Source organism: Zingiber officinale, chromosome 11A (genome assembly GCF_018446385.1).
Source record: "Zingiber officinale cultivar Zhangliang chromosome 11A, Zo_v1.1, whole genome shotgun sequence".
Classification (NCBI taxonomy): Eukaryota; Viridiplantae; Streptophyta; class Magnoliopsida; order Zingiberales; family Zingiberaceae; genus Zingiber; species Zingiber officinale.
Genome location: NC_056006.1, coordinates 14,836,199 through 14,908,287, shown reverse-complemented (window position 1 = coordinate 14,908,287; position 72,089 = coordinate 14,836,199). Strand labels below are relative to the sequence as shown.

Here is a 72,089-nt window from a genome sequence, read left to right as displayed (position 1 = left end):
GAATTGATGTATTTGGACACCATCAATTCTATAAGACTAGCATGAGTTATACTCCTTGGTTGGCCAAACAGCTATTTTCTCACTGGCTGGAGATATTGGGATGTTGAGAGTTAAACGTGGATGCTGGTTATGGTAACTAGTTCATTAAAGCGACTTACTGTAAGACTTTATATGGTTCTCTACATATATATAGATATATTTGTGAAGTTCTTACTGCAGCACAAGTGCAGGTTTCTTTCAACTTAAGATATACAAGTCATCTTGGTCATGGAGACTTATACTTTGACATCTTAAGCAAGCATCTCATTGAGGTGTGGACCCGAGATGATTGGGTATAAGTTGAAGTATCCAAAGGTGTTTGGATAGTCAACAGAGGATTCACCGCTCCATGCAAGGAGACGTATACCCTATGACCACTCGTTAGGATTATACTCAAAGTATTTGGCCAAAGCATCACATACTTTGACTCACTGTTGCTATTGAAGGGTTTAGAATTAATTCTAAGAACAACTATGATTTTTCGACTAATTGGGCCTCATGATGTACTACTAGGTGCCACTGATGATCATTCAATAATTAAGTAGTTAATTATGGATGACCAAGATAAACCGAGAACCTATTAGGTCACAAGCACTAATGAGTCTCTAAAAGATGTACAATAAGTTAAAGAATAGGATTCTTAGATCAAGAGATAAATGATTGGTTGGACCATACAAAAGATAAATATTGAAATATTTGTCGCAATGGAAGCGTAGATAAGCCACATCTCTTATGGAAGAGTTGGACCATATTTGGTTTAATCATGAATTAGTCATGAACCAACTTGGTTTAGTTGTGAACCAAACTAAGGGGTTAATGGGTTGGATTTGGGCTTTCTAATCTATCTCATTAATGAGGGCTATATATTGATATGGTTTAGAGAAAATTATACACATGAGATCATTAATTGACTTGTAATTTTTTTGGAAAACCTTAACCCAATTTATCTTCTCCTCTCCCTCTCCCCTCTCTCTTTGCCACCGCCAACAAGGGGAAGCCCTTCCCCTTGTTGCCGTGACCACCACAAGGAAGAAATCTCTTCCTTGTGTGTTTCTCTTCCTCTTGATCCCTCTTCTTCGCTTATGGCTAGTAACTTCCAAAGGAGAAGCTTGTACCCAAGGAGTTGTCTTGAGGAGCTCAGCGTGGATACGAATAGAGGCGAGGTTTGATAACGTCGCTACTGTTGATGCCCTTCTCGTTACAAGTCATGCATAAGGTACACCTAGCATAAATTTACTTTCCGTAAAAATTTAATTATGCAATTATGTTTGGCATATTGTATCCTTGTATGCATGTGGTTCGTGTGATGTAATAATTTAGAAATTATTATTGTTTTATTTTCTACTGCGTATGTTTACAAAATGTGTTTTAGTACACACCTCATCGGGCATATCCCAACAGCTTGTCTTCTGGTGGTGGTGACTATTGATGAAGTGGTGTAAAAATGCCTCTTGGAAGTCCTTGATGCTATGGATTGATCCGTTCGGCAATCTCTTGAACCATCGTTGTGCTGATCTTGAGAGGGTGGTGTGGAAGACCCAACACTTCACCTCGTCGATGTACTGATAAAGTGTGGCCAAACTTGGCCAAGTGGTCATTTGGATTGGTAGTTGCGTTATATTCCCCGATCGCCAGCGGAGTGTAGTGCCTTTGCAGAGGGTCGTCCAGAATCCCCTACGAGAATTATTGATAGATTTTCTCAGGTGAATCATTGTCCCTTAGTGCCTTCCCCTTTCGTGCATCCCGAATGGGTGCGTCATCCGAGGGAGACCCCTGATCCTTATCCGCTAAGCCCCATTCCTCTGAAGGAGTCTGGAACAACACACGATGAAAGGGGATCAACACATTGGGTGCCTCCCCATATGTGTTAGTCAGCTTCTTGTTTTGTCCCCGAATGATACATGCTCCGCTCGATCTCTATATCCTGCTTGATGACTTGCTGTTGATATCACGGGCACATGCTCTAGGCGCTCGACCAACGCTTGTTGTTGTTGTTACTCCACTATCCTTGCGGCTCGGGCTTGTATAAGTATATCGAGCTCCTCCTTTGTTAGCATCACCGTGGTGAGTCATCCAGCATCCTCCATCTTCTCATTTCAGATGTAGGCTGCGTTCCCATAGATGATGCCAAAATGATCCTGTCTGAAAATGGGAGGGTGGAAAGCTAGGGATGTGGCTGCTGTGTTGGCTGGATATAGACTACATCCTGCTTTGCAAAATAAGAAACGTTAGTGCCGAGCTAGGGAAGGGGTCCCCGACGTTGGCCCTCCGATGCTCAAGTTAGTCACTAGAACTGTAGAGGAAAGTGGAGCAACATTAACGCAAGTACAAATAGTGAATAATGTGTACCTCCACAGATACTTGGGTCCCCTTCATATAGAGCCTTGGTGAGCCACATGAATGCTCCTCGACGTGTTGGCACATTCTCCAATGTGTCTTATGAAAGGACTTATCAGGAAAGTGTTTCTGACACCATACCTTAACAGGGCATGCGTATCCCTAACAAGACAATAGAAGTTTCCATCGTACGATCCGCCTGTCGACCATGCCTCATGTCAATGGTACTATCGCCCAAAAGGATATCGAGAGATATTATAATGGTCCTGCTGCTTGACCGAGCGGAGTAGCCGCTCGACTGGGAGTCCTTGGCTCTGTCAGCCTCAGCTTCTCTTCCTTGCAGTGTCTGGGCGTAGTAGCTTGTCCCTCCCAATCGGACAAGCTCTTCGATCTCCTCAGTGTCCTACCTCTCCGCACTGAGCGTCTTGCTATCTTACCATAATATCCCGAGCTTGATGAGTGGTTAGCTCGGACAAGTCTCTTGCCGATCAAACACTAATTGCCCTGACCGGCCTTACTAAGGTCCTCCGCTCGGCCACTGTAGGCAAGCCTTTTGACACCCTAGCGTTAACCACCTTGACTTTGACCTCCACTTCGGCAATTGACCCAGGCCAGGCCGACCCCCCTTTTTCATCACATCACCATCGATTAAAATCAAACGACTAGCAAGGAAATCTCCGGAAGATGACGCCACACAATATAAACATTCAACCGACCTCAAACCCCTTCTGTCGAAATGAAACCAAGAAAAAGAGCAACGAAAACTCCTGGAAACCACTCGCCAACTCCAAAACCAAAATAGGAATCAAGAGAACCTTACATAGAGACGGATATGGTAGCCGAAAATTGTTGCTAGCCTACCCAGAAGAACATATCTATACCTACTAGGGAAACTACTTGCTTTTCTCCTTTTTGTGCCACCAACATGGGCTTTAGCTCATGGGGATAATGCGCCGATGGTGAAGGATAGTCGAAGAAATCCTCGACCTATGGAGATGTCCATCGAGGAGATCTTGGGCATGGCGGTACCTGCTAGCTGAGCTTAGAGCAAGGGGGAAGGGTTTGGGTTGGGGCGGGGGAGAGGAGAGGAGAGTAGGAAATTGGGAAGTAGGTGTTGGATCCAAAAAAAGCGCTAGAGGGGGGGGGGGGGTGAATAGCGCTCATGGCTATTTCGTACGATTTAGAAACAGAGTCGGAATACACAACGGAAGAAATAAAAGCAAACACACACGCAAACACAAGTTGTTTACTTGGTTCGGAGCCTGTGGCGACTCCTACTCCAAGGCCCACACTCGTTGAGTGTTTACGGTGGGCAACACTTATAATATCGAAAAGATGTTACAATTCAAGCACTATAAACAGAAATTAAATATACCAACGACATTGGAAAATGGCAGATTCAGAGCTCCGGGTCGTCGAGATGGTGTTGCAGCACTTCGGGATGGACTCGATAGCAACTGGATGCAGAAGGATTACTTTTTCGAAGATTTTCTAGACTGCTACTCGAGACCTCCTTTTATTCACTGCTGAAGGCGCCTTAAAACCCATCCGAGGCGCCTCCAACCCGCCTAGTCAGCCGCGTGGATCAGCACTGATCCGGTCGCACCTCATCCACTTGAAGGGGCCTTCAAGCCACTCCAAGGCGCCTCCAAGCCGCGGTCCAAGGCACCTTCAGTCCCCATGAAGGCACCTCCAGCTCCTTTGCACAGCTGGCTTCGACTTGCACCCGAGGCACTTCCAAGCTCCATGGAGGCGTCTCGGACACTATTCATCCGAGGATTAACTTGTTCCTTTTGTACCTGCAAGATATGTTAGTCCCAAAACAACACCGTACCCTATAAGGCAAAGTTAGAATAGATATAAACATGATAAATTAAGTAGTTGACAGTCATCGGACTGTCCGGGTCTAACTTCGGATTTCCGACCGGAAACCCTAGGTCTACCCGACGCTTACTGTTCCTTCTACGAGGAACGCGTCCTCACCTACTCCCCTTAGGAGAGATTACCTGGTGCCAGTCTGGTCCTCTAGACCGACTGGACTTTCTGCCTAGGGTTACCAACCCCTAGGATATAAGGTTACCGCCCCCTAGGGTTTTTCTCTACCTAAGGTTACCACCCCCTAGGACCTAGGGTTACCGTGCCCTAGGGTTTTCCTCCACCTAAGGTTACCACCCCCTAGGACCTAGGGTTACCATGCCCTAGGGTTTTCCTCCACCTAGGGTTACCACCCTCTAGGACCTAAGGTTACCCTCCCTTAGGATTTTCCTCCACCTAGGGTTGCTGCCCCCTAGGACCTAAGGTTACCACCCCTTAGGATTTTCCACCTGCCTAACCTCAGTTAGGACTTTCCTGAAACCTCATTCAAGCATGTTAGAAAACAAGTAATCTTAACTTTGAATCCCTTTGCCATTATCAAAACTTGGGTTCGATCGTCGGATGCTTTCCGCACCAACAATCTCCCCCTTTTTGATTATGACAACCGAAATTCAAAGTTAACTTAAAAAAAAAGATAGTGATAGCACAAGTAGGAATTTAGCAAAAGCATAAATTCAGCACGCACATAAATAAGCACATATAAAGCTCCCCCTAAATAGAAGCTTACAAAAGCTCCCCCTTAATAAAAGCTTTCCCTTTTTCTTAAAATTTTTTATTTGAATTTCCTTATACTCTCCTCCTTTTCCATATATCAAAATAAAAGGAGAGTAAATAAGAAAGTGAGAGATAAATGGCCTTAGCAAGAAAAACACTTTTTAATATTTAGCTTAAATTTTGAAGTGATACTTTGGTAAATTTTGAAAAGACTTTTGAAAAAACTTAGTTAGATTCGAAAGACTTTATTGAAAAATATTTCGTTAAATTCTTAAAGCCTTTTAAAAGATATTAATTTCGAAAAGCTTTTTGAATAATATTAAGTTAAATTTTGAAAAGCTTCTAAAAAGTTAGGTAAATTTGAGAAACTTTTGTAAAATGCTTAAATAAAACTTTTTAGAAAACTGAGTTTGAAGGAATTTTCTAAACAATACTTAATTAAATTTGAAAAGTCTTTTGAGACAAATATTTAACTTAGTTAATTTTGAAAAAGGCTATAGAAGTCACTTAGCTAAATTTGAAAAGAAGCTTTAGAGAATACTTAGCTAAATTTTAACAAGCCTTTTGAAAAACACTTGGCTCAATTTGAAATGGTTTTGAAAATACTTAGATCAATTTCAACAAAAATTAGCTAAACTTAATCTTTTGAAACTAATTGTTGTTTGAAAAATGAGCTATTAAAAAGATTTAAACACTTAAAGGTATAAATATTTAACCATTTTTTTTTCAAATTATTGATAAAAACTTTGTTTAAGTACTTAACATTAAAAGGATTTTCATAAAAGCTTAACTTAAGTACTTAGCTTTGAGAGACAATTTCTTGCAAAAAAACTTAGGAAAAGATTTGGATAATTTTAGTGTTTAGAAAAAAATGATTAACTAAAAATCTAAGCTTTTAAAAATAATGTTAATTCAATATTAAGCTTAATATCATATCTATTTTAAAGCTGAGTTAAAAAATAATTTTTAATTTTAAGTCAAGTCAAAAATAATTTTTAAAACCAAGTCAAGAATAATTTTTATTTTAAAGAAAAACTAACTTGAGAAAAGAAAAAAAATTCACTTCCCCATGATTAATGCCTTAATAAAATCTTAGGGTCCTATAGTCCAAGCATGTATTTCAAAAGAATAAAGTTTATTATATTCCTAATTTCTCTATCTCACTCATTCTAGGTTATCAAGTATGTTCAGCTTATGAGTGAGTGTGAGATGGAGTTACCTTTATTTTAATTGATATTTAAAATAAGTTTAAGTTTGAATTTCAAATGAGTGAACATTTAGAATTTTGAAGAATATGTTAAACATTAATACTTTGATTGAAATTAATTAGCCTTTAAAAATTAATTATTATTTGAACCTTAATAATTAAAGAATTAAATAAGATTTTTGAAATGATATGGAATTAAATAAGATTTAAAATTAATTATAGAATTAAAATGATTTTTAAATAATTTTAAAATGATTTTCAAATGATTTTTAAATGATTTTCAAATAATTTTGAAATCGATTTTAAAAGATTTTTAAAATAATTTTGAAATTGATTTTAAAAGTTTTTTAAATAATTTTTAAAAGATTTTAAAAGTTTTTTAAAATAATTTTTAAATGATTTTCAAAGGATTTTTAAAATATTTTTTAAATGATTTTCAAAGAATTTTTAAAATAATTTTTAAATGATTTTTTAAAAGAAATTTTAAAATAGTTTTTTAAATGAATTTTTAAATAAGTTTTTAAAACATTTTAAATAATTTTTAAATATTATTTTTAAAATATTTTAAATAACTTTTTAAATAAGTTTTTAAAAGATTTTTAAATAAGTTTTAAAACATTTTAAATAAGTTTTAAAAAGATTTTTAAATAAGTTTTTAAATCATTTTTAAATAAGTTTTTAAAACATTTTAAATAAGTTTTTAAAATATTTTTAAATAAGTTTTTAAAACATTTTAAATAAGTTTTTAAAACATTTTAAATAAGTTTTTAAAACATTTTTAAATAAGTTTTTAAAACATTTTAAATATGTTTTTAAAACATTTTTAAATAAGTTTTTAAAACATTTTAAATAAGTTTTAAAAAGATTTTTAGATAAATTTTGATTTAGTTTTTGTTTTAATTTTAATTTTAACTTTAATTTTGTCCTTAGTCATCTCACCCAATCTAAAATTTTCAATCAGGGGATTCTATAATTTTTGTGAGATGAATTGGGTTCAGATATAGGGTTAGGTTTAACTTTGTGTTAGATTCAGGTTTAGCTTTGGACTTAGCAAATAGGCATTTTTTGGATAAACCTTTGGGGTATGGTGAGTCACTTGGACATCATTAAAGTAACCATGCCTTTGACGTTTTCCAAATAGTCCTATCCACTGAACTTAGTACAAAACCTTGGTTTAACTAGTTAGGATCCATAAAGAGTAGTTTCGGTCAGTTCCACTTAGCCAAATGCACCAGGTCGAAGTCATATCTTCCTAGACATGCAGAGACTAAGCTTCCCTAACGTACTATCATCCAAAACTTCACAAGTACCGTAAGTCAAGTTAAACCTAACCCCTTTTTATTCTAATCCTAATTATCCTGCCGGGTAGGTTGCTTTTGGTTACCCTGTCGGGTAGATTAATTTTTGGAGGTGCCAGCTATTCTGAAGCCTCTCCCTGCATTATTGATTTTTGTATATTTATAGATTAGATTTAAGTTAGATTTAGATTTTAGGTTAGATTTAAATTAAGTTTCGATTTAAGTTAGATTTAGATTTAGATTTTAGGTTAGATTTAAATTAAGTTTCAATTTAAGCTAGATTTAAATTTTAGTTTAGTAATTAAAAGTTACTCGATTATAGCTTGGTTTGTAGTGTTTAAGTTTTACTTTAGACTTGTAACCCAAGTCTAGATTTTGTGATTTGACTAAATTATTAACAATCTTCTCTAATTTATCAATTTTATCTTTTAAAATATTATTTTGTATTCTAATTTTCTAAGAGTTAATTTCTTATTTTTATTTGAATTAATTTTATTTATTACATTATTAGCATGCATATCTAATTTTGAAGAGAAATCTATACTAGAGCAAGCAGGATTAGTTAAACTAGTGCAATCATGTGTTGCAAAAACTGGATTTTCATATAATGTAAATGTACTAACCTTGATTTTTCCCTCTGGATTCTTGGGTCTTCTTTCTAGGCATTGTCTTTTGCAGTGACCCATTTGTTTGCATTTGGAGCATTTAATGTGTTTCTTCCCTCTCCTGATCGTTTTCTCCTTCTCCTCCGATTGTGTCAGTCGAGTCTTACGAGTCGGGCATTCGTTTCTATAGTGCCCTCTCTCCCTACACTTAAAACAGGTTATGAGAGATTTACAATTTGAATTTATAATTTTACCTTTTAGATCAGTGATAGGATCCTCCCCCTTGACTATTGCTATCTTGAATTCAGACTCAGATTTAGCAATTACTTCTCTGGCCATTAGTGCTATGAAATCAGTCTGATCCAATTCTTTTGAGTCTGGTTCAGAGGTTGATTCTAGAAAGTTGTGTTCGAATTCGAACTCTGGTTTATCTTGATCTTCTGGCTCTGAAGGAATCTCATGAAGCTTGAGCAATTTTTCCCAAAGCTCCTTAGCATTGTTGAATTTTCCGACTCGATCAAGCTCTGAATTTGTTAGGCCCCATAGGAGAGTCCATGTTGCTTTTGCATTTGCCTCGAATGTTCTTATTGTCTGTGCATCCCACTTGTCACAGGTGATGGGTACACCTTCTTCGGTGGGGAGAATAAATCTAATATGGACTATGGTTCATATTTCTGCTTCGGTCTTCAATTGGTGCTCCATCCGGTCTTTCCAGTATCTAAAATTTTCGTCGGACAGAAGTGGTAGGCATGTGGAGCTGTACCCATCTTCGTAGGCCATTAAGAAGGAATCTCGCACAATAAACATAATAAAACTTGTTCCAAGACTTGGTCTTGGATTAGTAGTGCGGGAAAAAGATAGAAATAGGAATTCATGAATTTCGAGAAAAAAATAATAAAATATTACTAAAAAATATTTTAAAAAATATTATCTCGAATTTTGCTAAATGCGATATTTTATTAATTCCAACCAATAGTGAAAAGATGAAAATTAATTTTTTAAAAATAGTTTTGGAGGGAAAAAAATGAAAGGCGTAAGGTTTTATTTTTAATGCAAACAATATCCAATTTTGTTTTCAAAAAGTAGCCCCCTGCTTTGATTGGTGGTTTCACAAAATCAGAGCGGCCTGACTCTGATACCAATTGTTGGATCGAGAAGCGCTAGAGGGGGGGGTGAATAGTACTCGTGGCTATTTCGTACAATTTAGAAACAGAGTTGGAATACGCAGCAAAAGAAATAAAAGCAAACACACACGCAAACACAGGTTGTTTACTTGGTTCGGAGCCTGTGGTGACTCCTACTCCAAGGCCCACGCTCGTTGAGCGTTTATGGTAGGCAACACTTATAATATTGAAAAGATGTTACAATTTAAGTATAATAAACAGAAATTAAATATACCAATGACATTGGAAAATAGCAGATTCAGAGCTCCGGGTCGTCGAGATGGTGTTGCAGCACTTCGGGATGGACTCGTTAGCAGCTGGATGCAGAAGGATTGCTTTTTCGAAGATTTTCTAGACTGTTGCTCGAGACCTCCTTTTATTCACTACTGAAGGCGCCTTAAAACCCATCAGAGGCGCCTCCAACCCGCCGAGTCAGCCGCGTGGATCAGCACTGATTCGGTCACACCTCATCCACTTGAAGGCGCCATCAAGCCACTCCAAGGCGCCTCCAAGCCACGGTCCCAGGGGCCTTCAGTCCCCATGAAGGCGCCTCCAGCTCCTTTGCAAAGCTGGCTTCGGCTTGCACCCGAGGCGCCTCCAAGCTCCATGGAGGCACCTCGGACACTGTTCATCCGAGAATTAACTTGTTCCTTTTGTACCTACAAGATATGTTAGTCCCAAAACAACACTGTACCCTGCAAGACAAAGTTAGAACAGATATAAACATGATAAATTAAGTGGTTGACAGTCATCAGACTGTCCGGGTCTAACTTCAGATTTCTGACCGGAAACCCTAGGTCGACCCGACGCCTACTGTTCCCTCTACGGGGAACGTGTCCTCACCTACTCCCTTCAGGAGAGATTACCTGGTGCCAGTCTGGTCCTTCAGACTGACTGGACTTTCTGCCTAGGGTTACCAACCCCTAGGACCTAGGGTTACCGTCCCCTAGGGTTTTTCTCCACCTAGGGTTACCACCCCCTAGGACCTAGGGTTACCGCGCCCTAGGGTTTTCCTCCACCTAAGGTTACCACCCCCTAAAACCTAGGGTTACCACACCCTAGGGTTTTCCTCCACCTAGGGTTACCACCCTCTAGGACCTAAGGTTACCCCCTCCTTAGGATTTTCCTCCACCTATGGTTGTCGCCCCCTAGGACCTAAGGTTACCACCCCTTAGGATTTTCTACCTGCCTAACCGCAGTTAGGATTTTCCTGAAACCTCTTTCAAGCATGTTAGAAAACAAGTAATCTTAACTTTGAATTCCTTTGCCATTATCAAAACTTGGGTTCGATCGTCGGATGCTTCCCGCATCAATAGTAGGGGTTAAGTTTTGGCTTATATACTTTGGGTAATTAAACTCCAACCTTAGATTAATTGAATCTATTAACTCCTACTCTATTGATGTTCTAAATAGTCTCTCTCAAAGCCTTATAAGTTTATCCCGTCAATATGTCATACGAACCCCGTTTAATCCCCTAAAAATTCTTGAAGACTTTGAATTATTTAATAGAATAATTCCTTAATGAATGACTATTATTTTTTATTTTATTTTATTATTATTTATTATCACTAAATTATCTTCATCCTAGAAAACATTAAAGTAACAAAAAAAGAATATTCAAATCCCAAATTTTAACCATATGATGCTAATAGGACCTTACACCAAGAAGAAATGACGAGGGTCCTATTGATCCCAATTTGAACTCATTCTCAATTTTTAACTATCTTGGTCGACCAAGTGGGCCATATAAGTAGAGATACTTAACTGGTCAAGAATGGTGGGTAGCTCATACATATATCTTATTGAATTGCCTAGAAGTATCATCATATTATGAGTAAATATATCTTTTTTATTTTTTAATTATATTTCTTATGTCACAACTTTTAATGTTATAATTTATTTTATTATGGTAGGATTTTTGAAAACTTATATTCTGAATTGTTGACACATGAGTTTGATCACTTATGCTAAGAAGAATTTGTACAATGGTTCAAACCATATATAAGTAAACAATTTAAATTTGGTTAATACATATGCAAACTTTTAATAATTACCATGTTTGACTTTAGGTTCATGATAATCGAGCTCACCTTAAAAAAGAAATGTTATTCCATCTTTCATGGTCCTAAAGCATTGGAACACACTTGGCTACCTTATTTTATAAATGATTATAATTTTCATACTCAAGTGTATGGAATGAGGAAGAGTATAATGAATAGTGAGGTTTGTGTTCAGTCATCCAATGATGGAGGTGCAATCAATAATTTTTATGGTTTGCTGGATGAAATTATAGAGGTAGAACTAGAAATGCGAGTTATATTATTTATGTGTCATTGGTTAGACCCTATTAGAGGGATGAAGGTGCATCTATCGTATAATTTAGTTAAAATAAATTATAAGAGATTACATAAAAAAAATATAAACCATTTATGTTGGTACAACAAGAAATTTAAGTATTCTATGCTTCATATCCTAGTTTGAAATGTGACAAAATTAATTGGTGGACTGTTTGTAAAACGAAAGCACAAAAAAAATTTGAAGCATGTTGGGAAGACATTGCATATCAACAAGAGAAAGTTGCAAATACATTTTAGATTGAGGAATATATTATTCCAACATTATGAGATCTTAGTGGAGTAGTGATAAACGTGGATGCAAAGGAAATTGATTATAATGATAAGGAGGAGGAGGGGGAGGAGGAGGATAACAATGACGTGGATGAGGATGATAATGACAATTAGGACTGCAATTGTTGATGATGGATAAGTTTTGTTATCTTAATATTAAAAAATGATCTTTAATTTTCATATAAGGTATTGCTTTTTTTTTTTGTTTTGAGTAAATTTTGTTTTAATATATAAATTTAGAAAAATCGTAACTCAATTTTTTGTATATCTAATAACTCATTAGTAAACTTATATATATATATATATATATATATATATTATCTGTTAATGCTCGGTATTCCTTACTATAGATTATTAGTCATTAGAGGTGATATCTATCGTCACAGGATTCTCACACACTCTCTCTTAATAAATATGGTAAGTTTTTTTCATGTTATTTAGTATGCATCATTATATTTTTTAACTTTATCCTATTTTTGAATTTTTAGAACATCTTTAGACGGAGTTTGCATGACCAGACATTACCTAGCAGTGTACCTACGCCTACCCCTAATCAGGCTGTAGAACTATCACATTCACCTTCACCAGTACAGGCAAGACCTTCACATTCTCCTACGTCAGTACACGTAGGACCATCACATTCGCCTTCGCTAGTACATGTAGAACCATCACATTCACCTTTGCTAGTACCTTCAACATACAATTGGCAGCTCCAGTTCCTACCAGATACTCATTTTCTGATATCCAAGATGTTCAAGAATTTGTAGTCCCTTGCATAGATTTGTAAGTATAAAAATAATATTTTAATTTTTTATCCTATATTTTATAAGTATTATTGTAAAGTAGGACTAAAACTTGGTTTGATCAATTAAATTGTCAACTTTTATCAAGTTTATTTTATTTTAATAATTGAGTTCTGATATGCATCAATTTTGGTACTTCATTCTATTCCATGCTCTAATAGTATAATTGAATTACTTTATTTTCAATTAGATCATGAGATTACTTTATTTTATCTTTATTCATCCTCTCATTTTATGATAAGCATTGAAAATATTTTGATGTGCTATTTTATTTTCAACTAGCCATCTTTATTCTCAATAATGAAAAACTCTAAGAGTGGTTTGATATGGTACCTTTTTTTATCAACTTGACCTTTAGATTAATGTATGATGATTGTTCATTCTTTCATTTATAAAAAACTCTGAATAATCTTTAATTAGCATCCAATGATGTTCTTTATGTATTTAGTATATTAAATAATTGGACTATTTAACTATTGGATTGGAGTAGATTGTGGTAGTTACAAGACATGGTGTATTATAATTGCTAGTTTAGGGATCTTAAAAATATGGTCACCCCTATCTTATATTTTCAGCCTTTCCTTGTTATTATTATATTTAATATTCACCATTCTCCATATGTTCAAAAATTCAATACGTATTATTCACAAAATTAATCAATTCATGAATAATCATTGGATGGAAGATTCAATGTCTTATTCAAGCACTTCATCATCAATGAAAGAGTTATGGTAGAACAAGTTTAAGGTATAAATGATTCATTTTATATCTAAAATTAAATTAAATTTATATACTTAATTATTTTATTTTCTATTCAGCAGATATATAATTGGGGCATTGTCTATAAATTAGAAGTTAAGAAGATTTTTAAGAAAAAACATGGTGATCATATTCGCCATACTCTCAATCATGCTAAACAAAGGGTAAAAAGTCACTTTGTATCACAGAGGGTAATTGGACTAAGATCAAAAATTTTTGGGCAACCAACAAACATAAACAACAGAGCCAACAGAATAGATTAAATTAATCTTATAATTCTAGAGACTCATTTGCGACATATGTGGAAGGTTGAATTAATATCGATGAGCATAGACACAGAATGGTAAATATTTAACTCTCCTAATAATTTTTTAACTCTCTCAATAATATTTTAATATGTGACTATTTTATTATTTCTAATACTATTAATTTAGATAGATATGGGGAAGGAACCTTCAGTCATAGAAACTTTCACCAAAACTTTTACAAAAAAGGACAAGTCTTAGAGTGAGACTAGAGCAAAAGTAATAATGGTTTGAATTAATTAAAAATATATGTGCTTCTAAATTATTGTTATAATAAATTTATTTTAATTTTATCATTAAAATACAAGAAAAATATAATGAGCAACATATAGAAGTTCATGTGCTAGTAAGGAAATTAAATGATCTGTCGGAAATAATTTAGATTTATGGTCGGAAAATAGTGGGGGACAGAAAGGGGGAAGGATATTGTGAATGAGTTGTTTAAGAAAAAATCATAGAGTTTCTCGTAAATTATTTTCCATCCCAACAGCAATTACGACTCAGATCAATACCTTAATTAAAGAGGTTTCATATTTAAAGGGCATAATATTAGAGAGAGATAAAGAAATAAGAGCTAGAGATGCAGAAATGAGAGCTAGAGATGAAGAAATTAGAGTTATACGCCAACAACAAGATTTAATTATGAGACATCTTCAATTAAGTTCCGCTCCTTCTAGTTTCCGCGATAATGATGGCGACGGCGATGGAAATGATGGCGACGATGAATCTTCTTAGATGAATATTATTTATCTCATAATTAGTATTTTTGAACATTAATTATTTTATTGGGAATGTTTCTTTTTTTTGTTAATATTGTTAATTTGTTTGAAATAAGATTGGTCAGACGCAATGAAAATCAATGTCGGAGTAAGTAAAAATTATTTTTTATGTTCATTTATAGTAGTTTCTTTCTTGTAATCATTGATATTGTTTGTATTTTTATTTTGATGCAGGAAAAAAAGGATATTGGAAGAAGACGAAGAAGATTTGGTGACGTTTGGATAATTGTTGATATATGGATGGTTTAGAACTTCTTATGATGTTTGGATTGTATGAATATTATATCTTTTGTGATATTTGCATTTTGATGTATGAAATGTGTGGATTGTATGGATATTTTGTGATGTTTGGATTTGATGTATGAATTGTGATTTTATTTAATATATAATTTTATTTTGTTAGATATGATGTGTTAGATACGATATGTATGAATTTGTATAGAATTTGATATATATTTTTGTATTAACCAGATTAAATGTAGAAATTAATTAATTTAGTATACTTTTTATTAAGTTTCGTGACAAATTTTGCAATGAAAAGATTTTTGTCGTAAATCTATTGTAATGTATCAAAAACATAGTGCTAAATTTAGTGACGAATTTGAAAATTTGTTGCAGATTTCTGCAACGAATCTGAAAATTCATCACAGATTTTGTGATGAATCTGGCGATTCGTCGTAGATATCTGCGACAAATATAAAAATTCATCACAAATTTTACAATAAATCTAGAAATTCAAGGCCGATTTGCGATACATTTTGAGATGAAATAATTTTCGTTGCAAATTTGTCATAATGTATTGAAAAAAAACAGTGCTAGATTCTATGATAAATTTTTAGATTTATCGTAAATTCTGTGACGAATCTGGAAATTCATCGCAGATATTTGCAACGAATTAGGAAATTCGTTCTAGATTTCGCGACGAATCTGGAAATTCATTACAGATATCTATGATGAATTTCTAGATTTGTAACTAAAATCAAATTTCATTGCAGTTTCTAAATTTTGTGATGTTTCAATTAATTTTACGATAAAAATATAATTCTTCTCAAATTTAGCAATGAATTCTTATTTTCGTAGTAACAACAAATTTGAAAATTCTTTGCAAAATCTATGACGAAAAGAATTTGTCGCAAATCTAGATTTTTAAATTTTACGATATTTTCAACTAATTTTGCGACGAAAATAAAATTCGTTGCAAATTTTACGACTAATTTTATAATTTTGTTGCAAATATTTGTGGATGAGTTTTTAGCGATGAATATTTTTCGTCATATATTTTACCGCAAAGTATTTTTGCAATGATGTTTTTTTTTTAAAATTCATCATCAAATTCGTCTTAAAAACAGTTTTTTTTAATGCATATTTAGGTAGCAAACACCAGAGAAACAAAATAAGTCAAAGAGTGTATCAATAACTTATCGATATATCCATTAATTTAACTTATAATTTTATTCTCTTTTTTTTCGCAAGGATTTTATTCTCTTCCAGTAGAGATAGGCTCCCTATTAAAACTATTGAATTTTTGTACGTAGAAACAAGCTTATTGTTCAATTTGATAAAGCTCATTTATAACGTTGGGAAAACTATCTAGAAAGTGAAGCAATTTCTTTACGACAAATCTAGAAATTTATTGCATATATCTGTGATGAATTTGGAAATTCGTCGCACCAAAATCAAATTTCGTTGTAGATCTGAGTTTCTAAATTCTGTGTTGTTCCAACTAATTTTGTAATGAAAATATAATTCGTCGTAAATTTTGTGACGAAGTCTTATTATTATCGCAAAAATTAATAATGAATTTAAAAATTCATTGCAAAATCTGAGAAAAAAAGAGTTCTTCGCAGCTCTACATTTTTGAACTTTATGATGTTTTCAACTAATTTTGTGATAAAAAAAATTCGTTGCAAGTTTTGTGACAAATTTCATATTTTCATCACAAATATTTGGAGACGAGTTTTCTACAACCAATATTTTTCGCTGTAGATTTTATCGCAAATTACTTTTGTAATAATTTTTCTTTTAAATTCGTCGTAAATTCATTGTAAAAAAACAATTTTTTTATAGTGCATATTTAGACAGGAAACACAAGAAAAACAAAATAATTAAAAGAGTCTATCAATAACTTTTTGTTATATCCATTAATTTGAATTATAATTTTATTCTCAGTTTTTTCGCAAGGATTTTATTCTCTTTCAGTAAAGATAGGTGTTGGACACAAACAATCTGAGTGGATAATTTACGAGGTATTAGCTGAATTTAAATATATCGAATTTAAATTTACTTATCTATTGAAAAGACTAGTAGATAATCTCAAACTGTCAGTAGAGGCTGGTTTCTGATCTCGGAGTGGCTGAGTGAGCAGAGCGTTCGAGCAACAGAGTCCGAGCGGACTGAAGGTCGACCGAGCCGAGCTGGGGTCGATCTGACGAGCAGCGAGACAGGCCGAGTAGAAGGTCGGTCAGGTGAACAATGAGACTGGCAAGCTGGCCGAGCAGAAGGCCGGTCGGACGAACAGTGAGACTGGCAAGCTGATGGTCGGTCGGACGAGCAGACTGGCCGGTCGGGATGACAGGCTGAGCAGAGAAGAGCCGGTCGAACGAATTAGTCGCAGAAGGCCGATCGGACGAGTAGACTGGCCAGTCGGGATGACAGGCCGAGCAGAGAAGAGCCGGTCGGATCGGACAAGCGGTTGGATAGGCCGAGTGGACGGATCAACCAAGCAGAGGGTTGATCGGACGATCAGAGGGCGGATCGGCAGAGCAGTCGGGTCGGCCGAGAGGAGGTCGGTTCGGCCAAGTGGAGGTCGGGTCGGCAGAGCGGAATGACCGAGGCCTGCGAGTCACAGTTTCCTTGAAACAGATTCACCCCCACCTCCAGTGGTGCTTCGATGCTATTAAAAAATTTCACCTATCAAGTATTAAATATTTCAAATTTCAATATTATGGGGTCCACCTATCAGGTATCTCACTTTCAAATATTTCAAATTTCACTATTAAATATTTTTTTTATTTTACAAAGAGAGAGAAATCATCGACCATAACTTTATGTTCGCTGATTTCAAATCCCCTTGACAATATCCCCTTCTAACGATGGATATTTGAGATTATGAGATATTAAAAAAAAATATTCCCTTTAAATATTCCATTGTAGGTATCCCTAGTATAGTTTAAGAAAGAAAATTTTTAAAATTAAAATTTATAAAATCTTATTTAAGTTAAAGTCAATAAATATATGTTTTTGAATTAAAAAAATTTATTTTGAAAGCTTGAATATAAAATTTTAATTAGTAACTTTGCATCTCAAAAAGTTAAAAACTAAATTTTATGTAAAAATATATTTTTAAAATTAATATTTACAAAAACATATAAAACTTTTTTCCTAAGGCGCAAAAATGGTTGAGACGACCTTACTTTAGAAAACAGTTCTCCAAAATTAGAAATTTCTTAAGTCGGTCCAACGTAGTTTTGAGGTATCCACACATCACATTTGATGTGAAAATATTCTCTATTTTGGACAAATGTTCAAACTTCCATTAAGCTAGAAAAATTTGTTAAATACTTACACCGAAAACTTGGTTGAAGGTGATAGTCAAAACACTAAATACTTTCACCAAAATTGATCATCTTCTCAAATCCAAGAACGTCGCCTTATTTGCTATTGAGACTAAGATATATCTCCATCACAACTTGAGGAAGTCCCGACATGTTAGGGAGGATCAGATATTTAACATGAGATATGTGTTAGGACCTGTGTGTGCTAGGAGAGGAGTTAGGGGATGGTGAATAGCTTCGATTGCTTCTCGTCTTAATATTGTGCTCGTCATTTGAATGTGCAGCGGTAAGTTGAATCAATACCAATGTCACACAACTCCAATATTTACTTGATATTCACCTCTTAGATGACTAATCCAAGACGTACTCCTAGTGATCTGCCTCCACTATAAACTTCTTCTTTTCGGAATGTTAGGACCCAAGGGAGCTAGAGGGTGTGTGTGAATAGATCTAATCTCTTCGTCTTGATTTTGTGCTTGTCGTTTGAATGTGTAACCGAAACTGGATTCAAACTCGACTCCACTACATAACACTTGGATTTTACTTGGTATTTGCCACCTGGAGGCAACTAATCTAAGGCTCCACTCTTAACTCATCACTTCCACTAAGAACTTTCTCCTTCTTAGAAACTTTTTGGAGAAAGAAAAATCTTTTACAAGCTTGAGCACAAGAATACAACAAGAAATGAGAATGCAAAGAAAAATGAAATAAAAAATGATTTTATAATCAAAGCCTTGATTTCTTGTTACTTGAAAACACCTCTTGTTGGTCCAAAAATGCAATAGCATTTTGCTCCAAAATCCCTAAGAATCGAGTACTTCAAATCTCCATGAAACCCCCTTTTTCTAGGGTTGCTTCCTAATTGATTGACACATCAGATCCAACCGTTCAAACCTATAGAAGAACTCTTTTCTATCTAACCAATAGTCAATCGATTCTGCATCCTTCTATTCACATATTACAATTGAGTAATCGATTGACAGCAATCATGCACCAATCGATTCTGGGTCATTTTGTGCTCTCGAAATAAACTCTCAATTTATTGTTTCAATCGATTACTTTGGGCCAATCAATTGCACCAATCGATTGTCGAACCCTAAACCCTAAATTCAAATTTAGGGTTTATCAATCGATTACTACCTCTCGCCAATCGATTGGTAATGCTAAATTCAGCCTTTTCAAGGCTAAATTCATGTCTTGCCTGATATTCAATTGAGCTCAACCTATCAAGACTTTCTCTGCCTAACATCTAGTCATTCGTGACCTGTTGAGAGTTTCCATTGCCGAATATCATATCAACCTTGACTTATCAGAACTTTCTCAACAAGTATCCGTTGAACATTTGATTCACTTGGATTTTTCTCTTGCCAACTTTCCGTTGGACTTCCGTTGACCAAGTGCATGTCTGGTCCAATTAATCTTTCACCTACTTGAACTTTCTTATTGTCAACTTTTCGTTAGATTTTTAATCACCAAATATCTGATCAACATTTGATTCACTTAGACTTTTCTCTTATTAATTTTTCATTGGACTTTTCTATTACCAGCATTCGATGATAGTCATTTTACCATGATCATGAACTCCATCTTAAATTCACCATTGAAAGTCTTGAAATTAGTAGTTGGAGTTTTTTTTTAAAAAAAAATTATTTTATTTTTATCATTTTTCACTATGAAAAAAAGGATATGTTTAAAAAATAAGTGCACTTTTAGTAAATATAAAAAGTTAAGTGCGTATTTTGTATATTTTTAAAGTTTGCTACCTAATAAGATAAACTGTTAATTTATTAAAACCTTTAATTTGATCTTATTGCAAGATTTAAATAGGGTTGTCACGTAACTTTGAAAAACTTCCAAAACAAAAACCTAACTTTCATATTTATCAAAGATATATTTATTTACCAAAATAACTTTCTACCCTTATGACAAAATTAAGTAAAAAAAATAGCTCAAGAAAATTCTATATATGAGTATTCCTGACCACAAGATCACCATGGAGATCACAACAATTTAATCATAATTTTATCACCGTAGAAAAAAAGGTGTTTTAGCAAATAAATATCCCTTTTAGTAAATATAAAAATCAGGTGCTACTCAAAAGGATAAATTGTTAATTATATTCATCTTAGGATTATTTATCATTTACTAGAGATAAGTCAAATGCTCTTACTTTATCCTGCTTTATTATTAATGATATGTGAGGAAAACTATAATTTTATTGATATATATGTGATCGAAAGAAAATTTACTTTGTAGTTTAGATATATACGTAAGAAGAAAAATTATAACTGTGCAACTTTGACATACGTGCAAGAAAGAAACTTATAATTTTGTAACTTTAATATATAAGTGAAGGGGGAACATTGTAAAGAAAGAAAATTATATACCCGTCACGGATATGATGCAGATAAAACGCTAAGTCTTTTAAGATATATCAAATTATATTGGTATCAAAATTTAAAGTTTTATTTTATTTATTTTCTTTTTTTGAATTTCTCTTGTATTAATTCTCTTTCTATCACAATCTCAGTTAGCTATCCAATTGGCTTTGACAAACTAGCATTCACATGCGTGTAAACAATCACTACATTATTTGTAGGGCTATAAATAAGCCTAATCCATCCAAGCTAAGTTGAATCGTACCGAGTCAAGTTTTGGAATGTTCAAATTTATTTGTTAAGATAATTGAGTCAAGCCTAGCCGAGTTTAAAATGAACTAAGCCTTTGAAATGATTGTTCAAGCTTGGTTCGATTTATTTTTTATGAACTTGAGCTTGTTTGAAGCTGTGCTTGAGTTTGATTTGTTTAAATGTTATAAGTTCTCAATTGAAGCTTGGCGTGAGCTTGATTCATTTAGATGTTATGAGCTCTTAATTTAAGTTTAGCTTGAGCTTGGTTCAAGTTTGATTCATTTAGATGTTATCGAATTCTCAATTAAAGCTTATTTAATTGTTTAAGATTTTTACTTGTTGATTGATTATTGAGTTTGATAATTCAAGCTTATTTGTTTATTTTATTTTATTTATTTAGCATATTAATAAGAATTTTATTAATAAATATGGTTTGTGAATATTGTTCACGAACGCTCTACACGAACATTGTTCATGAACAATAACAAGTTGAACAGATATGTATTCAAACTTATTTGTTTAATTTAATGGGTTGTTCAAGGTTGTTTATTTAATTGATCTTGTGCATATTGAATGGACATATATAAACTCTTACTAAACTGAACACCAAACTTGTTTAGTTCATGAATGTTTGGTTCATTTTCGGTCCTAATTATTTGATATCCACTTTCATAATGAAATATGAATTTTATTTCTCTCAATTCCTAGTCAGATGCTCTCAGGGGGAAAAAAATCCCTTCCACCCTCTAACAAACTTGGCGGTCAGCTATAAGCTGACCCTGTGATTTATCTCTCTTTGCCTAATCTGGGAATGAACTGTGAGGGACACCAAAGATGAACATAATCATCTTTTACTACCTTAAATTATATTTCTTGTACCAGGAGAATTGATATTTTGATTTGTTTACTCATGATTCCATGTGAATTGATATCCACACATTCAAATTAACGTTCCTATATTCATGTCTATGAATGCAACTCATATACAAGAAAATACTTTTATTTGATTTTACCAAACCAATTCTTCATTACTCAAATTGTTGATTTTAAAGCATGAAATATAGAAATACGAAACCTGTAAAACTAACAGTGATCTCCCGTAGTAGATCTTGATCTTTGCTTATCATCGGAAGAGCGATTACAAACGAATCGAAATGCTCTTCAAGGTTCCACGAACCAAGTCCCTCTTACACCTCAGATGTTCTTCTTCTCCACAAGACACACAGTCTCGACAGAATTCCGAAAGCACTTCCATTGTGCTTTGATCTCCTCTATGTACACAATGTAGCAACCTTTTTTTGATGCTTGCATCCCCCCTCATACACCAATTATCTTGGATGCTCTTTTATAGAGGAAGTTGGCTCTTCCTCTACCTCCATTAATGGAGGAAGGCAAAAGGCTTGGAAGATGAAGGGGAAGAGGCACCCTTTCATCTTCGTAATTCCTACATCTCCCACTCGTGCAAGTCAATTCATAAAGGTTAACTAGTCACAAAGATCATGTAAGTCACATAGACTATATTATAATCAAGTTACAAATACTAGAGCAAAACACTAATTAGTCACAAAGACCAAATCAGAACATCCAATCCATACTTTAGGGAAAATGGTTCGTGCGATAGCAAATACACTGAGCAATTATTGCTAAGAAGATTGTTACTCCTTACATAGCTACTCTATAGAACGAATCAGAGACATCAATAACTTGCCTTTACCCCAGATTAGTCATTTTCATCATTATGAATATATATAATCCCTTATAACGATAATTGGGTCGAGAGCATGTTCTATATTCAATCTTTACAATTATTTCTATACATAATATAAATGGGTGGACCAGTGAATAATATCAAAGATGTAAATCTATCTTAATCTTCTTTCTTATCTCAAATCTATTCATTCTAACCAGTCGCTTTCCTAGTTATGCTCTATAGACTAAATCACCCATAGCCAATAGGAAACATACTAAAGTAGCAGACACTAATAAGAATTTCAAGTAGATAGCTAAATAGTCACTTAGGGTAAGATTGAGATTAACTTATAATTTCAAGGGTCTCACATAGTAGAGAAGCAGGGATACATTCTCCTTCTACCCTTATTGTCGTCATAGCACATGTGGTATGAATCACATACTATGATGTTTTTCTCTTTACTAAAAAGAGCACATATTTTTTTTAAAAATTTAACATTGTACATATTTTGATCTAGACATACCTAATGTCTAATCCTAAGTTCAACATATGAATTTCAATCTGGCCTTAAGAAGATTCAATAAATGGTGGGTTTATTTACTCTAATCATTACATAAATTGTAAGGAACTATAGCGCTAAACACATAGAAAGCGCAGTGGAAAAATAAGTTCCTTTCCAGAAGATCATGCCAAGGAAAACCATATACTAAGTATTTGTTAAAGGGAGTTATACCTTTGGTGCGTGAACATGAACTCCCGACAGCTAGGATCTCAACACGATCAAATGTTCGTGCCTCTTTCGGTATCCACACGAACAAGCCTTCCGCCTGTCTCATGAACTCAAGAAGTGGAGAAGAAAAACCACCTAGGGTTGTGCTAGCAACCACACTAGTAGGTTTCAGCGAAGAGAGGAAGAAGAAGAGCAAGAAAAAAATTCCCATCATGAACATGAATCCAAAAATCCCTTTTGCACTCATTCATGAAATTGCCTTAAAGTCAATTTCCTTAATTGACATTAATATTTGTCTTCATCCAATGCATCCAATAAATGTGCAATTCAAAATTGACTACTCTTCATCCAATGCATGATCAATTTTAAATTGAACACTCCTCTTCCTTCATGAATTCAAATTCATCAAATCAATCAATGAGTCTAACTCATTAATCATCAATCCAAATTGACTCAATGAGTCTAATTCGAATTGGACTCAATCCAATAGTTGGATCCAATTGATTCTAACTCAATGAGTCTAATTTTAATTAGACTTGATCCAATGATCTATCATATGAACCTATCTCCAAATCAACTTGTTCTTTATGTGTTACCCAATAGGTTCTCGTAACATTGGAAATGTCTCTATAACTATTTTAGATACATAAACAATGAGTGACATCTAGCAAGATATTATTGCTACCCAAGTGATGAGAATGTCGAGATCCAACCTAACCTTTCTGTATCTATCATCTTGTATGACTCAATCCTTCTATCCTTGATATCTAGATTGATCAATGATGCATAGACTGTATCATTCTCTTATCAATCTTTTTATTTCTTGATCTCTAAGTAGACATATTCAATCAAATAAGTTCAATATCGCATATTGACTCATTTAAGCATGACTATGTATTCTTGTGTCCTACTAATCAAGGGGCCCGCATATATCACTTCCATCATATGGAAGGGATAGATCCCATTTACATCACTCACATTCCTCCGCATAACTTATTGCATACCTAGTGATCGACTTTATGGTCCACCCTATTATAGGTGGCATTTGTCGATACTAAAGTATACAACTCCTTATGTAGCGAACCGTAGTGACTTTAGGTCTAAGGACTATTCATACTAATAGTCACATAAGAATGTTTATGACACTCATATAACTCCTTATGTACACGTGCACTTATGGGTACACATCAAAACTATAGTAGCTTTACTGTCATAGAACACTGTAACAGGACTCTGACTATACTCAGCAATCATTAGATGCATCAAAAACCTTCTTAACCAGACAACTTCTTCCACATCCACTGTGTAAGCCACAAAGCTTTCATTGTTGACAAGGCTATACAAACCCAACCATATATCTTTTATTATTGACAAGGCTATAAAGGCCTAGCCACACAACTTTCATTGTCAACAAGGCTATATAAGCCTGTTTCTTTCTATCCCATGAGATGACATCACCATTCAGTAAGAAGACATAGCTAGATATGAATTTTCTATTGATACGGGTTATGATAGGTCGGCCTACCGAATGAAAGCCGAGCGAACACCAATGTGTCTACACATGCTCGGTTAGGCAAAGCCCGACCGAGCGTAAAGGTACTTAGTCTTATAGAAGCTTTTAGTATATTACTGGTCGAGTGAAGGCCGAGCGAACACCAATGTGCCTACATACACTCGGTCAGGCAAAGCCCGATTGAGCATAAAGATACTTAGCCTTATAGAAGCTTTTAGTATATTACCGGCCGAGTAAAGGTCGAGCAAGCACCAATGTACCTACACACGCTCGGTCAGGCAAAGATCGACCGAGCATAAAGGTACTTAGCCTTATAGAAGCTTTTAGTATATTATCGGCCGAGTGAAGACCGAGCGAGTACCAATGTACCTACACGCACTTGGTTAGGCAAAGCTTGACCGAGCGCAAAGGCACTTAGCCTTACATATATAGTTTTTAGTATATTGTTGACCGACTAAAGGACAAATAAGTACTATTGTACCTATATGCGCTCGGTCGGGAAAAGCCCGATCGAGCGTAAAGGCACTTAGCCTTATATATAATTTTTAGTATATTACTGGCCGACTAGAGGCAGAGCGAATACTATTGTACATATATGCGCTCGGTCTGGAAAAACTCGACTGAGCGTAAAAGCATTAAGCCTTGTATAGCTTGTTGTATATTATCGGCCAAGTGAATGCAGAGCGAGCACCCATGTGCTTACACGTGCTCAGTCAAGCAAGACCCGACCAAGCATAAAAGCATTAAGCCTTATGCAGTTTGTAGTATATTATCGACTGCGTGAAGGCCGAGGGATTGTCAATGTTAGGATGTATACTAAAAGTCTAGCTTTTGGTATAAACATTTATCTAGAAATAAGAATCACATTGGTCAAATGTCTACATTTATGATAAATGTAATTGTTCAATTAATTTATATTGTAGATAACATGGTGTGTGGTGTCACACACAGAGGATCATGTTATCAGTACCTTATAAATTATAAACAGTAGCTCACGACCAAAATGAAAAGGAACAAACCATTGGAAGGTCGTAGTGTAATTAAGTATTAGTTTATCTTAACTATATAATTGCACTAGTACACTTAGAGTGTATTGAGTAGGACCATTAGAGGTCGTTTCTTTTATACTGACTTTATAAAGGAACAAAGACCTCAGTTATTATGGAAGTGTGTGCTCTTAATCCTAATATAATAACAAGCACATATATTTGATATTTATTTCTTTAATTTAACAATGGGTGAGATTTAGTTCGATAAATCAATAAGCCCGATAAGTTGAGAAATGATATCACTTATAGTGTGTGTTGTTGATTATAGAAGGAAACTATGTCCTAGTAATCTAGGTTGAGAATGTCCCCAAGAGGAGCTCATAAGGATTGTCATGTTAAACCCTGCAGGTGGACTTAGTCCGACATGACGATGAAGTTGAGTGGTACTACTCTTTGAGCTAGATATTAATTAAGTGAGTTGTCAGTAACTTACTTAATTAGTGGACATTTGTTATCTTAAACGCAGGGAGACTAACACACTCATAATAAGAAGGAGCCCAAAATGTAATTTGGGATTGGTGCGGTAGTTCAATAATAGTTCTCTAGTGGAATGAATTATTATTGATGAAATTAAGTTGTGTGTTCGGGGCGAACACGAGATGCTTAATTTCATCGGGAGATCAAAACCAATTCTTCCTCTCGGTCCCTATCGTAGCCTCTTGTATACAGAGATTTATACCCACCACATACCCACCTTCTTACCCATCCAATGGGGCCGGCCAAGCTAGCTTGGAACCCAAGCTAGGGCTGGCCAAGACCAAGTGGATAAGCCAGGTTGGAAGCTTGGGTCCCAAGCTTAGGTGGCCGGCCACTAGAATATTAAAAAGGATTTTTATTAAAATTATTTCTTATGTGGATATCATGTTTTTAAAAGAGAGTTTAAAAATTAAAAATGTCCTTTTATAGCTTTCTACAAAAGATTAAGAGAAGAGATTAATCTCTTTCCTTATTTGTAGATTAAAAAGGATGGTTTTAATTTTTGGTAAAAACTTTCCTTATTTGTAAATCATCTACATGTTTAAAAGAGAGTTTAAAATTTGAAATCTTTCCTTATTTGTTGATTAAAAGGTGGATTTTAAATTTTAAGAAAACTTTCCTTTTTAACCATGTTCATGATTTAAAAAAGAGTTTAAAAATTAAATATTCTCTTTTATAAGTTTCTACAAGAGATTAAGAAAAGATTTGATATCTTTCCTTATTTGTAGATTAAAAGAGATTTTAATTTTTAGAGATAACTTTCTTTTTATCCACATGTTTAAAAGAAAGATTTTAATTTATTAAATTTCCTTTTTATAAACCAATCATGAAGGGATAAAAATTATTAGAGAAATTTTATTTTTTAAAATTTCCGGAAACAAATTAGGAAGGTTTTAATTCTTGATTGAATTAAATTTCCTTTGCTTAGATTATTGTGGCCGGCCATGTTGATTAATAAAAGAGAAATTGATTTTATATCAATTAAATTTTTTTTTCATGGCAATGGAATTAAGGAAGTTTCTATTAAAATTTCCTTATATGCCAAGACCAAGGATTATAAAAGAGGGGGTAGAGGTGCCTTCATGACAAGAACTCTATTCTATTTTTCTCCCTCTTTTTCTTCCTTGGTGTGGCCGGCCATCCTCTCCTCCTCTCTTCTCTTTGATGGCCGAACCTCATCCTTCTTGTGGAGATTCATATGGTGGCCGGATCAAGTTTAGAGAAGAAGAAGAAGAAGGAGAGAAAGAAAGCTTTTTTTCTAGCATCCCTTGGAGCATGGTGGTGGTGGCCGAACCTCTTCATCCTAGGAGAAGTTTTGATGGCCGAAACTGGCAAGGAAGAAGAAGGTGCTTGGTGGTTCTCGTCTCGGAAGATCGTTGCCCACACAACATCCGGGATTAGAAGAGGAATACGGTAGAAGATCAAGAGGTCATTAAAAGTTCACAAAGGAAGGTATAACTAATATAGTTTTCCGCATCATGTTAGTTTTATCTCCATGTAAAAATACCAAATACAAGAGGCATGCGATTCTAGTATTTCGAATTTGTTTTCGATGTTGTGTTCTTTTGTTTTTCTTTTCCTTGTGATTTGATTGTTCTTTTCGGTTGACCTAAAGTTATTTAAGGAAATTAAATATTAGCTTTCTTTAAAAGGCTTTGTCTAGGCGGTGGTGGTTGTTCCCATATCCAAGAAGGCTATGTGCCTCGCCATGCAGTCCTGGAAGCCAATTTTGGAAATTAATATTTAATGGAATTAATAACCTAGGTGATTTGGATCGAAAGTGTTAAGTTCCGCAAGAGATCCAAGTCTAAACCTAAAAGAACAAATAAATTAAACTTTGGATCAAACGTGTTAAGTTCCGCAGGCGATCCAAATTTAATTTAAAAGAACACATGGTAGCTAGGAAAAGGTTCAGACCTTTGTACAAAATTTTTGTACAGTGGAACCATTAGGCTTTCCGAGTAGCAACCAATAATTGGTATCAGAGCTAGGGTTTTGCCTCTGTGTATTTGGTATTAGTTTAATTATGCACATGTCATACATAATTTAGACAGGATAATAGTAGGATGTGCTAACTTTGTGGATGCAGGATCTAACTATTATGGCTTATAGATATTGTGTGTGTGATTGGACCCTTGGACATGTCAAGGGCATTTTATTGTGTGTGCATGATTGTATTATAAAATACAGCAGGAGCTGTATTTAGTTTTATTAGGATTTTATTTTTTGATCTAGATACATGTACATTCCTTCGAGGAATATAGGATCGAAAAATATAAAATTCTATTTATGTTGCGGATCGAATCTTGCAAAGCGTGGAACCTTTTGAGGATCAAAGGCGCAGCGGAACAAGGAGCAAGATGGATGCGACAACTAGACCCGGTGGCGGTGGCCAAAGATGGCAGTAGCTAGGGATGGCGACACACGGAGGACAGCAATAGATAAAAGCCATAATAGTTGAAAATTAGTTTTTCTATTTATTGCTTTTTATGTTGTGCTGTGTGTGCTTGTTAGTATGCATGTTAAGTACGCTAGCATAGTCAAAATTCCTCACTTTAAATAACTAAGTGGGAGAGGGATTTATTTTTAAATAAATTCCACGGTCTCCATTACTGGTTTATAAGTGATGCAACAAGCTTGCGCGTTGGCTCTGAGTGCCTTCCTCCATATCGGATGAGCTTGTTTGCGGATCACTAAATTAAACTTCCATTTTGGATAACTATAGGAAGTTAATTAAGAGCGTGTGATCTTCCCCATCGGAAGGAATACAATCTTATTAATGGACTTAGTGTCAAGTAATGGTATACACTTAGGCACGTCTAATAGTATCCTCCCCATCGTAGTCACTACTATTATTTGTGTGACCGAAGAAAACCAACTATTAATTTGTCAAATAAATAGGTTGACAAGATAATAAAATTAAAAACTCCTCTTACAAATGTTTGATTTTGTATACGTCCACACTATTGTGACATACAAAACTCACGGTGTTTGAGGTAATTTTATTTTATCATAAAGATTTATTGACAAGATAATTAATGGATAAAACCCTCCTTTTACAAATGTTTAACTTTTGTATATGTCCACACTATCGTGGCATGCAAAATTCACGGTGTCTGAGGTGTTGGTGAATTTAAATAATATTGTTTGAGGAATCAATGTTATTTTAAATTCAAAAGTTTTTGACCAAATATTTGATCAAAGAAAGATCAACTATTAATTCTATTCGTCATAAAGTAAAGTTGACGAGATAATAAAATTAATGGATAAAATCTCTTATTTGATTTTGTATACGTCCACACTATCGTGGCATACAAAATTCATGGGGATTTTAAGGAATTGATCTTGACCAAATATTTTTGTGATTCTTAGGATTTAAAATGTTTGTCAATTCCCTAGTTGCTATACTATAGAAAAGACTTAGTAGTCCCAATTGTAATGATTGGAAATAGAACTTGGACATTAAGGTAGACTGTCTTCTTAGAACTAAGAACAATATAAGTGTATTTAATTCATTAGTTGAAACATGTTTAGTGGTGTTATCTACCAGAACTTGGAGTGTAGATACAGATGTCATTAATCATGTCCCCAATTCATTACAGGGTTCCAGGAAACCCGACAACTAAATGAAAATAAAAACACTATCCACATGGGCACTGTTGTAAAAGTGACAGCTGTTGCAGTGGGAGATGTTTATCCTTTGATAAGAATAAAATATGGATTTTAAGTAATTATCTTTACGTACCAAGTTTAGAAAGAACTAGTTTCTAAACTATTCAAAGAACTTGATATTCTGCCTCTTTTAATAACAAAGTTGTTATTAAGTAAAAGAGGGAAGTTATCTGTTCTGGTATGTTGGTTGGCAATTTATAAATCCAATAACTCCCACGATGCAACAAATGGAAATTAGTAACACATCTTCTAACTTTAAGAGAAAGCAACCTTCGGAAATGAACCAATTATATCTTTGGCATCTAAGGCTAGGTTATATTAACTTGAGTATGATTCATTGGTAGCTGATGAACTTTTGGGTTCATTGGTAGTGGAAATCTTTCCAACCTGCGAGTCTTACTTGGAAGAAAAAATAACCGAGAAGCTTTTAAGTATAAGGGGTATGGAGCCAAAGATACATTGGAATAGGTTCATTCTGATTTGTGTGATCCTATGACAAGAGTTAGTATCGAATATTTCGTCTATTTTATAGACAACTATTCAAGATACAAATATATTTACTTAATGTTCCGCAAGACTAAGTACTTTGATTAGTTCAAAGAGTACAAGGTTGATGCGAAGAAACGTTAAAGTAAAAGTATCAAGTCACTATGGTAAGATCGTAGTGGCAAGTACCTCTTGGGACAATTTAGGAGTTACTTATCAAAAGTAGGGATTCAATCCCAACTAACTGCACCTGGTACACCCCAACAGAATAGTGTAGTAGAAAGAAGGTATAAGGCTCTTATGGAATAATTAGATCGATGATGAGTTATTATCAAATTTGTTTTAAGGATATACACTGGAAACGGAAGTGAACATAGTACCTTCTAAGTCAGAACTCTCTACTCCCATAGAATTGCAGATTGGGTGTAAGTCTAGTCTGAAGCATATTCGGATTTGGGTGGTCTAGCACATGAGAGACACTGATAAAGTTGGACAGGAATTCACTTGTTTATGGGTTATCCTAGAGAAATGAAAGTAGGTTTATAGTCTTAAAAATCAGAAGGTCATTGCTAACATCAATGACCGATTTTTAGAAAAAGGACTATGTAATAAACCACGTGCCCATAAGTAAATTTGTTCTTAAGGACATGTCTAATCTAGTACCAACTGTACAAGATGAAATATCACAAGAAAATACAACACGTATCATAAATGATACACAATTACAGACAGTGTCTCATCGTAGTGGGAGGGTTGTCAAACAACCTAAAAGATTCATGTTTTGGGAGAGTCTTTTGGACTTGATCCCAAATAAACATGAGTCTGATCCCGGACATATGATGAAGCACTCTAAGATAAAGATGCAGCATCTTGGCAAAGAGCAATGAATACAGAATTAGAATATATGTATTCTAATAAAATCTGGAAGCTTATAGAACCACCAGATGGTGTAAAAGCCATTGGGTAAAAATAGGTCTATAATATGAAAAGATGGATAGACAGGAAGGTGGAAACTTTCAAAGCAAGGCTTGATGAAAGAGGAAACTTTTTCACTGGTAGTCATGCTTAAGTCTATCTGGATTCTTTTATCTATTTGGCAAGTGGATGTCAAGATAGCATTCCTTAATGGAAGTCTTGAAAAAAGCATCCATATAAAGTAACCAGAAGAGTTCATTGCAAAGGGCAAAGAGCATCTTGTGTGCAAGCTCAATCAGTCTATGGACTAAAGCAAAGCTTCAAGGTCTTGGAATATCCGGTTTATCAAAATAATCCAGACCTATGGATTTATTTAGTAACTGGATAAGTTTTGTGTATACAAAAAGTATGATGAAAACGTGGTGGTATTTCTTGTACTATAAGTAGATAACATTTTTGGTAGTTGAAAACAATATCAAAATGTTGTCAGAAGTAAGGGTATGGTTGTCCAAATAATTCAATATGAAAGACTTGGGAGAATGTATATATTCTTGGGATCAAAGTAATAAGGGATCGTAAGAAAAGAATATTTTACTTATCCCAAGCTTCATATATCGAAAAAATCCTTGCTCGTTTTAAGCATGCAAAACTCCAAGAAAGGTTTCTTACCTTTTTAGCATGGAGTAACTTTATCTAAAAGAGATGTCTCCGTAGACATCAAAGTAGATAGAGGAAATGAAGGCAGTTCTTTATGCTTCGGCTGTGGGAAGCCTAATGTATGCTATGCACGAGTTCAGAAATCTGTTTTGCCAAGGGAATAGTTAGCAGATATCAAAGTAACCTTAGAGAAGGACATTGGACTGCAGTAAAGCATATATTAAAGTACCTTAGAGGTACTAGAGATTATATGTTAGCTTACAAGGCAGTTATTTTGGTCCCTGTGGGTTGTACGGATTTTGACTTCCAATCGGATAGGGACATTAGTAAGTCAACCTCAGGGTTTTGTGTTTACTTTAGGAGGTAAAGTCATAACTATGGAAGAGTGATAAGCATAGGTGTTTTTCTGGACTCCACCATAGAAGCTGAGTATATGGCAAACCTCTGAGGTAGTCATAAAAGCTGAATGACTCAATAACCTCAAGATAGACTTAGATATGATTTCTGGTTTGTCCAAAGATTATTACAATTTATTGTAATAATAGTGGTGCAGTAACAAACTTGAAGAAACCATGAGTCTATGAGGAAAGTAAACAAAATAGAGCGCAAGTACCACCCAATACAAGAAATCATATAAACGAGGACAAGTTGTTGCTGCCTAGATTGCATCAGATGATGACCTATAGATCTTTTCACTAAGGCCCTTAAGGCAAGAGCTTTTGATGGACATGTTGAAGGGTTGGGAATCAGATGTATAGCAATAGATGTAGCAGCTTAGTCTTTTAGTATAAGTGGAAGATTGTTAGAATGTATACTAAAATTCTAGCTATTGGTATAAACATTTATCTAGAAATAAGAATCACATTGGTCAAATGTCTACATTTATGATAAATGTAATTGTTCAATTAATTTATATTGTAGATAACATGGTGTGTGGTGTCACACACAGAGGATCATGTTATCAATACCTTATAAATTATAAACAGTAGCTCACGACCAAAATGGAAAGGAACAAACCATTGGAAGGTCATAGTGTAATTAGGTATTAGTTTATCTTAACTATATAATTACACTAGTACACTTAGAGTGTATTGAGTAGGACCATTAGAGGTCGTTTCTTTTATACTGACTTTATAAAGGAACAAATACCTCAGTTATTATGGAAGTGTGTGCTCTTAATCCTAATATAATAACAAGCACATATATTTGATATTTATTTCTTTAATTTATCAATGGGTGAGATTTAGTTCGATAAATCAATAAGCCCGATAAGTTGAGAAATGATATCACTTATAGTGTGTGTTGTTGATTATAGAAGGAAACTATGTCCTAGTAATCTAGGTTGAGAATGTCCCCAAGAGGAGCTCATAAGGATTGTCATGTTAAACCCTGCAGGTGGACTTAGTCCGACATGACGATGAAGTTGAGTGGTACTACTCTTTGAGCTAGATATTAATTAAGTGAGTTGTCAGTAACTTACTTAATTAGTGGACATTTGTTATCTTAAACGCAGGGAGACTAACACACTCATAATAAGAAGGAGCCCAAAATGTAATTTGGGATTGGTGCGGTAGTTCAATAATAGTTCTCTAGTGGAATGAATTATTATTGATGAAATTAAGTTGTGTGTTCGGGGCGAACACGGGATGCTTAATTTCATCGGGAGATCGAAACCAATTCCTCCTCTCGGTCCCTATCGTAGCCTCTTGTATACAGAGATTTATACCCACCACAAACCCACCTTCTTACCCATCCAATGGGGCCGGCCAAGCTAGCTTGGAACCCAAGCTAGGGCTGGCCAAGACCAAGTGGATAAGCCAGGTTGGTGGCCGGCCAAAGCTTGGGTCCCAAGCTTAGGTGGCCGGCCACTAGAATATTAAAAAGAATTTTTATTAAAATTATTTCTTATGTGGATATCATGTTTTTAAAAGAGAGTTTAAAAATTAAAAATGTCCTTTTATAGCTTTCTACAAAAGATTAAGAGAAGAGATTAATCTCTTTCCTTATTTGTAGATTAAAAAGGATGGTTTTAATTTTTGGTAAAAACTTTCCTTATTTGTAAATCATCTACATGTTTAAAAGAGAGTTTAAAATTTGAAATCTTTCCTTATTTGTTGATTAAAAGGTGGATTTTAAATTTTAAGAAAACTTTCCTTTTTAACCATGTTCATGATTTAAAAAAGAGTTTAAAAATTAAATATTCTCTTTTATAAGTTTCTACAAGAGATTAAGAAAAGATTTGATATCTTTCCTTATTTGTAGATTAAAAGAGATTTTAATTTTTAGAGATAACTTTTTTTTATCCACATGTTTAAAAGAAAGATTTTAATTTATTAAATTTCCTTTTTATAAACCAATCATGAAGGGATAAAAATTATTAGAGAAATTTTATTTTTAAAATTTCCGGAAACAAATTAGGAAGGTTTTAATTCTTGATTGAATTAAATTTCCTTTGCTTAGATTATTGTGGCCGGCCATGTTGATTAATAAAAGAGAAATTGATTTTATATCAATTAAATTTTTTTTTCATGGCAAAGGAATTAAGGAAGTTTTTATTAAAATTTCCTTATTTGCCAAGACTAAGGATTATAAAAGAGGGGGTAGAGGTGCCTTCATGACAAGAACTCTATTCTATTTTTCTCCCTCTTTTTCTTCCTTGGTGTGGCCGGCCATCCTCTCCTCCTCTCTTCTCTTTGATGGCCGAACCTCATCCTTCTTGTGGAGATTCATATGGTGGCCGGATCAAGTTTAGAGAAGAAGAAGAAGAAGGAGAGAAAGAAAGCTTTGTTTCTAGCATCCCTTGGAGCATGATGGTGGTGGCCGAACCTCTTCATCCTAGGAGAAGTTTTGATGGCCGAAACTTGCAAGGAAGAAGAAGGTGCTTGGTGGTTCTCGTCTCGGAAGATCGTTGCCCACACAACATCCGGGATTAGAAGAGGAATACGGTAGAAGATCAAGAGGTCATTAAAAGTTCACAAAGGAAGGTATAACTAATATAGTTTTCCGCATCATGTTAGTTTTATCTCCATGTAAAAATACCAAACACAAGAGGCATGCGATTCTAGTATTTCGAATTTGTTTTCGATGTTGTGTTCTTTTGTTTTTCTTTTCCTTGTGATTTGATTGTTCTTTTCGGTTGACCTAAAGTTATTTAAGGAAATTAAATATTAGCTTTCCTTAAAAAGCTTTGTCTAGGCGGTGGTGGTTGTTCCCATATCCAAGAAGGCCATGTGCCTCGCCATGCAGTCCTGGAAGCCAATTTTGGAAATTAATATTTAATGGAATTAATAACCTAGGTGATTTGGATCGAAAGTGTTAAGTTCCGCAGGAGATCCAAGTCTAAACCTAAAAGAACAAATAAATTAAACTTTGGATCAAACGTGTTAAGTTCCGCAGGCGATCCAAGTTTAATTTAAAAGAACACATGGTAGCTAGGAAAAGGTTCAGACCTTTGTACAATATTTTTGTACAGTGGAACCATTAGGCTTTCCGAGTAGCAACCAACAGTCAATATGTGCACATGCACTCGGTCGGACAAAGTATGACCGAGCGTAAGAACGCTTAACCTTATATATAATTTAATATGTTCCCGGCCAAGGGAAGGCCAAGTGAGCATCCTGTTAGGATGTATACTAAAAGCCTAGCTTTTGGTATAAACATTTATCTAGAAATAAGAATCACATTGGTCAAATGTCTACATTTATGATAAATGTAGTTGTTCAATTAATTTATATTGTAGATAACATGGTGTGTGGTGTCACACACAGAGGATCATGTTATCAGTACCTTATAAATTATGAACAGTAGCTCACGACCAAAATGGAATGGAACAAACCATAGGAAGGTCGTAGTGTAATTAGGTATTAGTTTATCTTAACTATATAATTACACTAGTACGCTTAGAGTGTATTGAGTAGGACCATTAGAGGTCGTTTCTTTTATACTGATTTTATAAAGGAACAAAGACCTCAATTATTATGGAAGTGTGTGCTCTTAATCCTAATATAATAACAAGCACATATATTTGATATTTATTTCTTTAATTTATCAATGGGTGAGATTTAGTTCGATAAATCAATAAGCCCAATAAGTTGAGAAATGATATCACTTATAGTGTGTGTTGTTGATTATAGAAGGAAACTGTGTCCTAGTAATCTAGGTTGAGAATGTCCCCAAGAGGAGGTCATAAGGATTGTCATGTTAAACCCTGTAGGTGGACTTAGTCCGATATGACGATGAAATTGAGTGGTACTACACTTGGAGCTAGATATTAATTAAGTGAGTTGTCAGTAACTTACTTAATTAGTGGACATTTGTTATCTTAAACACAGGGAGACTAACACACTCATAATAAGAAGGAGCCCAAAATGTAATTTGAGATTAGTGCGGTAGTTCAATAATAGTTCTTTAGTGGAATGAATTATTATTGATGAAATTAAGTTGTGTGTTCGGGGCGAACACGGGATGCTTAATTTCATCGGGAGACCAAAACCAATTCCTCCTCTCGGTCCCTATCGTAGCCTCTTGTATATAGAGATTTATACTCACCACATACCCACCTTCTTACCCATCCAATGGGGCCGTCCAAGCTAGCTTGGAACCCAAGCTAGGGGCGGCCAAGACCAAATGGTTGAGCCAAGTTGGTGGCCGGCCAAAGCTTGGGTCCCAAGCTTAGGTGGCCGGCCACTAGAATATTAAAAGAGTTTTTTATTAAAATTATTTCTTATGTGGATATCATGATTTAAAAGAGAGTTTAAAAATTAAAATTTCCTTTTATAGCTTTCTACAAAAGATTAAGAGAAGAGATTAATCTCTTTCCTTATTTGTAGATTAAATGGATGGTTTTAATTTTTATTAAAAACTTTTCTTATTTGTAAATCATCCACATGTTTAAAAGAGAGTTTAAAAATTTGAAATCTTTCTTTATTTGTTGATTAAAAGGTGAATTTTAAATTTTAAGAAAACTTTCCTTTTTAAACATGTTCATTATTTAAAAGAGAGTTTAAAAATTAAATATTCTCTTTTATAAGTTTCTACAAAAGATTAAGAAAAGATTTGATATCTTTCCTTATTTGTAGATTGAAAGAGATTTTAATTTTTAGAGATAACTTTCTTTTTATCCACATGTTTAAAAGAAAGATTTTAATTTATAAAATTTCTTTTTTATTAACCACCATGAAGGGAAAAATTATTTGAGAAATTTTTATAAATTTCCGGAAGCAAATTAGGAAGTTTTAAATCTTGTGTGAATTAAAATTTCCTTGATTAAGGGATTAAAGGTGGCCGGCCATTATCATGATGAAAAGAAAATTATTTTTAATTAAATAAATTTTCCTTTTCAATTGAAAAAGAATTAAGGAAGATTTTATTAAATTTTCCTTATTTGCCAAAGACCAAGGATTATAAAAGAGGGGGGTAGAGGAGGCTTCATAAGGTACAACTCTATTATTTTTCTCCCTCTTTTCTTCCTTGGGTGTGGCCGACCCTTTTCTTTCCTCTCCTCTCCTTTGTGTGGCCGAAACCTTCTCATGGTGGAGATAGGTTTGGTGGCCGGATCTAAGAAGGAGAAGAAGGAGAGAAAAGATGCCTCTTTTCTAGCATCCCTTGGAGCATGGTGGTGGTGGCCGAACCTCTTCATCCTAGGAGAAGTTTTGATGGCCGAAACGTGTGAGGAAGAAGAAGGTGCTTGGTGGTTCTCATCTCGGAAGATCGTTGCCCACACAACGTCCGAGGTTAGAAGAGGAATATAGTAGAAGATCAAGAGGTCTTTCTAAAAGGTATAACTAGTATTTTTCCTTTCCGCATCATACTAGTTATTTTTGGAAATAATACCAAATACAAGAGGCATGCGATTCTAGTATTTCGAATTTGTTTTCGATGTTGTGTTCTTTGTTTTTTTTTCTTTTCCTTGTGATTTGATTGTTCCTTTCGGTTAACCTAAAGTTATTTTAGGAAATTAAATATTAGCTTTCCTTAAAAGGTTTTGTCTAGTTGGTAGTAGTTGCTCCCATATCCAAGAAGGCCATGTGCCTCGCCACGTCAGTACTGGGAACCAATTATGGAAATTAATATTTAATGGAATTAATAACTTAGGTGATTTGGATCGAACGTGTTAAGTTCCGCAGGAGATCCAAGTCAAAACCTAAAAGAACAAATAGATTAAACTTTGGATCAAACGTGTTAAGTTTCGCAGGCGATCCAAGTTTAATTTAAAAGAACACATGGTAGCTAGGAAAAGGTTCAGACCTTAGTACAAAATTTTTGTACAGTGGAACCATTAGGTTTTCCGAGTAGCAACCAACACATCCATGTGCTTACGCATGCTCGGCCAAGTAAAGCCCGATTGAGCATATAGGCATTTGGACTTATAGAAGTTTTTAGCATATTATCGGCCGATTGAAGGCTAAGCAAGCACTAGTGTGCATATATGTGCTCGGCCGAGCAAAGCCCGACCGAGCATAGGGAAATTCAGCCTTATAAAGCTCATAGGTATTCTTAATTGAAATATGCTTAGCAAAAGGTATTCTCAAGGTATTCTCAATATATACACGACCGGTTTAAATGATTGGTCGAGATATGCTTAACCAAAGTATATAAGTATGACAGCCTGGTAAATTTGGCGAGGACTATTTTCTAGAAGCTTTTTCAGCTATAATGACGTGTTCATATGCATATTTCATCATAAATATGAGTCATAAATGATAAAAGAGGTACATCTGGGGTACAAAAAAGATTCCTTAAAAAGATTATGCATGAAGCTTAGGAGATGACTTCATCTCCTAACTAACTCTAACAAACTGGAGACCATTTTATGACTACAGAAGTTACATGAGGTAGTATAAAAAGGGGGATCCTCTCCGTTGGCAAGGTAAGCAAGTTCTAGCATCTAAACTCTATTTCAAAGTACTTCAGTTATGGTTCTTCTTCTTCTTCCACCCTTGAGAGAGAAACTGACTTGAACATCGGAGGGCCTAGCCAGGGATCACCACCTCGGTTTTAGGTCACTAACGCTTTGTTGGTTTGTTTCACTGTGCGCAGGATCGTGGAAAGGTTCTTCTAGATCTTTAGGAGGCTATCTTCATCATGTATCATCGTTCACCAGAGCCAGTGCATCACTTCGTAGATTTCAGACAGGATAAAATTTGGCACAATCTGTGAGAAATATTCACCTGAATCTGAAGCTATGAAGATGGAGGAAGCTGCAAAACTCAACACCATTACTATATCGCAGGAGGATTTGGATCTACTCATCCAGGCTAAAGCGTAAAAGCTTTTTCAACAACATCAAGCCAATACTAGAGGTATGATGCCCGGAGTTCTAAATCCTGCTATATCAACAATCGCTCATCCAAGGGAAAGAGGAGTGGAAGAAGCTATTCTGGTTCATCTATTCCATACACCCCTCTCCCTAATTCGACGCCCTAAAGCATTCTTCTGTACCCCTTTGGAACAAGGGGGTTGAAAGGAATTTCCTTAGGAATCTTCTAGAGAAGAGCCAATATGTGATAAGCGCAAAGGCAAGACAGTGGCTAGTGACAGTTCTCCGGAACAAATCATCACTCCATTCTCTCAACGAGTGCTAGATGATCCGCTTACAAAGCATTTCCCAAATTTAAATATTAAAGAATATTCAGGAATAACTGATCCTGAAGACCATTTGTTGAAATTTAAAAATGCTGCTTTGCTTCAAGAATTCTCTAATGGTGTTAAGTGTCAAATGTTTCTTACTACGTTTGGAGGAGCGACTCAGAGATGGTTTAAGCGATTACCGAATAATTCTATTCGACACTTTAAAGACTTCTGCAAGGTATTTCTACATTATTTTTCTAGTAATCAGAAGTATTACAAAACCCCTTAGAGTCTCTTCTCAATCAAGCAGGGGCCTAAAGAATCCATCAGAGCCTATATCAAAAGGTTCAACCAAGTGGCCATCGATGTCCCTACAGCCACCACGGAGATCTTGGTAAGCGCCTTTTCTCAGGGGCTTAATGATAATAATTTCTTTAAAGATTTAGTCAGGAACCCTCCTACCAATTTTGATATATTAATTGAGCAAGCTTCGGAGTTCATCAATGTGGAGGAGGCTCAAGCCACCCGGAGGAAGGATACTACCACCCCCACACCGGTTCCTACTGTAGTACGTCTAGGGGGACCTGCCTAGCCTCCTAAAGGACCTTGGGCAGATCCACATTATCGTCACCCTGAGCCTCAGCCTCAAGAAGTGCAACATGTGGAGGTTCCTCAACATTTCCCTCAAAGGTGGTGCATGTATCATCTGAAGAATACTCATAACATAAAAAATTATTTTACTCTGAAAAATTAACAGACAAGTAATAGACTCATTATCGTCGGCGTTCCCCAATTCCAAACCACCGACGATATCCATGACAGAATAGTCTTCTCAAAATTGAATATCAGCTGAGCGGATCACAAGCGGGAATTTTACCCCTCCCAGTGGGACAAACTCAGGTGCCAGACCAAATACAGGAAGAACAACCATCAACTCGACAAGAAGAAAATCGTAAAAATACTACTCGGGGCAATATAAATATGATAGCAGGAGGATTCACTGATGGTGATTCTAACAGGATAAGAAAGTCGCATGCTCGGCGATTTGTAATTCATGCCATCGGATGCAGTGCCGAGAAGCCGGTGGGGCCAAAAATCAGTTTTGGGCCCAGAGATTTAGTAGGGGTAGAGGTGTCCCATGATAATGCACTAATAATTAAGGTTGTTATAGCCAATTGTAACATTTCTCATACTTTTATTGATACCGGCAGCTCTATTAATATTATATTTAAACAAGTTTTTGATTAGTTACAAATAGACCCAAGTGAGCTTCAGCCTATGGTTACTTCATTATATGGGTTTACTGGTAATGAAGTACAACCACTAGGTCAAATAAAATTGGCCATATCTTTGGGGGAGGAGGCCCTTATATGGGCATGTCGATCATCCTTTATGGTGGTGGATGCTCCATTAGCATATAATATTATATTGGGTCAGCCGACCTTGAATAAGTTCAGGGCGGTCGTTTCTGCTTTCTGTTAGAAAATTAAATTCCCTGTTGATGACCAAGTGGGCGAGGTCAAGAGAGATCAAGTAATGACATGCAAATGTTATGTGGAAGTTATTAGGATGGAGGCTAATGCTGCTCGGAAGGTACAAAGGATGGAGATTAATGCCATCCATGAAAAGCTGCCCGTCCTTGTATATGAGGAAAAGGAAGAGATACAAATACAAATTGGTCGGCCGGAAGCTACTACTCACATTGTGTTTGATCTCACTACTGAACTCAAAAAGGACTTGGTAAAATGCCTGATGAAGAATAGTGATGTGTTTGCATGAACACCTAAAGAGGTAAAGGGAGTGGCACCAACAGTTATGAAACACACTCTTCATGTGTATCCAGACGCTTGTCTGGTCAAGCAAAAGAAAAGAGACTTCGGAGCTGATCAAAATAAAATTATCAAAGAAGAAGTGGATAAACTATTGGAGGTTGGATATATTCGGGAAGTACAATTCCTGAGCTGGCTGGCTAATGTCATCCTAGTTTCCAGTCCAGGAAACAAGTGGAGGTTTGCATTAATTTTTGGGATCTCAACAAAACTTGCCTGAAAGATTATTATCCTCTGCCTCGCATAGATCAAGTGGTGGATTCCACTACTAGGTATGAATTTATCAGTATGCTGGATGCTTATCAGGGATATCATCAGGTCCCACTCGCAAAAGAGGATCAGGAAAAGGATAGCTTTATAACTGTTATACTGTTATGCCTTTTGGTCTAAAGAATGCAGGAGCTACTTATCAATGGCTTATGAACAAGGTTTTTTAGAAACAGATTGGAAGAAATGTGAAAGTTTATGTGGATGATATCCTTATTAAATCTATATGGCCTTCTAGTTTATGTTCTGATATTGAAGAAACTTGTAGGACCCTGAGGAGGTATGAACTCAAGCTCAATCCCAGTAAATGTTTATTTGGGGCCAAGAGTGGGAAGTTCCTGGGATACATGGTGACCTAGCTGGGAATAGAAGTTAATCCCAGCAAAGTAAAAGCATTGCAAGACATGGCTCCCCCACTGAACCTAAAGGAAGCTCAAAGCTTGATAGGAAAGATTACCACCCTGTCTCATTTTATCTCTCGGTCGGCTGATCGAAGTCTTCCCTTCTTCAAAATACTCTGATGAGCAACTAAATTTAAATGGGATGAGGACTATAGCAAGACATTTGAGGAGCTGAAAGAATATTTGTCTACTCTCCCTATATTTGCTAAACCAGTGGTAGGAGAGACCTTGTGGATGTATTTGTCAGCCAATGAACATGCTATTGGTTCTGTATTAGTGAAGAAGGAAGAAAAAGAACAATTACCTACGTATTTTTTGAGCCATTTATTCAGAGCAGAGTACCGATATATGACACTTGAAAAGTTGGCTTATGGATTAGTCTTAGCCGTTCGAAGATTGCGTCCTTATTTTTTGTCACGCTCAATTATAGTATTGACTAATAGCACTTTGGGTTGAGTACTCATTAACCTAGATGCATCCGGAAGGTTAATCAAGTGGACCACCGAGCTTAGTGAATATGATATACAGTATCAGCCTCAGACGACCATCAAGGCTCAAGTTCTGGCAGACTTCATAACAGAAATACTAAGTCCAAAAATAGAGGAAACTTAGATCATCTATGTGGATGGATCTTCTACTCGACAAGGTAGTGCAGTAGAGATTTTGCTTATATCTCCTAGAGAAGATCGAATACAGCTATCTGTTAGATTGAATTATAGAGATACTAACAATGAAGCTGAGTATGAAGCATTGATAGGAGGCTTGCAGGCTGCTAAGCATGTGGGAGTTGCTCGTGTGGTAATTCATTTTGATTCTCAATTGGCAGCACGACAATTAACATGTAACTTTGAAATTAGTAATGAATGACTCAAGTTATATGCAGAGGTATTCGACAAATTAAAAGCTAAATTTCATGAAGTAAGTATAAAGAAAATCCCCCGAACAGACAATCAAGCAGTAGATGAATTAGCTAAATTAGCTTTGGCCATTATACCTTGGGATTTAGATATACCGGTAGAAAAAACATTATTAGTATCCTATGTTGAACAATAGTCCAATCTAGAAACCCAGAGTGATTGAAGAACACCTAACATTCTATTTTTACGGCAAGGAATTCTATCCACTGATGCCGAACAAGCTAGGGTATTCAAGAAGAGGGTAAGCTATTATACTATGATTAGAGATCATCTATATAAAAGGGCCTTCTCTAGTCCTTTACTTAAATGTGTTGGATCGGATGACATATAGTATATCTTACAAGAAATGCATCAAGGCTCTTGTGGTGGCCATATGTGTAATGCCCGAAAATTCTCAAAGCTATTTTAGAAATATTCTATGATTTTTATGGAATTTTAGAATATTTTTATGGAATTTTTAGAGTAGCGGGAGTAGCAAAAACAAATAGAAAACGAAAACGGCCTAAGCGGGAATTGAACCCGAGACCTATGGTTTACGGATAATTCTAGTAACCAGTTGAACCCAGCAGGGCCGTGCTGAAAGAGAAGGGAAACATTTAAATTTATATTCAAGTTGGGCCGAAATTTACCACTTAATATAAATAAGAAATTATTAAGTGAGGGTTTTATTTTAATCGTGATTCTCTTCTCCTCAACCCTCACCGCCGCCCACTCCTCTTTCCCCTCCCTCTCTCGGCGCACCAAGCCAAGGGTTCTAGGAGCACCTCCCGGCAACATCAAGGGCACGAGGACGCTCCCCTCCGCGAGAGGAACGCATAGATGCGAGAAGATCGTCGAAGAGATCTCTCCTCCGTGAAACCTAGCGATTAGACTCGTAAGAAATTACGAACAGGAGGTAAGAAACCCCTCACCTGCAGTATAAGTAGCTTCCGTTTGAATGTATGCTTTTAGATTAGTTATACTCTAATTTTTGTCGACATCTAGGGTGTATTTAACCCTCCTCGCAGCTTTAGGGATTAGTCGAGCACCTCTAGATGGGCCGGACGTGTTTACCCTCTTCAGTTTGAGGTGTTAGACGTTGTCGGGTGCCTAGAGGTGGTCTCCCTACTAGAGAGGAGAGTTAGAGCACACCAAATGCTCGATAAAAAGATTAGGACAGTTTTTGATTCAGTGGGCATTTATTCAGCTCAGTCAAATGTCGTATAGACGTATTGATCCAGTTAATTAGCTTTATTACAACTTTCATGGGACTAGATGTCCAATGGGTGGGCTCCCACAGTCGCCTCTAGGTTCAGACAACCTAGCTCTAGGTTCAGATAACCTAGAAACGGCTAAATAAAATAGTACAGCTATTCAGTATTTTATTTTCAGCAGTGGCACTGTACAGGATCAGATATCCATTGGGTTGGACTCCCACAGTCGTCCCTAGGTTCAGATAACCTAGTAAACCCTACTAGATTTGGAACTTGCAATCCCGGGTCTAGCTAGGGGTGCGCGTACAGCACGTACAGTTGCCAGGGCCCTCAGCAGCATGATTATTATTTTAATCTACATATGTATACAGTTTTCAAAACTCTCAGTCACCTATGTGATCAGGATTTAATTCAGTATCAGCTTAGTTTAGTTCAGTTTCAGTTTCAGTTTAGTTCTTCCTGATTGATACCATGAGTTAGCTCCATGTTTAGATTTTGATATGCATGCTATGTTTCAGTATTTGTGCTTAGTAACTTTGCTATGTCATGCTTATCTATGTTCAGTACGTATTTCAAATAGCATGTTTTCAAAACATAAATTGTATCGTGTGCATGTTTTGTGAGGTAGCTGGTTTCTTACTAAGCTTTAAGCTTACAGATACTTTTTCCTTATACTGCAGATAAAGGTAAAGGGAAAATGGACTAGCGGAGGCTGGAGGACAATGCGATGAAGATGTGTGTGGAAGGAACTTGGAATAAAAGATCTTAGGGATCTAACAAGCTTTATTTATGCATTAGAATTTTCAGCAAAATTAGTTAACTGTTAAAACCTTATTATTCCGCACTTAGTACATTTGCATGCCATGAATTAGTGAACCATGCATGATATCATGTTTAAAATGTTAGCTAATACATGTTAAAATGTTTCTAGCTTTTATAGACTTGATGTGTATGAGCTGGGCACGAAATAGTGCTGCAATCAGGGGTTCTGATTCGAAATCAGAAACCTAGATCGATCTACAGATCGATCAGAATTGGGTTGTGCCACTGGATCGGTCAGCTGACAGATCCAGTCGCGAACAGAGAGTTAGCATCTGCTATGGATCGGTCAGCCGACCGATCGGTCGGTAGACTGATCCAGCCGCATACAGAAGCCATATAGCTTATGGATCGGTCAGCCGACCGATCCAGAGTTTTTCTCCGTGCCAGTATCAAGCTGGATCGATCACTGGATCGATCCGACAGGCCAATCGACCCATGGATCGATTGAAATGCCTGATTACAGCTAGCAGGACATCAGAGAGGCATAGATTACCTTCCTCAGCATGTGTACGACTCTTAGGTACACCTAGAATATTAAGTTCAGATTTTACAGTAATCAGTTTAGCAAAATTTTAATCAATCCAGATTTCCGCAATAGTAATTTAGCACAACATAATGTAGCGATCAGCCTCACAGCCTAGTCAGTAGAAGGCGGGTCCTTACAATATGGGAGATCGATCTCTTGCTAAAAAAATATTTTTAGCTAGATATTTTTGGCCTACTTTATAAGAAGAATTCAATTTTTTATGATAGGATTTTCCAAAATTTATATTCTAAAATGCCGACACTAGAGTTTGATCACTTCTGTAATCAAGAATTTACACCATGGTTCAAGTCATATGTATGTAGTTTTACCTAAATTTGGTTTACACATATCTTAACTTTTAAATGAATAACATATTCATTTGAGTTTAGGTCTATGCAAATCAAGCTCACGTTGAGCAAGAAATACTAATCCATCTATCATGGGGTCTCAAAGCAATGGTACGCACTTAGCTAGCATATTTCATAAATGAATATAATTTTTATACTCAAGAATATGGAAAAGGGAAGACTACAATAAATAGTGGGGCATGTGTTTAGTTATCCAATGATAGAGGTGCGCAATGATTTTTATTGTTTACTATATGAAATTATAAAGATAGAATACCTTGGTACAGAAATGAGAGTTATCTTATTTATGTGTCGCAGGTTTAACCCTGTCAAAGGGATAAAGGTGCATCCATAGTATAGTTTGGTTGAAATAAATCATAAAAAATTGTATAAGAGATATGAATTATTTGTTTTGGCACAATAAGTGATTTAAGTTTTCCATTTTTCATATGTATGTTTGAAACATGACAAAATTAATTGGCAAGCTATTTGTAAAATGAAAGCATGGAAAAAAATTGAGGAACATTGGGAAGACATTGCATATCAACAAGAGGAGGTTGCAAATACAATTCAGGCAAAGAATATATTATTCTAACATTATGAGATCCCAGTAGAGTAGTGATAAACATGGATACCAGTGAATTTCATGAGAATGATGATGATAATGAGGACGAGGAGGAGGAGGAGGAGGACAACAACAGTGATGAGGAGGAGGATGATAATGAGGCCTTTGATTTTTAACTTGTAAGGTAAGTTTTTTTATGATTAAATTTAGTTTTAATCTATAAATTTATAAAATTCATAATTCAATTAGTTTTCTATATATTGTCTAATTGTTAAATTTATATATTTTATATGTATGCTATGTATTGTTTTTCCTATAGGTCATTAAGGGTGACATTATCGTCACATATTCTTGCACTCTCAAATATTTTTATGTATATTATAAGTTTTTTCATGTTCTTCATTAAGCATCAAGTTTTATTTACTTTATTCTAATTTGATTTTTGGTTGGCAATTTTGATGGGGTAGCCATAGACGACAACATTCTAGTACTGGCCAGATTGATTCACCGCCTGCTAGCACAATACCTGTGCCCCCCGGCAGGACCTTCACATGGCCAGTCGTCGGTAGGACCATCACATGGCTAGTTGTCAACAGGACCTTCCCATTCACCTTCTCCACTTCAGTCGCCAAGCACTCATCTGCATAGATTATCGACACACGACAACATATAGTCCATTTTGGAAACTCATAAATATTAAAAATATTATTTTTTTTCAACAATCTTAATTATTTAATGTTATTTATTTGTAACTTTATGATAGGTTCAAAAATTCTGTAAGTATTATTTGTGAGATTAATCAAATCATGAATAACTATTGGAATAGGGAATCAATGTCATATTCAAGCACTCCATGACCTACAAATGATCACTAGTGGTATGAGTTTAAGGCATAACCGGTTAATTTTTTATATGAAACAATTAAGTGAATATATAATTAATTATTTTTTCCATTTCAGTGGTCATTCACTTGGGACCCTTATCAAGAGATGGAAATTAAAAGAATTTTTTTAAAAAAATATTGCGATCACATTCGGCATATATTGAATCATGCGAAGAATAGTGAGAAAAAGCTAGCCTTCATCATGTCGGAAAATTGGAGTAAGATCTCCAATTTTTAACAAATTGATAAGAGCAAAAAAAGGAGTCATCGGAATAAAATAAATCAAGCTTATAATTCTAGAGACTCATCTGCAATATATGTGAGAGGATCTATAAATATTGAGGAACATTCACGTAGATTGGTAATTTCTTAATTCTACAACTAGTTTTTTAATATATTTTTGACTACTATATTATTTCTAACTGTATTATTTTTAGTCCAAGAAGTTTGGAAAGGAGCTAGAATTTAAAGACACTTTTGTCCACACATTTAAAAAAAAAAAAGATAAGACTTAGAGTGAAGATAAAGTTAGAACAATTATGGTTCAAGTTAATCTTTAATCTTAATTTGTAACTTAGATTTTATTAGTTATTTATTTGCTCTAATTAATTGTTACGTCACCGCAAGTGCACGGTTATGTCGTCAATAATACAAAAAATTATCGATCCCACAGGGACTGTTGATTAAGCACTAGTTGACTTCGCACAACAAATTATCTAGACAATCTAAAATGTTTCACAAACGCTAGAGAGAAAGAAAAGAGAAATAAGAGAGAGTAAAGAGCGTAAGTGAATGAAGGATCATAGACACTAGGATTTGGGTTTCATTACGATGATAGTTAATGTCCCTATGCATTATTCATTTACCTAACTCCATGCTTACACTCATGTAGGAGTTCTAACTAAAGTCTGGTATAATCTCGCGAAGATCACACCGAAGAGTATACCCAAGTTCTAATGCCATTAAGTAGAAGAGGTAATTTAGGAAGTCCGGTTATATGGCTATCCTTCTATCACAATGGACCCAGTAGATCAATGCAACTAAATAGAAGAGGTAATTTAGGAAGTCCGATTATAGGGCTATCCTTCTATCACCAGGGCCCTTGGTCCATATTCCTAAATTACGCAGATCACTTCCTAACATTAATTTGAGAAAACTCTCTAAACTCTAACTAATCTTCCTAACAAGGATCAGTCCCTATGTTAAGATCTTTTGACTCTAGAAATTGAGTAAGTATCAATGTCCTCTGTCACAAAGGACATAATATGTCCGATTGAATGGGTATCCTTCTATCACAAGGATCCCCCAGTTATTCAATCTAGTAACAACCTTAACATAAAGAAAAATCCCTCATATCTACATGAATTGTCATCACACATATTTCGTCAAACACATACAAGGCACAATACACAATAGAATATGATATAAACACTTCATAGCATAAGGAAACATCCAAATACATAGTTCATACATCACATCACATCACAACTACTTCCTACATCTTAGATCTAGAGATCTACTCCATTGCAAGGGAATTTACAACCAAAGACAATAAGTAAAGGAAACTACAAATTAATACATGAAGGTATAGAGAAGAGAAAGCTTATCCTTGATGCGTGGCATCCCTGGAGGCGCTCGTGGCATCCTCGGAGGCACTCCCTTACTTTGGAGGAGGACGGATCAGTGAAGATAGAAGATCTAGAGCCTCCCCAAAGGGGAGAACCCTTCCCCAAGCAATGGGGAAGAGCCCAAGCCAATGATGGATGAAAAGGGGAGAAAATCCCTTTTATAGGCTTAGACACAGGTCATTACATGGCTGTGTGGCCCACACGACCATGTCTTGTTTCTTCTCTGGACTAGTGACACGGCCATGTGGCTCATATGGTCATGTTCTACTTTAGTTCTGGATGGGCTACATAGCCATGTATCTCACAAGGCCTAGCTCTTTTTGACCTAGCTCTTTTTGACCTCTGGAAATGCTGAACGATCGTGTGGCTCACACGGCCTAGATCTGGTTGTGCTGATTAGGTGACACGACCCTATGCCTCACATAGCCTAGCCTTGTAGGTCATTTTAACACCTCTTATCTTGATATTCTTGAGTTGAGGTCTTCATCAAAATTGTTGATCTTGAAGCTATCTACAATTTGATTTTAAAGTACATCCCAAAACTCCAATGGAGCACAAAGTTATGCTTATTTTACTCTTGGTGTATAGTGTAGAAAATGCAGGATTTGACATGGCCATGTGCCAAGGCCGTGTCTCGTAGAAACGTATTTTAGACCTTCAATACTTGGTTTTCTCTGGTTGAAGTATTCATAAGAGTTATATATCTTAAAGTTATTTACATTTTTATATCTGGAATGGCTCATAACTCCAACCAAGTAGAAAGTTATGACTATTTTACTTTTAGTCTGCAGTGTTGAAAATGACATGGCCATGTGGAATTGACACACCCGTGTGCAATTGACATGGCGGTGCCTTTTAGGCACAGCCAGGTTGTGTGGACCTTATTTTGTGCCATATTTTCACACATCCATGCCTCATAAGCATGGCCCGGGCATTTTGCAAGCTCTAGACTCCATTTAAGCTCCATTTTTGCTCCAAATCATGTTCTGTCAATCAAAATATGCAAAGAGCATATCTCTGAATAGAATATAATGAAAGTATGACATTATAATAAAATAGGATGTAATAAACATAGATTTTGCTAATGAAATACAAGTAGATGTGCGTTAAAGTATGCATAAAAGTGTATATAATGTATGCATATCAGCCCCTTAGACTTAAACCTTTGTTTGTCCTCAAGCAAAACCCACAATCTAGATTTATGTGCATAGATGACATGTAATAATTCCTAATGAATCAATATAAACCTTTCATATAATTTCATTGATGAGCATGATACAAAAATTATTTGAGTGTGGCCTAAGTAGAAGTTCTCCGTGCTTAGTGTCATAAGTGGCTTAACTTTCTCAAGTGTCAATCTCTTAACCTAGTCAATTTTTCATTTAACCGTACACCTCATACTTCCAGTGATAGACACTTACCTGCCACACGCAAGGTTTATTTCCCACAAAAATGCTATGCATCGTCTACACAAGGTCTTAAAGGAATACTCAGTATCAAGAGAAACATAGCATTCATTTCCCCAGTAACCTAACTCGGTCTCAAAGAGGTGAATTACTAGTTTTCACTCATGATAACTATTTTTCTATCCCTTTTTTTTCTTTTTGTGAATGTTTGCAAAGTATCAAACTTGAGCAAACCTTAATTCATTTTTTTAAGGATTTATTTTTCCAAATGAGCTTGCATGATCTGAGTTTATCCAGTAATCAAAATGTAGTTGAGAGGTCACCATAGAAGAAAGAGTACTAGTCTGGTTCTATGAATCATGACTACTTTCAAAAATATCTACCATCAAAGTCAAGCATAATGTGAAGAGATTCTAAAACTAGGCCAACATTCAAATTCTTCTAGTAATAACAATGCTCAATTCATGTTACTATGGATAGGAAAATATAGATCAATAAACATACTAGCATACCAAATCACACAACATAAATATCTAGATGAAACGTGCTAGTATTTTACATTAAAAACCAAACAATCATGATGTGATGAATGATGCAACTAGGAAAATTTTCAAAAAGAAATGTGCAAAAACTAAGAAATATGACAAACACTAACCTAAACCCAAACATCCCCCCAGACTTAAACTTTTTATTTTCCTAATGAAAACTAAAAATGGAATGTGGAGGATATTTATGAAGTTTAGAGAAGTTACCAAGTGATGAGCTCCAAATGATTGACATTCATGTTTTGAAGATACTTCCCTATATGTGAATTTCACTCCTCCACAACAATAAATCTTACAAAAATAAGATAGACTAGAAAAATTAAGTAGAGGTCATGATTTATTATGAATAAAGAAACTAAAAAGGAACTTGAAGGAAACTAAAACTAAAATGAAAACAAGATTGAACTTGGGTTACCTCCCAAGAAGCGCTTGTTTAAGGTCATTAGCTCAATCCCTTATTTGGCTCGCTTAAATCGTGATCTGGCCGAAGTGAGAAACTTCCGGACTTTTCTTCCAATAGCCCAATTTATTATGAAGAGAGTTGTCATTATAAGAACAATGTAGTGTATCTCCGCTCTTTTCATCTTCATCTCTTTAAGAATCCTTTCCGATAGTTGGAGACGGTTCGGTGTGAGCTTCCAATTATTGGCCTCTTGAAAACCTGCACACCCATAGGAAAAACATACCTCCCATCTACATGTTAAATAAGTAAGAACCAAAACCATATCAAGTTTAGTCATGCAATTATAAGTAATGGAATCATCCAACAAAATCAAGCATACTTACCTCTATGATCTTTTCTAAAAGATCGCAATAATTTCTAACCATGCATTGTTAAAAGGTGCCTGAAAGTTCCAAACCAGTGGATGTGACTTCTTTTGAATCAAATAATGGTTCTGGCTCTAGCTCAGGTGATGTTGCAACTAAAGGTGGTGATTCTTGACACTCTGCTAACTCTGCATAAGTCCCTACACATTGGTCCACAACATATTCAATCCTTATAATTCTCAGTCTCTAAGGAGTGTGTGGACAAAGGAGGTGATTCTTGAGATGCTTCTTCCACACCACAACTCCCTACACTTCCTTCCATATCATTATCATCAACACAAATATCAAAAAATAAACTAACATTAATATCCTCAATAGGAGAATCAACTATAGGAGGATCACTGACTTCATTTGCATTTTTAAGTTGGTCTACCTCATTACATTCATCATATGAAAATTTAATTTCATCATAACATCCTGAAAAACTTGGAGGTAGATCTGAAAACTTATTATCCACTGCATTATCATCATAATCCTCATCTGAAAAGTCATCCTTATATACATCCAAAAATCTGCACTCAACCATATTAGAATCACAGAATTTTTTAAAATCTTTGTTTTCATTGACCTTCACTAGCCTTTGTGGAAAAGGAACCCTTAGTGAAGGTCTTGGGAAAGATTGAACTTCCTTTTTCCCATATTCCCTTTGAGCTTGCGAAGGAGGTCTAACTTGCTTATCTAGTGTTGGTGTGATCAATCGTTGAGGGAAAGATATTTGTGGCCTTTGGGAACTTCTTGGAGTAATAGAACTAAGTTCTTGAGGTCTTCTATTGTTCTTCTCCTCAATTCTATACAAGTCTTTTTTTCAAAAGTTCTTCATGATTCTTTCCACTTCTCAACTTAATATCATTAATGTTTTCACTAGATCTTGTTTGTGTAGGAGGGGGATCATGTTTGAACCATTTTGAAACTATGCTATCAATCTTTTCCTCCAACTGTTTGGACCTCACATTCTATGACTGGAGATTTTCAAAACACTTGGATGGTTGAATAACATTTTGTTTGATAGACTCTAGCATTTATAGCTTGCACTGCCTGAATTTTTGAGGAAGATTTCATCCAACTTTTATTTGACCATTCTTGGATATTCAATGTCACTTGATCAATTAATGTATATGCTTTATCCACACTCTTGTTTATAAAAGAACCTCCAGTTGATGAATCTAACAAAGATCTATCTGAAAAAGAAATTCCCTTATAGAATATGTGCAATGTCAGCTGTTAACGTTCCATAAGTGTACGGATACGTCGTTAGTAATAAAGAAAGATATCATATCCACATGGACTAGTTATAACCACTAAAGATATCTCAACACGAATTAGTTAAACAACTAATCAATTGATTTATAAAAACTAAGTGCAACTATGGAAAGTAAAACATAGAAGTAAAAGCATAGAAACAGGAATAAGGGCCATGATAAAAGGATGTTCTAGGAGTTTTAGTTTCTTTATAATGTTATTCAATGTAAATGATATACCAAATCTTATTCCTCAATTGTCCATCATTTATACAAGGTTGTCGATTCTCTCTTGCAATAAACAACCGGCTTAGGACCAAAATCTATATCTAAATGTGATCAATTAGGAATGATTCCTATGATGTCCTTACACGGGCTTGCCTGTCACGTGCGTCCCTCGGATAATCAACATAGAAATTCATTACTTTTCAACCCATATCAAGATATAAAAGATTAATGCATACAATCTATCCTACCCCCTTGAATGACCTTATTTCACCTTCAAGATTATCCCTCAATCGTCCTTACATGGGTTTGTATGTCACGTACGTCCGTTGGATAATCGAATGAGGAATTACCTCTACAAGATCCACAAGATACTCAAACATTCGATCAAGTATGGTAATTAAGTCCAATTGCAACAATCTACACAAGATCAAATATTTACAAACAAGACAAAATCACAGAAATAGGAAATTGGCAAATCCACAAGAGTTGACATCAAATCATATTACAAATACTCCCTCTATCCTAGAATAAAGAGATCTAATCCATAGAATAAGAAAAGAAACCCAAAGACAAGAAGATCATAAGCATCTTGATCCCAAAATCCAAGAAGAGAAAGGGAAGAAAAGCTTATCTACGATGAAGAAAGGTCTTTGGATCTAATCCTCGATCTCAGAATCGATTCGTTGAAGATATGCCCTAAGATCGCCGGAAAATCCCTCCAAGAAGGTGAGGAATCGCCCAAATCTTTTTTTTCCCCCCAAAAGGGAGAACTCCCCTTCAAATGATGGAAGAGACCCTTATATAGAGTAGGGCTTTGGGCGCCACACGACCCCGAGACACGACCGTGTGAAGCTCACACGGCCTAGCTCATTCTCTTCACTACCCATCTCACACGTCCGTGTGGTGCACACGGCCGTGACATGTTCTGCCATTGTCCATCTCACACGGTTGTGTAGATCTACATGGCCTATGTTGCCTCCAGCTCTAGAGCTCATGCACAGCCATGTCTGGGACACGACCAAGGTTTGTTTGGTTTCTGGAAGGCTTGCACGACCATGTAGATCTACACGGTCGTGGCTCTCTTGGCTTCAAAATTGGCACGGTCGTGTGATGCACACACGGTCGTGGCCTTTTCCTTTTCTGCAGAAGCTACACGGGAAAGCTTCACCACACGGCTTGGACACTCCTCTGCTCTACCAATGTTGCATGGGTGAGCATCACCACACGACCCAGGTCACTCTCCCAGACATGGCCGTGTGGCACTTCCAAGATGGTGTCTTCCTCCGTACGTTAGCTTGTAGATTTGGCCTCGATCATAAATTCTTCTCCAAATACGACTCCTGCGTATAGAAAATGTGCAAAAGAAGATCTTCGAATAAAAAGAGTAAATATGCTAAAAGTAAAGCTAGAAGTACGAAAATGCATAGATAACGCATGTGTAAAATATGTGAATGTGCGTCAAAGCATGCTAAACAAGTATATAAAATCTACGCACATCTTAATATCATTAACGTTTTCACTAGATCTTGTTTGTATAGGAGGCGGATCATGTTTGAACCATTTTCAAACTATGCTATCAATCTTTTCCTCCAACTGTTTGGACCTCACATTCTTTGACTGGAGATTTTCAAAACACTTGGATGGTTGAATAACATTTTGTTTGACAGACTCTATAGCATTTATGGCTTGTACTTCCTAAATTTTTGAGGAAGATTTCATCCAACTTTTATTTGACCATTCTTAGAGATTCAATGTCACTTGATCAATTAATGTATATGCTTCATCCACACTCTTGTTCATAAAAGAACCTCCAGCTGATGAATCTAACAAAGATCTATCTGAAAAAGAAATCCCCTTATAGAATATGTGCAATGTCAGTCATCTTTCCAAGCCATGATGAGGGCACTGTCTTTGTAGACTCTTGAATAAATCCCATGTTTCAATTAATGATTCTCCATTTGTCTGAACAAAATTTGTGATGCAATTCCTCATATACGATGTTCTGCTTGGAGGGAAAAATGATTCAAAAATTGATGCTCCAATTATTTCCAACTTGTGATGCTTTGAGGACAGAGAAAATTAAACCAAGTCATTTCCCTATCTTTAATACTGAAAGGAAATGTCATCAATCGAATTGCATCCGCTGAGACACCCTCACAGTTTATCATATCACAAAACTTTAGGAATTCTTCAAGATGGAAATATAGGTTTTCTGATATTTCTCCTCCAAATTTGTGACCTTTTATCATGGTGATTAACTTTGGGTCTAGTTGGAAACTCTCTGCTTCGATATGAGGTTGCATAATTAGAGATAAAAATCTTACAAAAATATGTGCAAAAAATTCTCTCAAAGGCCTGCTTGACATGTTAGTGCTCATGGATATCAAAACAAAAATGAAGAATTAAAGACAAGAAATAAAATGCTCTATGAAAAATAAGAAAGAAAATGCAGAATTTAAATTGCAAGAAAGTAAGTGCATAATGAAAACAGGAAAGAAAAGGCAAAAAGAAAAAGAAAAATGTCTAGAGCAACTCAAATGCTAATCAACTAATGTTAATCGAAAACAGTCACTGGAACCGGTGCCAAAAACTTGTTACGTCACCACAAGTACACGGTTACGTCGTCAGTAATACAAAAGATTATCGATCCCACAAGGATTGTTAATTAAGCACTAGTTAACTTTGCACAGCAAATTATCTAGACAATCTAAAATGGTTTACAAATGCTAGAGAGAAAGAAAAAATAAATAAGAGAGAGTAAAGAATGTAAGTGAATGAAGGATGATAGATACTAGGATTTGGGTTTCATTGCGATGTTAGTTAATGTCCCTATGCATTATTCATTTACCTAACTCTATGCTTGCACTCGTGTAGGAGTTTTAACTAAAGTCTGGTACTACCTCGCGAAGATCACACCAAAGAGTTTACTTAAGTTCTAACGCCATTAAGTAGAAGAGGTAATTTAGGAAGTCCGGTTATATGGTTATCCTTCTGTCACAAGGGCTCCTGATCCACGTTCCTAGATTACACAAGTCACTTCCTAACAGTAGATCAATGCAACTAAATAGAAGAGGTAATTTAGGAAGTCCGAATATAGGGTTATCCTTCTGTCACGAGGGCCCTCGGTCCACGTTCCTAGATTACACAGATCACTTCCTAACATTAATTTGATAAAACTCTCTAAACTCTAACTAATCTTCCTAACAAGGATCAGTCCCTATGTTAAGATCTTTTGACTCTAGAAATTAAGTATCGATGTCCTCTGTCACAAAGGACATAATATGTCCGGTTGAATGGGTATCCTTCTGTCACAAGGATCCCCAAGTTATCCAATCTAGTAACAACCTTAACATAAAGAAAAATCCCTCATATCTACATGAATTATCATCACACATATTTCGTCAAACACATACAAGGCACAATACACAATAGAATATGATATAAACACTTCATAGCATAAGAAAACATCCAAATACATAGTTCATACATCACATCACATCACAACTACTTCCTACATCTTAGATCTAGAGATCTACTCCATTGCAAGGGAATTTACAACCAAAGACAATAAGTAAAGGAAACTACAAATTAATACATAAAGGTATAGAGAAGAGAAAGCTTATCCTTGATGCATGGCATCCTCGGAGGCGCTCCCTTACTTTGGAGGAGGACGGATCAGCGAAGATGGAAGATCTAGGCCTCCCCAAAGGGTAGAACCCTTCCCCAAGCAATGGGGAAGAGCCCAAGCCAATGATGGATGAAAAGGGGAGAAAATCCCTTTTATAGGCTTAGACACAGGTCATTACATGGCCCGTCCACACGGTCGTGTGGCCCACACGGTCGTGTCTTATTTCTTCTCTGGACTAGTGACACGGCCATATGTCTCACATGGCCATGTTCTACTTTAGTTCTGAATGGGCTAGATGACCAAGTGGCTCACAGGCCTAGGTCTTTTTGACCTCTGGAAATGTTGCATGGCTGTGTGGCTCATACGGCCTAGCTTTGGTTGTGCTAGTGGGGTGACACGGCCATGTGGCTCACATGGCCTAGCCATGTTGGTCATTTTATCACCTCTTATCAAGGTATTCTTGAGTTGAGGTCTTCATCAAAGTTGTAGATATTAAAGTAGCTACAATTCAGTATAAAGAACAGCGTAAAACTCCAATGGAGCACGAAGTTATGCTTGTTTTACTCTTGGTGTACAGTGTAGAAAATACAGGATTTGACACGACCATGTGCCAAGGCCGTGTCTCATAGAAACACATTTTAGACCTTCAAGATGTGGTTTTCTCTGGTTAAAGTCTTCATAAGAGTTGTAGATCTTGAAGTTATCTACAATTTGATATCTGGAACAGCTCATAACTCCAATCGAGTAAAATGTTATGATTATTTTACTTTTAGTCTACAGTGCTAAAAATGACATGGCCGTGTGGAATTGACACACCCGTGTGGAATTAACACGACCATGCCTTTTAGGCATGACCAGAATGTGTGGACCTTGTTTTGTATCATATTTTCACACATCCATGCCTCATAAGCATGTCCCGAGCATTTTGGAAGCTCTAGAGTCCATTTAAGCTTTGTTTTTGCTCCAATCACGTCCAGTCAATCAAAATATGCAAAGAACAGATCTCTAAATAGAATATAATGAAAGTATAACATTATAATGAAATAGGGTGTGTTAAACATAGATTATGCTAATGAAATACAAGTAGATGTGTGTTAAAATATGCATAAAAGTGTATATAATCTACGCACATCATTAATATTTTAATTTTTCATAGGAGAGATATGATTAGCTATCACTATCACAGAGAAGTTCTGGTAATGGTGATCATAAAGAGGGATCTGAGCCGTCTGTTAATAATAAATTGGATTTATGGTTAGAGACGACTAGGGAGTCAAAGGGAGAAGGATATTAGGTATGAGTTCTATCAGCAAAATTCATAATATTTCTCATAGAACATTTTCTTCTTCTACCGCACCAGTAGTAATGACATAGATCTATGACTTAACTGAAGAGGTTTGCAATTTGAAGGGCATAATATATCAAATGGATCAACAAATTATAGATATACATCAACAAATGATATAAGGGGATTAGGATATGCTTGAAATGTGCAGATAATAAGAATTTATTATGCAACACTTTCAGCAGTTTAGGTCCGGTCCAAGTCAGATTCGTCTTAGTACTAGTGATAATGATGATGACAACGACGATGATGTATGAATGTTTATAATTATAATTTTTTAAATTTTTTATTTTATTGAGTTTGTAAATCCTTTATTTTTGTATTTTTGTTTGATAGTGGTTGGAAATTCACAAAAGAATAAGTAAGTCTTTACATATTTATTTTTGTATTAGTTTATAGGATTTTATTTTTGTTAAAAATGATACTTTTTGTTTGTTTATTTTCTGATACAAGTAGAAGAATAAGAAGATTGGAATGAGAAGGATCTCTCGAGGATCAGATTATCTTCTATTCCATCTTTCCCACATTTTAAGACATTTTGGTATGATATTGTAATTTGGATATCATAACTTAGAAACATGTTGTTGTAACTTGGTGGAAACTTTGTTGTATTTATTTTTGTTGTTTGTTCTATTGTTGGTATATGTTGTTAGTTATATTTGGATATGGAACATGTTTGGATATTGTTGATGATGAATATGTTTAATTTATGTTATTGTTGTTTTTGTATTATTTTTTATTGTATTTGTCTGTATTATATTTAGGTTTGTTGTATTATGTGTATTATATTCAATGTGTTTATTGTTTATTGAATAGGTTCTAGAAAATTTTGTATATACATAAAATATCGAAATGGAAAGGTGTTGGAAATTTTTTTCCCCTTTGGGATGAATTTTGTAACAAAAAAGGGTTCGTCGCTGATCCTGTCTGAGAAGCTGACCGTGAAGGAGATCTGGAAGAAGGAAACCTACCGTACTGATGAAGAATAATGTCGGTAGAACCTCGACCCGAGAAACCCAAAGCGGATCGGAAGAAAACCAGAGTCACTGAAGGAAATCTGATAAGTAGGAAGAAATCCCCGTCCAGATAGGAGAAAATTGAACTCCCAAGCTCCCGAGGCCTCCTGCGCACAAGAGACCAACCAACACTATCGTCAGTGACCTAAGACCGGGGTGGGAATCCCTGGCTAGGCCCTCCGACGCTCAAGTTAGTGATCTCTCTTGATGTTAAGGAAGGAAGAAGAAAGAAGATGAATAGTAGTAAAAAAATTAGAGTTGTGAAAGTACACAATGATGTGAACTTACCTAGCCAACGGAGAGGATTCCCCCTTTTATACCACTTCATGTAACCTCCGTAGCCATGAAGTGGACCCCGGTTTGTTAGAGTTCATTATGAGATGACGTCAGCTGCGCCCTTGTGGAAGATAATTTTTAAGGAATCTTTTTTGTACCCCAGATATACCTTCTCTGTCGTTTAGCGACTGCAAGACAAGCTGAAAGCGCATTTCCCGCCAAAATATATATATCATGAATTATTCTATTCGATATATTCATGTATGATTCTTCTTCATGTGACTTCTATTTGTATCTTTGTTGTGTCAAAAAATAATATTTTATTCAACATGTTTCTAAGGTATTCATTGAAGGAACTATGTGGGTTCTTTGCTTGAAAGAACCCTCTTGACCGATATTAGTCTATCTTCGCTCTGGAGTATGTATCGGTCGTTATCGGCTTACCTTCATACGGCAGGCATGTATCGACCGATATTGGCCTACCTTTGTTCCGAAAGTATGTCTCGGCCGTTATTGGCCTACCTTCATACGACAAGCATGTATCGACCGATATTGGCCTGCCTACGTTCGGCAGGCATGTATCGGCCGATATTAGTCTATCTTTGTTCTGGAGATATGTCCTGACCAATATTGGCTTATCTTCATACGGCAGCCATGTATCGACCGATATTGGTCTATCTTTGCTCTGGAGTATGTATCGGTCGTTATTGGCTTACCTTCATACGGCAAGCATGTATCGACCGATATTGGCCTGCCTACGTTCGGCAGGCATGTATCGGCCGATATTGGTCTATCTTTGTTCTGGAGGTATGTCCCGACCAATATTGGCTTACCTTCATACGGCAGGCATGTATCGATCGATATTGGTCTATCTTTGCTCTGGAGTATGTATCGGTCGTTATTGGTTTACCTTCATATGACAAGCATGTATCGGCCGATATTGGTCTATCTTTGCTCTGGAGTATGTATCGGTTGTTATTGGCTTACCTCCACACGGCAAGCATGTATCGACCGATATTGGCCTACCTTCGTTCGACAGGCATGTATCGACCGATATTGGTCTATCTTTGCTCTGGAGTATGTATCGGTCGTTATTGGCTTACCTTCATACGGCAAGCATGTATCGACCGATATTGGCCTGCCTACGTTCGGCAGGCATGTATCGGCCGATATTGGTCTATCTTTGTTCTGGAGGTATGTCCCGACCAATATTGGCTTACCTCCACACGGCAAGCATGTATCGACCGATATTGGCCTACCTTCGTTCGGCAGGCATGTATCGGTCAATATTGGCCTACCTTTGTTCTGAAAGTATGTTTCGGTCGTTATTGGCCTACCTCCTTTGACTCTTTCTTCCTTTTCTTTCCTCATCTGAAGACCCTTAAAACCTAACCCATATCACTAGCCTTCCCCTTAAGTCTAGTCGAAGGAGGTGTAGACGACTGACTAGACATAAGTATGGTCTTGTCTTTTTCTACCCGTGACTCTGCTCCAGATTTTGAAATGACCTCACAGATTTTGTGTACCACTGTCTTAATAAATTAAGTATAACAATCCTGTGAGCCTTTTTCTCCTTTAAATAGGGCTACAACCTTCTCTTCACCCACAACCCCTCTCTGTTCTTTTTCTTCCTTACAACTTTTTGTTGCTAAGGCTATGGTCGTGGATCCTCCTTTTTGGAGGCAACTTTTGTTGGACCAGGTGAGATCTATATATGAGTTTATTGGGATTTTTACTCCGGTTACTCCAGGGGTTCAAGGGATCGTCTTAAGAGAGGAAGCTTCACAGTTCAAATCTTCTATCCAAAGATGCAGGTGCTCTGAAGGACCCAAGAAACTTCAGAGAAATTTTTTCTACTTATAGAGGGGCAGCCAAATGACCCATGGGTGTTGTGTGAAGGGCACAACACATGTTACCCTTGGGCTAAACTTGATTGCTCCAGTCGCTGAGCTCACACGGCTTGAGAGGGAAAGTGGTTTTTACATTTACTTTTCCATCATGGAATGAGTCAATGTTCCCCTGTCTCGTTGCCCTTGAGCTTTTTTGTTTTTTGTTGCTTTCTTCGTCCAGGGCAAAATATTGCCTCTTGTGTGCCTTGACAAGTTCGGACGAAGTGGGCTATTTCCATCTCCGCTCCATGGTAAGTTTGAATCCAGTGGTGATTGAAATTTTCCGAAGGCTCTAAGAGCTTGTGCTTGTAATATTTACTATCTATTTGAGGTTTGTTGTTCCTGAGGAAATGTGACGCTATGTATTTGATCAGATTCTAAGTGTAAAGACAAATTTTTATATCTAATCAAAGGCTTTTACTGAATTCCTCTATTATTTATAATGTGGTGTTATGTTCATTATTTCTTCATGTATCCTATGTATCATTTATCATATCTAAGGTTATCTTAACTATTAGTATAGTTTGATATTATAACCAATGTTATATCAACTGATGTTGTCTTATTGACTGAATTCAATATCATACTAATATAACCACAATTACCCTTGTTAAAAATATTTTCAATAAATACTAAGTCATATTCTACACGGATAGACTAAAATTTGTCACTCTTCTAAACTTTTATTCTTAAAATATTTTTGTCTTTAGTGTGGGTATGGTCAAAAAGTTCTGTCCTTTCTATTTTATTATGCCTAGTTGTTCACGTCTTCTTTCGAAACTTTCTAATTAGTGATTGGCTTTCCATCGGGTGAGAGAATGTTCGAGGCACTACCAACCCCCTTGCGATCTGGTCTGTCACATCCGATGTAAATGACCTGACACTTACCTTTTCCGGCCGCCACGTCGCGCGAACCACTCGCCCTTTTCCCCTGATCCTTGGCATCCGTTGGACTAGAAAGCATTTTATTTTGTCTATAGTGGTATATTTCTCGAACCCTAAACCCTTCGTCTTCTTCTCAACCTCATTTCTCCTCTGGCACCATTCTCTTGTTGCCGTCTGCAACCGAAAGAAAACTTCGTATCTGTACTTCTTGACGTTCCTCTTTATTGCCCCCAGTAAGTAATCTATTGTTTCCCTAACTTATACCTTTGTCCATGGCTGAGGAAGCAATTGCTCCTTGGTATATCCATATGTCTTCTATCTTTGATAAGAATGCTAGATCATCCATCCGTCGTCAGTATGAAATTCCTAAGGAATATAGAATCATAATCCCCGCACTGAATGATCGACCTCATCATCCTCCTGATAACTGCATGACTTTTTTCAGGGATCAGTTGATAGGGGGTTTAAGGTTCCCTATCCCCTCTTTCTTGATTGAAATAAGTCAATATTTCGACATTCCCCTGCAACAATTTGCACCTAATGCTTTTCGTTATCTATGTGGCACTTACATGCTTTTCCGTTTACGAGACATTCCTCCTACTCCTCAGAATTTCTTCATGTTTTCCTACCCCAAACTCTCTGAGCCTGGTGTTTTCTTGTTCCATTCGCGAACTAAAATGGTTCTTTTTGGTGATATGCCATCGTCTCTCAAGGCCTGGAAATCCCGTTTTTTCTTCCTAAAGTTTCCCGGACCCATCCCTTGGTATCATGCTTGGAAATCCTTCTTACCTCCTCTGCCCGATGTTAGAGAGCTTCATCTGCTTCCCTCTTTTCCCGTTTATTGTGAGAAGCTACTAGGTCACCGGCTCTCTATTTCAAAATGGTTGAAAGTTGAACTTCTGTATCTATTTGGCTTAAGCCCCGTCAAATCTGATACCCCCATTTCCTTAGGTCATCTTGCCTCTTCTTTACTGCTTTTAATTACCTAAACTGTTTCTTCTTTTCATACAGTGGAGAACTTCTATGATGCTTTGATCAATGATGAACTACGCGTGGAGGAGGACCTACTTCATGCTAAGGAGGCTGAATTCCTAGCTGCTCTGGCCCCTCCCCCTGTAAGTGAAGGGCCAACTATTTTAGCCGAAGTGCCTAGCTCTTCGGGGCTTCATGAGGCTCTAGGAGGTTCTTCTAGGGATCTTGCTGCGCAGATCCCCCCTGATCCTGCTTCCACTATTCCGTCTCCCGCAGCTATTGCTGTCTCCTCATCTGCCTCTATTCCTCTTATTGAGCTTACATCCCCTGGTAGCTCTGATAAACCCATAACTGAAATTTCTACGGGCAAGCGTCCGGGACGCAAGCTAACCAGGGCTCCTCCTCCAAAAAGGAGGCTTATTCTTTCTGCCGATGAGCTAGCTTCAGAAGATTTTGTGTCAACTGATCTTCTTTCCGATGAGCCCACATTAGCAGAACTTTATCCTTCATTGAATTTTCCTACCTCTCCTTTTCCTAAAACTAGTACTTCTGGTGACGCTTCTTTTACTTTTCCTTTGTCTATTCCGACTTCAGGATCTTTACCCTCTTCGCCTTCTTCTTACTTGGTTTTTGCTCCACCTTCTATCCCTACTTCTTCTTTCTCAGCTGGCTCTTCTACCATCCTTGTCCTCCCCATATTACTGGGGGGCTCTTTTGCTAATTCTTGGGATGAGGTTCGTCCCCTTTTCGAGGGGCTTTCCATCCCTGAAGCAATTGACCGCTTTTCTCATAAAGAGAATAAGGTATGATTATATACTCCTGCTTTCTATTTCTGAAATACTATCTCATAGTTTTGGATATGCTCCCAATGGTGGCTAGAGAACAGGGGTTTCTCTCGACTATTACACATCTTATACACTGAGAACGAAAAATTGAAATCGGAGAACAAAAGGCTGCAACAGCAAGTTACCGAACTGTCTTCTGCCGAATTTTCTGCTGCTGCCAAGAAGCAACTTGAAACTCAAATTGAGAGTCTTGAAGCCCAATTCAAATTGGTTACCGACCTCAATCAAGAGTTGACCTCAAAACTTGACGAGTTAAAAGATAATTATGAAGCAAAGTTGAGTGAGAAGTTGAAGACCTTGCAATTGAAAGAAAACGAGGTGGCATCTCTAAACAGTTCCCTTGATTTGACCAAAGCCAAGGTTGCTGCTAGGGAAAATGAATTGAAAACCTCTCAGATGGCGTTGGTGGTCTATAAGGAGCATGAAGATGTTCGTTACAAAGAACGAGCTACTGTCATGATTGAGTCAAATGAATTCAACCGACCGATTGTGAGATCCATCTTGTCTGCTTTTACTGCGGGGGCCAAAGGAGCAATTCGACAATTGGAAGAGGAGGGCTACTTAGCGCGCATTCCTCCCCTCAATTTCCTGAATCGTCGCAGACTTATTGAAGAAAGGCCTCCTGATTTGTACCCAAAACTAACTTTAACTTAATTTCCGGTTATTGTAAAGAAGGGGGATCGAGACTTTGCCATGATCCTCCGACAAACTGATGTGGTTCTGAATGGTATCCCTGGATTGCTAATCTTACTTTATCTTTAGATAATTTGTTGGTTTCAGGTAAACGTACCAAATGTCACTTGGCTTATCCATGCTCAATCTTTCTCTACGACTAATTCTCCAACAACCCGGCCGATATATAAGTACCGCCCGATATTTCGAGGGGACTTCCGATATCGGTCGATTTATCTTAATCGACCGATTTACCTCCTTGTCACATCTTGTGGGTATTAACATTACACATCCTATGTGATGGCTTATACTCAGTCTTTAGTCAGCGGATCTGGGTTACTTTTTGTCCCGATCGATTCATCAGGATGGTTTGATTTAACCCAGTTTCATCTATTGATCAATATCCAATGCTCAACTTATATTCTACTACACCCATGCTTTGAGCCTATGTTTATAATACTAATTTTGGCTTTGTCTTTATGAAGTCTCTTCAAAAATTACTTCTAAGGAAACTTTACACCTTTTCCGAGGAAGTTTATTTGACTTCATCTCTCTCCCTTGATTTTATTCTCTGATATTATTACCTATTTATGACGATTGACATTCTGAGCACCTTTTATTCTCCTTTTCCCTTTCGTTTCTTCTGTTTAGAGGTTTTAGCACAGGACTAGAAGAGGGACAAGGGTTTACGGAGTCTTCTTCTGCTTCCTTCTGTTCATCTTTTCACTTCTCAATTCCTTTTCTTTTAACTTCTTCTCTTTATGGCGGTTTCTCCTCCGGCGTGATTCCTCTCGTGTTCTTCCAACCTCATAGATACAGAAGAAGTAGATTTACAGGCAACTTATGGTTTTCCCTCTTACATTATCTGTCCTGCTCCTCATGAGGGTCCTCACCTTCCTCCCTTAGGATGCATCTCCATCTTCAGGGACCAAATCTTGCAAGGTTTCAGATTCCCCCTTCACCCTTTCTTTTGTGAGGTTAGCCGTTATTTTGCTATCCCGCTCAACCAGTTCGTCCCTCAATCCTTTTCCATTCTAATAGGCTTCGTTGGAGTATCCAAACTGTTAGATTTCCCGCTATCTCCTCGTCTTTTCCATCACTTCTTCATCCCTCGTCGGGTAGATGTTGGTGTTTTTAAGTTTCAGTCTCATCCCAAGGCCATTCTATTCAATCGCATTCCCCCTCAAGGCGAATGGTATAAAATTTTTTTTTATATGCGTCTTCCTTCTCCTCCTCCATTTCCTACTCAATGGATACATGACCTACCCCTGCTTCCCGACACTCATGGTCTCCTCAATGATCCCTCTGTCGCGTCCACTCTACCTAAACTGCGAGGGGCAAAGTTCAGTTTGCTGCATTTGATCGAAGAGGGTTTGATGTTTCCTTTCGGGATAGGCCACATTGACACTCCCTTGGACAGTTCCTTTGGTAGGTATAATTATTTTGTCTTGCTTATACTAATTAGCGTATCCTTTTTGATAATGGTGTTTGATATCTATATTGCAACTGATGCTCTTCTTCCAGCCTTCATGTATAAAAATTCTGCTATGACTAAGTCTTTTATCAATAGCCTTGGGGAAGAATGGTTACATACCCGCCGATCCGATCCGATCCTAATCCCTCTACTCTGGGATTGCTTTCAGAGGAAGAACAACGGGCAGAGGCTGCCTCACTTGCCGAAGAGGAAGAAGAAGAGCCTTTTTTTACCTTAGTTCAGAAGCCAAATCTTACTAAGACTTCTCCTTTTAGCGACTTCTTTGGTACTTTTGTGCAAACTCCTCTTATCCCAGCATCCATCTCTCTTGAGAGAGGTAAGGCCCCGACAGCTCCCACTCATCTTATCTCTAATCCTGCTCTTAGGATGATGAGACCTGGTCTGCTTATCCCTTCTTCTTCTATTGTTTCAGCTTCCCCGATTTCTGCTCCTGAGAAGGATGATATTCCTCCTGCATTTTCTGCTCCTTTGGCATTGGCCTTGCCCCCCTTGGCCTCTAGGTCTCGAGGTAAATGGACGCCTTGTCGGAGATCTTCCCCAAATATTAGTCCTTCAGCTGTTGAATCCCCCTCCCCTGTCTTACCATCGATTCCATCTACTTCTTTTTCTGCTCCTCTTGTTTCTGCTTTTCCTCCTATTGCGTCTTCTTCTTCTTCTTTACCTCCTGTGTCCTCCATTCCCTGACCTTTGTTCAGACATGCTTTGGGTCTTCCTTCTCAATTGGGACGACCCTCTGAACCGTCTAGCTATGGCTCGTTACAATTACAGGGCTTATTAGCTGAATCTTGGTCACAAGGTCAAGAGCAGCTAAGGGGCCTCAGTCTTCCTCATCGAGCTGATCGTCACAGTCGCCAGGCAATAGCGGTAAGCATTTCTAGTTACATGCTATCAATTTTGTCTTCTGATTCCTAATTACCTTGCCTTTTTGTTTAGTTACTTGCCTCAAGTTTACAAATTGACCAGCTACTCGTAGCTAAAGATCAGGAGAACCAGAAGTTAAAAACTCAATTGGAAACATTGAGGGTCGCGCCTCCTTCTTCTACCTGTGACCTGCCTCAATTACAAGAGAAGTTGGCCTTACAGGATCAACAGTTGGGGATCCTAAAACAAGAGCTGGAAGAATGCCAACAACTATTAAAAGACAAAGAGCTGGCTAGAAAAACCTTAGAATTACAGGTGGACCGCCTGCATTCCGGTCTTCAATTGAAGATCGTTCTAAAAGAGAAAGCTCTCTTAGATGCTTCTCAGAAAAGTCTTATCTTAGAGAAAGTAGAGAAGCTTCATAATGCCTGTCTTTCTGACCAAGCTCAGGACCTGGCTTCTCATGATTTCACTATTCTACAGGAACAAGAGCTGAGGAAAGCTCAAGATAATGAATTATCACTGCTCCAGAAGGAATTGGAACAGCTAAGATCGGAGAAGGATGTTTTAACAGAACAAAACACAAAGCTGCAATCTGATTTCCAGAATTATAAGGAGCAGGAAAAGAGTCGGTGGGAAGAATGGTGGCAAGCTTACTTACAGCCCCAGCATTTGACCGGGAATTTGTTCGCAGGATAGTGGGTGCGCTAAATCATTCCGTATTGGGAGTTCTCCAACAGTTAAAAGAGGGTGGATATCTACCCAGAGAACCTCCCCTTTCTTTCATAAATCACCGCAGGCTTAATGAAGAACTACCCTGATATTTGAAAGGCCCTTTTCCAAATGTTTAAGGAAATTATTCATAAAAACTTGTAAAGTAAGAACTGATACTGAGTAATTAAGTACTTGCAAGGTGTAAGAAAACTTTAACACTTACTTGCTTCTCCTTTATGCTAGTTTAAGAATACCCCTTCCTGACATGCTTTTGATTGATAAATATAAACTTTATTAGAAAAATCCCTAGTTCATCTTTCAGAGTTAAGCCTTGTCTTGATGGATTCTTCCTTAAGTAACATCCGGTGTGCTTTATATCTCCCCGAGGATGTGATCTTAGTTGAGACTGGATACGGAATTGTATAAAATTATTGATCTTCAGGCTGAGTATAATATCACAGCCGGATTTTGAATAAAGACTTTCATATATCTGGGCTCCCGTATAGAATTCCTTCTCACTTCCTGCTTAATTAGGCTTCGAAGCCCGGGGATTCCCTGATTAATTATGCCTTGCGTTAGTTTGAAATCTCTGATTTCTTCTGTGAAATCTTGCCTGATGTATTTCATAGAATTTCCTGATCGGCTCTGGTTTATAGTCTCCGGTTCCTCCTATGAAGACCCGACCGAATTACTTCATAGAATTTCCCAATCGACTTTGGTTTATAGTCTCCGGTTCCTCCTATGAAGACCTGAACGAATTACTTCATAGAACTTCCCGATCGACTTTGGTTTATAGTCTCCGGTTCGTCCTATGAAGACCCGACCGAATTACTTCATAGAATTTCCCGATCGACTTTTTCTCTGGAATAGTTTAGAGTCTCCGGTTCTTCCTATGGAGGCCCGTCCAGGTTACTTCATAGAATTTCCCGATCGACTTTGGTTTATACTGGTTTATAGTCTCCGGTTTCTTCTACGAAGTTCCGTCAGGGTTACTTCATAGAGTGTTCCCGATCGACTTTTTCTCTGGAATAGTTTAGAGTCTCCGGTTCTTCCTATGAAGGCCCGTCCGGGTTACTTCATAGAATTTCACGATCGACTTTGGTTTATACTGGTTTATAGTCTCCGGTTTCTTCTATGAAATTCCGTCAGGGTTACTTCATAGAGTGTTCCCGATCGACTTTTTCTCTGGAATAATTTAGAGTCTCCAGTTCTTCCTATGGAGGCCCGTCCGGGTTACTTCATAGAATTTTCCGATCGACTTTGGTTTATACTGGTTTATAGTCTCTGGTTTCTCCTACGAAGTTCCGTCAGGGTTACTTCATAGAGTGTTCCCGATCGACCTTTTCTCTGGAATAGTTTAGAGTCTCCGGTTCTTCCTATGAAGGCCCGTCCGGGTTACTTCATAGAATTTCCCGATCGACTTTGGTTTATACTGGTTTATAGTCTCCGATTTCTTCTATGAAGTTCCGTCAGGGTTACTTCATAGAGTGTTCCCAATCGACTTTTTCTCTAGAATAGTTTAGAGTCTCCAGTTCTTCCTATGGAGGCCCGTCCGGGTTACTTCATAGAATTTTCCGATCGACTTTGGTTTATACTGGTTTATAGTCTCCGGTTTCTCCTACGAAGTTCCGTCAGGGTTACTTCATAGAGTGTTCCCGATCGACTTTTTCTCTGGAATAGTTTAGAGTCTCCGGTTCTTCCTATGAAGGCCCGTTCGGGTTACTTCATAGAATTTTCCGATCGACTTTGGTTTATACTGGTTTATAGTCTCCGGTTTCTCCTATGAAGTTCCGTCAGGGTTACTGCATAGAGTGTTCCCAATCGACTTTTTCTTTGGAATAGTTTAGAGTCTCCGGTTCTTCCTATGAAGGCTCGTTCGGGTTACTTCATAGAATTTTCTGATCGACTTTGGTTTATACTGGTTTATAGTCTCCGGTTTCTCCTATGAAGTTCCGTCAGGGTTACTTCATAGAGTGTTCCCGATTGACTTTGGTTTATAGGAAAGTATAATATTTGGGCTAACCTCATGTTGGCTTGTAATTCCTTGAGGGGAGCTGAATAGGCCTTTAAGATTTGCCCTTATTTTACTACTTGAAAAATAGAAAGGAGGCTTCTCCTGATGCTTATCAATTTGTATGAACCACATTTATTTCCTGTGTCAATATTTATCTTGCTTGGCTTTCACCAAAAGAAACAAAGTACATAAACTGCAAGTATCTCAATTCACCACCGTGAACATATTTAAAGTAGTAGGATTAAATCAGGCTCGATAGGGTTGCAAATGATTAGCGCTGCAAGGGCGTTCCAACATTCTTCCTTCGGCATCTTGGAGATAGTATGAGACTGACGCGAGCTTTTCTATTACTTTATAAGGCCCTCCCCATTGTGGTGCCAACTTACTGACATCTCCCACAGGCTTAACTCGTTTCCAAACCAAATCCCCTACTTGGAAGAATCTGGGTATAACTCTTTTGTTATAATTCTGTCTCATCCGTTGTCGATAAGATATAAGACGAGTAGCAGCTTTATCTCTTATTTCCTCGATCAGGTCCAGCTCCATAAGTCGTCGATCTCTATTATCCTCATCATACAATTGTCTTATGTCAGACTCTACTCCTACCTCAATGGGGATTACTGCTTCTCCTCCATAAACTAACTGGAAAGGAGTGATTCCTGTAGCTTCACGAGGTGTAGTATGATATGCCCAGAGAACACTGGGTAATTCGTCTACCCAGCTACCTCCGACATGATCTAGCTTAGTTTTCAGTCCTTTAATAATCTCCCTATTAGTTACTTCTGCTTGATCATTGCTCTGCGGGTAAGCTACAGAGGTGAAGGCCTGGGTAATCCCATAACTTTGACACCAGTCTAGGATTCTATCGCCTTGAAACTGCCTTTCATTATCAGAGACCAACTTATGAGGAATGTCGAACCTGCAGATTATATTTTTCCATAAGAATTTAATGACCGCGTCTTCTATAATTCTAGCAAGTGGTTCTGCCTCCACCCATTTAGAAAAATAATCCACAGCCACCAACAAGAACCTCCTCTGTGCAGCAGCCATAGGAAATGGACCCACTATGTCCATACCCCACTGATCAAAGGGACACGAGACTATAGAGGTTCTCAGTAACTGGGTAGGGTGATGTAATATATTCTGATGCTTTTGACAAGAAATACAAGCTCTCACCAGTTTAGCGGCATCTTCACGTAGAGTAGGCCAGAAATATCCCGCTAAGAGGATTTTACGAGCCAAAGATCTTCCTCCTATATGACTACCACAAGAACCTTGATGCACCTCCTGTAAAACAAATTGTGTATCTTCTGTGCCCACACACTTGAGCAAGGGTCTGGAAAAAGCCCTTTTATATAATTGCTCCCCCACCATAGTATATTGAGCAGCTCGTTTCTTGAATACCCTGGCTTGTTCTGCATCTTTCGGAAGAAGACCTTGCTGTAAATATAATATGATTTGAGTTCGCCAATCACCCTGAATTTCTATATCGGTTTGTCTTTCAATACAGGAAATTAACAGAGTCTGTTCCACTGGTCGATCAAGACTCCATGGCACTACAGCAGAGGCTAGTTTAGCTAATTCATCTACCACCTGATTCTCATATCGAGGAATTTTTTGTATGTTTACGTCTTGGAATTGAGACTTCAACTTATCGAATGCTTCAGCATATAACTTAAGCCTGTCATTATTGATTTCAAAATTACCTGATAATTGTTGAGCTGCCAGCTGAGAATCAGAATATATAAGGACTCGAGCTGCCCCTACATGCCGAGCAGCTTGTAAGCCAGCTATTAAAGCTTCATATTCTGCCTCATTGTTGGTAGCTCTATAGTTCAACCTGATGGAAAGTTGGAGTCTATCTTCTTTCGGGGATATAAGGAGAATACCAATTCCACTGCCCTGTCTAGTTGCAGAGCCATCCACATAAACCTTCCTGGTATCTTCTTCTTCTGGGCCCTGAACCTCTATGATGAAATCTGCTAGAGCTTGCGCCTTGATGGCTGAGCGGGGTTGATATTGAATGTCATATTCCCCCAGCTCGGTTGTCCATTTAATTAAGCGTCCTGACGCCTCGGGGTTGAGTAATACCCGTCCAAGAGTGCTATTGGTTAAGACAATAATCTCATGTGCTAAGAAATATGGGTGTAACCTCCGAGCAGTCAATATTAGAGCATAAGCTAATTTTTCTAGTGTAGTGTATCTACACTCAGCTCCTTTTAATAAATGACTAGAAAAATATACAGGTTGTTGCTCTTTCCCTTCCTGCCTGACTAATACAGAACCCACGGCATTTTCATTAGCCAACAAATACACCCACAGAGTTTCTCCTGCTATAGGTTTAGCCAATACAGGGAGGGTAGCCAAATAATCTTTCAATTCTTGGAAAGCCTTATCACAT

General features: G+C 36.7%; 1 protein-coding gene and 1 non-coding gene across 2 annotated transcripts; both read left to right on the top strand.

Annotated features, from left to right (window-relative positions):
* The first annotated feature begins 46,382 nt into the window (after positions 1–46,382).
* LOC122031246 (fibrous sheath CABYR-binding protein-like) lies at positions 46,383–66,783 on the top strand. Its single transcript, XM_042590382.1, has 4 exons — positions 46,383–46,455; positions 63,127–63,417; positions 66,248–66,415; positions 66,512–66,783. Exons 1-4 carry the CDS (start codon positions 46,383–46,385, stop codon positions 66,781–66,783), a joined length of 804 nt encoding a protein of 267 aa, XP_042446316.1.
* On the top strand, positions 54,965–55,070 carry LOC122033122. The gene has a single exon (XR_006126380.1). It is a non-coding gene; the product is annotated as a small nucleolar RNA R71 (small nucleolar RNA).
* Positions 66,784–72,089: the final 5,306 nt, after the last annotated feature.

Excerpts from the sequence above, each read along its gene's own strand:
- LOC122031246 (XM_042590382.1), top strand. The coding sequence starts at position 46,383 with ATGGATACCAGTGAATTTCATGAGAATGATGATGATAATGAGGACGAG. Across the intron at positions 46,456-63,126 it reads GGAGGAGGAGGACAACAACA|TGGAGAACTTCTATGATGCT; the intron begins GTGATGAGGAGG and ends CTTTTCATACAG. Across the intron at positions 63,418-66,247 it reads TATTGAGCTTACATCCCCTG|AGGAAGAACAACGGGCAGAG; the intron begins GTAGCTCTGATA and ends GATTGCTTTCAG.